At 44.4% G+C, this 71,754-nt stretch overlaps 2 protein-coding genes and 1 pseudogene across 2 annotated transcripts; all 3 read right to left on the reverse strand.

The window, feature by feature from the left end:
- Window positions 1-13,612: 13,612 nt before the first annotated feature.
- Window positions 13,613-17,828, reverse strand: LOC135572823 (interferon gamma 1-like). The gene is made up of 4 exons (XM_065021259.1): window positions 17,536-17,828; window positions 16,391-16,450; window positions 16,047-16,250; window positions 13,613-14,188 (listed from the first exon to the last, which is right to left on the reverse strand). The coding sequence occupies exons 1-4, from the start codon at window positions 17,662-17,664 to the stop codon at window positions 14,039-14,041; spliced, it is 543 nt and encodes a 180-aa protein (XP_064877331.1). The 5' UTR covers window positions 17,665-17,828; the 3' UTR covers window positions 13,613-14,038.
- A 7,103-nt stretch (window positions 17,829-24,931) lies between these two features.
- LOC135572824 (interferon gamma 1-like) lies at window positions 24,932-28,380 on the reverse strand (annotated as a pseudogene).
- A 6,731-nt stretch (window positions 28,381-35,111) lies between these two features.
- LOC135572825 (interferon gamma 1-like) lies at window positions 35,112-39,311 on the reverse strand. The gene is made up of 4 exons (XM_065021260.1): window positions 39,021-39,311; window positions 38,513-38,572; window positions 37,554-37,757; window positions 35,112-35,695 (listed from the first exon to the last, which is right to left on the reverse strand). The coding sequence occupies exons 1-4, from the start codon at window positions 39,147-39,149 to the stop codon at window positions 35,546-35,548; spliced, it is 543 nt and encodes a 180-aa protein (XP_064877332.1). The 5' UTR covers window positions 39,150-39,311; the 3' UTR covers window positions 35,112-35,545.
- Between the last annotated feature and the right edge of the window lie 32,443 nt (window positions 39,312-71,754).

A 71,754-nucleotide genomic window follows, 5' to 3' on the forward strand; every position in this document is an offset into this window, starting at 1 on the left:
TTAGAATCTTTGTTAGAATCTTTGTTAGAGTCTTTGTTAGAATCTCGGGCTGCAGTTTTCTGCACTTCTGATACTGATACAAATGTTGTTCGCCATAAGGAGATGTTTCATCATTTTAGACAGGCCAGGCCACAAGACATTTGTACCATCTTTGTACCATCTCATCACAATGAACATACAGATGTAGGATCTTAATTTGAGCCAGTTTGCGAGAGTAGAAAAATAATCCTGCAACAACAGGAAATGTGAATTATTTGACAATTAATGGCATTTTTCGTAAGGGAAAAGCAAGTCTGAAATGTCAGACTTCAAAAGCCTTTTCAAACCTTAAATACAGGTTTAAAAATGTTCTCCTGCAACAGGGTGGTCAAATTAAGATTCTACATCTGCAGGGGAATTACCAGTCTGTGTTTTCAATAGCCATTCCTATACTGTAGTAAAATAGACTAGTCTCTCTCTATCGTCTTGGTGTGCATCCCAAATGGCACCTTAATCCCTATATAGTGCACTACTAGTCCTATGGGCCCTGTAGTAGTGCACTACTAGTCCTATGGGCCCTGTACTAGTGCACTACTAGTCCTATGGGCCCTGTAGCAGTGCACTATATAGGGAACAGGGTGCCATTTGGGAATGTAACTTAAAGCACTGGCTGGTAACCTGACCTCAGCTGTGTCTGTTAATCTGTATGATAAACACTGTTGAAGTCTATATGGGAGGAGGGGGACTGTCTGTATGATAAACACTGTTGAAGTCTATATGGGAGGAGGGGGACTGTCTGTATGATAAACACTGTTGAAGTCTATATGGGAGGAAGGGGACTGTCTGCATGATAAACACTGTTGAAGTCTGTATGGGAGGATGGGGACTGTCTGCATGACAAACACTGTTGAAGTCTGTATGGGAGGATGGGGACTGTCTGTATGATAAACACTGTTGAAGTCTGTATGGGAGGATGGGGACTGTCTGCATGATAAACACTGTTGAAGTCTGTATGGGAGGATGGGACTGAGGGGGCTTGTCTGATAAACACTGGATATATGGGAGGAGGGGGACTGATGATAAACACTGGGGCTTGTCTGATCACTGGATATTGGGAGAGACTGATGATAAACACTGGGGCTTGTCTGATCATGGATATTGGGAGAGACTGAGGGGGCTTGTCTGATCATGGATATTGGGAGAGACTGAGATAAACACTGGGGCTTGTCTGATCATGGATATTGGGAGAGACTGAGGGGGCTTGTCTGATCATGGATATTGGGAGAGACTGAGGGGGCTTGTCTGATCATGGATATTGGGAGAGACTGAGGGGGCTTGTCTGATCATGGATATTGGGAGAGACTGAGGGGGCTTGTCTGATCATGGATATTGGGAGAGACTGAGGGGGCTTGCCTGACCATGGATATTGGGAGAGACTGAGGGGCTTGTCTGACCATGGATATTGGGAGAGACTGAGGGGGCTTGTCTGACCATGGATATTGGGAGAGACTGAGGGGGCTTGTCTGACCATGGATATTGGGAGAGACTGAGGGGGCTTGTCTGGGGGGCTTGCTGATCATGGATATTGGGAGAGACTGAGGGGGCTTGTCTGACCATGGATATTGGGAGAGACTGAGGGGGCTTGTCTGACCATGGATATTGGGAGAGACTGAGGGGGCTTGCCTGACCATGGATATTGGGAGAGACTGAGGGGGCTTGTCTGACCATGGATATTGGGAGAGACTGAGGGGGCTTGTCTGACCATGGATATTGGGAGAGACTGAGGGGCTTGTCTGACCATGGATATTGGGAGAGACTGAGGGGCTTGTCTGACCATGGATATTGGGAGAGACTGAGGGGGCTTGTCTGACCATGGATATTGGGAGAGACTGAGGGGGCTTGTCTGACCATGGATATTGGGAGAGACTGAGGGGGCTTGTCTGATCATGGATGTTGGGAGAGACTGAGGGGGCTTGTCTGATCATGGATGTTGGGAGAGACTGAGGGGGCTTGTCTGACCATGGATATTGGGAGAGACTGAGGGGGCTTGTCTGATCATGGATATTGGGAGAGACTGAAGGGGGCTTGTCTGACCATGGATATTGGGAGAGACTGGGGGGCTTGTCTGATCATGGATATTGGGAGAGACTAGGGAGCTTGTCTGATCATGGATATTGGGAGAGACTAGGGGGCTTGTCTGATCATGGATATTGGGAGAGACTGAGGGGGCTTGTCTGATCATGGATATTGGGAGAGACTGAGGGGGCTTGTCTGATCATGGATATTGGGAGAGACTGAGGGGGCTTGTCTGATCGTGGATATTCGGAGAGACTGAGGGGGCTTGTCTGATCATGGATATTGGGAGAGACTAGGGGGGCTTGTCTGATCATGGATATTGGGAGAGACTGAGGGGGCTTGTCTGATCGTGGATATTCGGAGAGACTGAGGGGGCTTGTCTGACCCAGTGTTTACTAACCCAGTGTTTCCTAACCCTAACCCAGTTTTTCCTAACCCAGTGTTTCCTAACCCTAACCCAGTGTTTCCTAACCCTAACCCAGTGTTTCCTAACCTTAACCCAGTGTTTACTAACCCAGTGTTTCCTAACCCTAACCCAGTGTTTCCTAACCCTAACCCAGTGTTTACTAACCCTAACCCAGTGTTTACTAACCCAGTGTTTACTAACCCTAACCCAGTGTTTCCTAACCCTAACCCAGTGTTTCCTAACCCTAACCCAGTGTTTACTAACCCTAACCCAGTGTTTACTAACCCTAACTCAGTGTTTCCTAACCTTAACCCAGTGTTTCCTAACCCTAACCCAGTGTTTCCTAACCCTAACCCAGTGTTTCCTAACCCAGTGTTTCCTAACCCTAACCCAGTGTTTACTAACCCTAACCCAGTGTTTACTAACCCTAACCCAGTGTTTACTAACCCTAACCCAGGGTTTACTAACCCTAACCCAGTGTTTACTAACCCTAACCCAGTGTTTCCTAACCCAGTGTTTCCTAACCCTAACCCAGTGTTTCCTAACCCAGTGTTTCCTAACCCTAACCCAGTGTTTCCTAACCCTAACCCAGTGTTTCCTAACCCTAACCCAGTGTTTCCTAACCCTAACCCAGTGTTTGCTAACCTTAACCCAGTGTTTCCTAAACCAGATGCAGACATGTTAGAATCACAGATGTTTATTAACAAAACAGGGAGCAGGCAGATGACAGGTCCAGGACAGGCAGAGGTCAGTCATCCAGGGCAGAGTCAGAAAGGTACAGAACGGCAGACTGGCTCAGGGTCAGGGCAGGCAGAGGTCAGTAAGGTACAGAACGGCAGACTGGCTCAGGGTCAGGGCAGGCAGAGGTCAGTAATCCAGGGTAGAGTCAGTAAGGTACAGAACGGCAGGCTGGCTCAGGGTCAGGGCAGGCAGAGGTCAGTAATCCAGGGTAGAGTCAGTAAGGTACAGAACGGCAGGCTGGCTCAGGGTCAGGGCAGGCAGAGGTCAGTAAGGTACAGAACGGCAGACTGGCTCAGGGTCAGGGCAAGCAGAGGTCAGTAAGGTACAGAACGGCAGACTGGCTCAGGGTCAGGGCAAGCAGAGGTCAGTAAGGTACAGAACGGCAGACTGGCTCAGGGTCAGGGCAGGCAGAGGTCAGTAAGGTACAGAACGGCAGACTGGCTCAGGGTCAGGGCAGGCAGAGGTCAGTAAGGTACAGAACGGCAGACTGGCTCAGGGTCAGGGCAGGCAGAGGTCAGTAAGGTACAGAACGGCAGACTGGCTCAGGGTCAGGGCAGGCAGAGGTCAGTAAGGTACAGAACGGCAGGCTGGCTCAGGGTCAGGGCAGGCAGAGGTCAGGCAGGTACAGAACGGCAGGCTGGCTCAGGGTCAGGACAGGCAGAGGTCAGTAAGGTACAGAACGGCAGACTGGCTCAGGGTCAGGGCAGGCAGAGGTCAGTAAGGTACAGAACGGCAGACTGGCTCAGGGTCAGGGCAGGCAGAGGTCAGTAAGGTACAGAACGGCAGACTGGCTCAGGGTCAGGGCAAGCAGAGGTCAGTAAGGTACAGAACGGCAGACTGGCTCAGGGTCAGGGCAAGCAGAGGTCAGTAAGGTACAGAACGGCAGACTGGCTCAGGGTCAGGGCAGGCAGAGGTCAGTAAGGTACAGAACGGCAGACTGGCTCAGGGTCAGGGCAGGCAGAGGTCAGTAAGGTACAGAACGGCAGACTGGCTCAGGGTCAGGGCAGGCAGAGGTCAGTAAGGTACAGAACGGCAGACTGGCTCAGGGTCAGGGCAAGCAGAGGTCAGTAAGGTACAGAACGGCAGACTGGCTCAGGGTCAGGACAGGCAGAGGTCAGTAAGGTACAGAACGGCAGACTGGCTCAGGGTCAGGGCAGGCAGAGGTCAGTAAGGTACAGAACGGCAGACTGGCTCAGGGTCAGGGCAAGCAGAGGTCAGTAAGGTACAGAACGGCAGACTGGCTCAGGGTCAGGGCAGGCAGAGGTCAGTAAGGTACAGAACGGCAGACTGGCTCAGGGTCAGGGCAGGCAGAGGTCAGTATAATCCAGGGTAGAGTCAGTAAGGTACAGAACGGCAGACTGGCTCAGGGTCAGGGCAGGCAGAGGTCAGTAAGGTACAGAACGGCAGACTGGCTCAGGGTCAGGGCAGGCAGAGTCAGACAGGTACAGAACGGCAGGCTGGCTCAGGGTCAGGGCAGGCAGAGGTCAGTAAGGTACAGAACGGCAGACTGGCTCAGGGTCAGGGCAAGCAGAGGTCAGAATAATCCAGGGTAGAGTCAGAAAGGTACAGAACGGCAGACTGGCTCAGGGTCAGGGCAGGCAGAGGTCAGAATAATCCAGGGTAGAGTCAGTAAGGTACAGAACGGCAGACTGGCTCAGGGTCAGGGCAGGCAGAGGTCAGAATAATCCAGGGTAGAGTCAGAAAGGTACAGAACGGCAGGCTGGCTCAGGGTCAGGGCAGGCAGAGGTCAGTATAATCCAGGGTAGAGTCAGAAAGGTACAGAACTACAGACTGGCTCAGGGTCAGGGCAGGCAGAGGTCAGAAAGGTACAGAACGACAGACTGGCTCAGGGTCAGGGCAGGCAGAGGTCAGTAAGGTACATAACGGCAGACTGGCTCAGGGTCAGGGCAGGCAGAGGTCAGTAAGTTACAGAACGGCAGACTGGCTCAGGGTCAGGGCAGGCAGAGGTCAGTAAGTTACAGAACGGCAGACTGGCTCAGGGTCAGGGCAGGCAGAGGTCAGAAAGGTACAGAACGGCAGACTGGCTCAGGGTCAGGGCAGGCAGAGGTCAGAATAATCCAGGGTAGAGTCAGAAAGGTACAGAACGGCAGGCTGGCTCAGGGTCAGGGCAGGCAGAGGTCAGTATAATCCAGGGTAGAGTCAGAAAGGTACAGAACTACAGACTGGCTCAGGGTCAGGGCAGGCAGAGGTCAGAAAGGTACAGAACGACAGACTGGCTCAGGGTCAGGGCAGGCAGAGGTCAGTAAGGTACAGAACGGCAGACTGGCTCAGGGTCAGGGCAGGCAGAGGTCAGTAAGTTACAGAACGGCAGACTGGCTCAGGGTCAGGGCAGGCAGAGGTCAGAAAGGTACAGAACGGCAGACTGGCTCAGGGTCAGGGCAAGCAGAGGTCAGTAATCCAGGGCAGTGTCAGGCAGGTACAGAAAGGCAGGCAGGCTCAGGGTGGTCAAATCCTGAAAAACTTTAAAACAGGTGCTAGAGCAAAACAGGAGTACGGGGAAAACATATTGGTAAGCTTGACAATAAAAGACCAACTGGCAACAGACAAACATAAAACACAGGTATGAATGCACGGGGATAATGGGGAAAATGGGCGACACCTGGAGGGGGGTGGAGACAAGCACAAGACACGTGAAACAGATCAGGGTGTGACAAACCCAGTGTTTACTAACCCAGTGTTTACTAACCCAGTGTTGACTAACCCAGTGTTTACTAACCCAGTGTTTACTAACCCAGTGTTTCTTAACCCAGTGTTTACTAACCCAGTGTTGACTAACCCAGTGTTTCTTAACCCAGTGTTTACTAACCCAGTGTTTACTAACCCAGTGTTTACTAACCCAGTGTTGACTAACCCAGTGTTGACAAACCCAGTGTTTCTTAACCCAGTGTTTACTAACCCAGTGTTTCTTAACCCAGTGTTTACTAACCCAGTGTTTACTAACCCAGTGTTTCCTAACCCTAACCCAGTGTTTACTAACCCTAACCCAGTGTTTCCTAACCCTAACCCAGTGTTTACTAACCCAGTGTTTCCTAACCCTAACCCAGTGTTTACTAACCCTAACCCAGTGTTTCCTAACCCTAACCCAGTGTTTCCTAACCCTAACCCAGTGTTTCCTAACCCAGTGTTTACTAACCCAGTGTTTCCTAACCCTAATCCAGTGTTTACTAACCCAGTGTTTACTAACCCTAACCCAGTGTTTACTAACCCAGTGTTTACTCACCCTTACCCAGTGTTTACTAACCCAGTGTTTACTCACCCTAACCCAGTGTTTACTACCCCTACCCCAGTGTTTACTAACCCTAACCCAGTGTTTACTAACCCTAACCCAGTGTTTCCTAACCCTAACCCAGTGTTTACTAACCCTAACCCAGTGTTTACTAACCCAGTGTTTCCTGATCCAGTGTATTCTAACCCTGTGTTTACTAACCCAGTGTTTCCTAACCCAGTGTTTTCTAACCCAGTGTTTACTAACCCAGTGTTTCCTAACCCAGTGTTTACTTACCCAGTGTTTCCTAACCCTAACCCAGTGTTTACTAACCCAGTGTTTACTACCCCTAACCCAGTGTTTACAAACCCTAACCCAGTGTTTCCTAACCCTAACCCAGTGTTTACTAACCCTAAACCAGTGTTTCCTAACCCTAACCCAGTGTTTCCTAACCCTAACCCAGTGTTTACTAACCCTAACCCAGTGTTTACTAACCCAGTGTTTACTAACCATAGACCAGTGTTTACTAACCCTAACCCAGTGTTTACTAACCCAGTGTTTACTAACCATAACCCAGTGTTTACTAACCATAACCCAGTGTTTACTAACCCTAAACCATTGTTTACTGATCCAGTGTTTTCTAATCCAGTGTTTACTAACCCTAACCCAGTGTTTACTAACCCTAACCCAGTGTTTCCTAACCCTAACCCAGTGTTTACTAACCCTAACCCAGTGTTTCCTAACCCTAACCCAGTGTTTCCTAACCCAGTGTTTACTAACCCAGTGTTTACTAACCATAACCCAGTGTTTACTAACCCAGTGTTTACTAACCCTAACCCAGTGTTTACTAACCCAGTGTTTTCTAACCCTAACACAGTGTTTTCTAACCCAGTGTTTACTAACCCAGTGTTTTCTAACCCAGTGTATTCTAACCCTAACCCAGTGTTTTCTAACCCAGTGTTTTCTAACCCTAACACAGTGTTTTCTAACCCAGTGTTTACTAACCCAGTGTTTTCTAACCCAGTGTATTCTAACCCTAAACCAGTGTTTACTAATCCAGTGTTTTCCCCATGGATAATAGTGTGTTTTCCCCATGGATAATAGTGTGTTTTTCCCATGGATAATCCAGTGTTTTTCCCATGGATAATAGTGAGTTTTCCCCATGGATAATAGTGAGTTTTCCCCATGGATAATAGTGTGTTTTTCCCATGGATAATCCAGTGTTTTTCCCATGGATAATAGTGAGTTTTCCCCATGGATAATAGTGAGTTTTCCCCACGGATAATAGTGTGTTTTTCCCATGGATAATAGTGTGTTTTCCCCATGGATAATAGTGAGTTTTCCCCATGGATAATAGTGAGTTTTCTCCATGGATAATAGTGTGTTTTTCCCATGGATAATAGTGTTTTCCCCATGGATAATAGTGTGTTTTTCCCATGGATAATAGTGAGTTTTTCCCATGGATAATAGTGAGTTTTCCCCATGGATAATAGTGTGTTTTTCCCATGGATAATAGTGAGTTTTTCCCATGGATAATAGTGAGTTTTCCCCATGGATAATAGTGTGTTTTTCCCATGGATAATAGTGAGTTTTTCCCATGGATAATAGTGTTTTCCCCATGGATAATAGTGTGTTTTTCCCATGGATAATAGTGTTTTTCCCATGGATAATAGTGTGTTTTCCCCATGGATAATAGTGTGTTTTCCCCATGGATAATAGTGTTTTCCCCATGGATAATAGTGTGTTTTTCCCATGGATAATAGTGTTTTTCCCATGGATAATAGTGTGTTTTCCCCATGGATAATAGTGTTTTCCCCATGGATAATAGTGAGTTTTTCCCATGGATAATAGTGTGTTTTTCCCATGGATAATAGTGAGTTTTTCCCATGGATAATAGTGTTTTCCCCATGGATAATAGTGTGTTTTCCCCATGGATAATAGTGTTTTCCCCATGGATAATAGTGTGTTTTCCCCATGGATAATAGTGTTTTCCCCATGGATAATAGTGAGTTTTTCCCATGGATAATAGTGAGTTTTCCCCATGGATAATAGTGTGTTTTCCCCATGGATAATAGTGTGTTTTCCCCATGGATAATAGTGTTTTCCCCATGGATAATAGTGAGTTTTCCCCATGGATAATAGTGTGTTTTCCCCATGGATAATAGTGTTTTCCCCATGGATAATAGTGAGTTTTCCCCATGGATAATAGTGTGTTTTCCCCATGGATAATAGTGTTTTCCCCATGGATAATAGTGTTTTCCCCATGGATAATAGTGTTTTCCCCATGGATAATAGTGAGTTTTTCCCATGGATAATAGTTAGTAGATTGTTGGACTAGATGGTGAGAAAATTGATGAATAGCTTTGAAACAATTGACCCTTCGCTAAGCCCCGCCCCAGAAATGTGGGCAACCAATCGCAGCGCTCCAATGTATAGTCAACTGTCGTTGAGTCTGACACCTCAGACAGGCTCATGTTTAAATGAATGAAAGCCTGTCAGGGCTATGGCAAAAACGGAGAGTTTAAATGGCTAAATAATTGAACAGTGCACCAGGAGTACTTGCTACTGTGATTCCTGTAATGCAGAGCCTGTTGATGGAATATTTTTCGAATCTGAAATGATACTTTTGATATATTGTTTGCTAGCTCAGCTGGTTAGCTAGCTCTCGGTCTCATTGACCACTAAACGTTGCTAACACTAGCTAGCTAGCCACTTAATATAAATAGTTTTCTCAAAATGTATATTATGTTAGCTAGCTAAGTTAGCAATGTTATGAATCCAACTCCCATCTGCTGTCAACATCAGAATATGATTTCAGAGTGCTAGTTAGCTCTAAAAGTGGTTATAGCTTTGACTGCATGCTAACAGTGAATTCTGAGCCATTCGGTGGCTAGCTACACTAGGCTACAAACGTAATTTTACCAGGTTCCCATGAAGCAATTGTAATAACAGTCTACCACCCAATAGTTTCCTGATTAGCAAGAAGTAGTCCGTGTTTAATTTAATCTCTTCCAAAGGTGCCGTTGCTGTCGGCATCCAAAGATGATCCAATTTGAATAAACACTTGGAGGTAAGGATGAAACCAGTGGTGAAGTCTACGACGATCACTTATTATTGATATCTACATGGCGCGTTGATGTGAATCACACTGCTGCTCTCTCATTTAGCTATTTGCCCCTTACGGATTGTGGTTGTTGAGGACGGCTGTTCACAAATCGAAATGTGTATTTGAACCCAATAATGTCTGAATTCAAGAAGTTTAAGCTGCCTGTCAATCATTGTTTTTGAAACCAGTGGACAGCCAGTGAAAAATGCGCTCTTGCCAGAACTGCATAGTGAGGATCCCAGCCTATGGAATAAAAGTGATGCTTTTATTGCCCAATCTAATTCATGGTGATACATTTTTTAAAATCCATAGGCCTAATGGACACATACTCAATCCCTAGTGGATATTTGTCATTTTAGCTGAGCTGTCATGTCTATTTATAAGTCTATTGTTTGTGAGTTTGTCTATTTTTTTTTTATATAATTACTTTATGTTCCCAGAAAAAAACTGTCAAGACGGATAAGATGTGAAAAGAAAACATAACAGCAATATGACATCAGAATTCACACAAGACAGATAAGATGTGTAGAGACATACAGTGGAAGTGGGAAGTTTACATACACCTTAGCCAAATACATTTAAACTCTCCGCTTTTTCACAATTCCTGACATTTAAGTAGTACAAATTCCCTGTCTTAGGTCAGTTAGGATCACCACTTTATTTTAAGAATGTGAAATGTCAGAATAATAATAGAGAGAATGATTTATTTCAGCTTTTATTTCTGTCATCACATTCCCAGTGGGTCAGAAGTTTACATACCCTCAATTAGTATTTGGTAGCATTGCCTTTAAATTGTTTAACTTGGGTCAAATGTTTCGGGTAGCCTACCACAAGCTTCCCACAATAAGGTGGGTGAATATTGGCCCATTCCTCCTGACAGAGCTGGTGTAACTGAGTCAGGTTTGTAGGCCTCCTTGCTCACACATGCTTTTTCAGTTCTGTCCACACATTTTTATAGGTTTGAGGTCAAGACTTTGTGATGGCCACTCCAATACCTTGACTTTGTTGTCCTTAAGCCATTTTGCCACAAATTTAGAAGTATGCTTGGGGTCATTGTCCGTTTGGAAGACCCATTTGCGACCAAGCTTTAACTTCCTGACTGATGTCTTGAGATGTTGCTTCAATATATCCACACCATTTTCTTTCCTCATGAAGCCATCTATTTTGTGAAGTGCACCAGTTCCTCCTGCAGCAAAGCACCCCCACAACATGATGCTGCCACCCCGTGCTTCACGGTTGGGATGGTGTTCTTCGGCATGGAAGTCTCCCCTTTTTCCTCCAAAAATAACTATGGTCATTATGGCCAAACACTCCTATTTTTGTTTCATCAGACCAGAGGACATTTCTCCAAAAAGTACGATCTTTGTCCCCATGTGCAGTTGCAAACCGATAGTCTGGCTTTTTATGGCAGTTTTGGAGCAGTGGCTTCTTCCTTGCTGAGCGGCCTTTCAGGTTAGGTCGATATAGAAATTGTTTTACTGTGGATATAGATACTTTTGTACCTGTTTCCTCCATCATCTTCACAAGGTCCTTTGTTGTTGCTCTGGGATTGATTTACACTTTTCGCACCAAAGCACGTTCATCTCTAGGAGACAGAGCAGCGTCTCCTTCCTGAGCGGTATGACGGCTGCGTGGTCCCATGGTGTTTATACTTGAGTACTATTGTTTGAACGTGGTACCTTCAGGCATTTGGAAATTGCTCCCAAAGATGAACCAGACTTATGCAGGTCTGCAATTTATTTTCTGAGGTCTTGGCTGATTTCTTTTGATTTTCCAATGATGTCAAGCAAAAGGGCACTGAGTTTGAAGGTAGGCCTTGAAATACATCCACAGGTACACCTCATTGACTCAAATTATGTCAATTAGCCTAAGCTTCTATGACATAATTTGTGGAATTAGAACTAGTTCTAATGACTCCAACCTAAGTGCATGTTAACGAGTTTTAATGACTCCAACCTAAGTGCATGTTAACTAGTTCTAATGTAAGTGCATGTTAACTAGTTCTAATGACTCCAACCTAAGTGCATGTTAACTAGTTCGACTCCAACCTAAGTGCATGTTAACTAGTTCTAATGACTCCAACCTAAGTGCATGTTAACTAGTTCTAATGACTCCAACCTAAGTGCATGTTAACTAGTTTTAATGACTCCAACCTAAGTGCATGTTAACTAGTTCTAATGACTCCAACCTAAGTGCATGTTAACTAGTTCTAATGACTCCAACCTAAGTGTATGTTAACTAGTTCATGTCCAACCTAAGTGCATGTTAACTAGTTTAATGACTCCAACCTAAGTGCATGTTAACTAGTTTAATGACTCCAACCTAAGTGCATGTTAACTAGTTCTAATGACTCCAACCTAAGTGCATGTTAACTAGTTCTAATGACTCCAACCTAAGTGCATGTTAACTAGTTCTAATGACTCCAACCTAAGTGCATGTTAACTTCTGACTTCAACTGTAAGTGTTGATCTTAAACATTTAAACACAAGTGTTTAGGTTAGTGTGTTAAGGTTATTGTGGTGTGTAGGTTAGTGTGGTGTTTAGGTTAGGTTAGTGTGGTGTTTAGGTTAGGTTAGTGGGGTGGTTAGGTTAGTGGGGTGTTTAGGTTAGGTTAGTGGGGTGGTTAGGTTAGTTAGTGGGGTGGTTAGGTTAGTGGGGTGTTTAGGTTAGGTTGGGTTTTAGGTTGGGGTGTTTAGGGTGTTTAGTGTGTTTAGGTTGGGGTGTTTAGGTTAGGTTAGTGGGGTGTTTAGTGGGGTGGTTAGGTTAGTGGGGTGTTTAGGTTAGGTTAGGTTTTTAGGTTGGGGTGTTTAGGTTAGGTTAGTGGGGTGTTTAGTTTAGGTTAGTGGGGTGTTTGTTTAGTGGGGTGTTTAGGTTAGTGGGGTGTTTAGGTTAGGGGTAGGTTAGGTTAGGTGGGGTGTTTAGGTTAGGTTAGTGTGTTTAGGTTAGTGGGGTGTTTAGGTTAGGTTAGTGGGGTGTTTAGTGGGGTGGTTAGGTTAGTGGGGTGTTTAGGTTAGGTTAGAGTATTTAGGTTTGGGTGTTTAGGTTAGGGTAGTGGGGTGTTTAGGTTTAGTGGGGTGTTTAGGTTAGGTTAGTGGGGTGTTTAGGTGGGGTGTTTAGGTGGGGTGTTTAGGTTGGGGTGTTTAGTTTAGGTTAGTGGGGTGTTTAGGTTAGGTTAGTGGGGTGTTTAGGTTAGGTTAGTGGGGTGTTAGGGGTGTTTAGTTAGGTTAGTGGGGTGTTTAGGTTAGGTTAGGGGTGTTTAGGTTAGTGGGGTGTTTAGGTTAGTGGAGTGTTTAGGTTAGTGGGGTGTTTAGGTTAGTGGGGTGTTTAGGTTAGTGGGGTGTTTAGGTTAGTGGGTGTTTAGGTTAGTGGGGTGTTTAGGTGGGGTGTTTAGGTTAGTGGGGTGTTTAGGTTAGGTTAGTGGGGTGGTTAGGGGTAGTGGGGTGGTTAGGTTAGGGGTGTTTGGTTAGGTTAGGGGGGGGTGTTTAGGTTAGGTTAGTGGGGTGTTTTGTTTAGGTTAGTGGGGTGTTTAGGTTAGGTTAGTGTGTTTAGGTTAGGGGGTGTTTAGGTTAGTGTGGTTAGGTTAGGGGTGTGTTTAGGTTAGGGGGTGTTTAGGTTAGTGTGGTTAGGTTAGTGTGTTTAGGTTAGGGGTGTGTTTAGGTTAGGGGGTTGTTTAGGTTAGTGTGGTTAGGTTAGTGTGTTTAGGTTAGGGGTGTGTTTAGGTTAGGGGGTGTTTAGGTTAGGGGGTGTTTAGGTTAGGTTAGGGGGTGTTTAGGTTAGTGTGTTTGGTTTATTCCTGTTTCTGAAGACGGATGTTGTGGTGTTATCTTGTGGGCATCCCAAATGGCAGCCTAGCCCCTATATAGTGCACTTCCTTTGACCAGGACGCTATGGGCCGCCCATTTGGGCCACGGCCGTTGTATGGGCCCCATGCAGGAGAGGGTTTTTCTTTTTCAATACAAGAACTATTATAAAAGTCAGTGGGTCAATGTGTGATATTTCCATACAGCACCAAACATAGATTAGTGTGTGTGTGTGTGTGTGTGTGTGTGTGTGTATAGATATCAGTCATCAGAGCTGGTTCATCAGTGTCTGTTTATTCAGTCATAGAATTGACAGATTTAGCAATAAATAACTATTTATTAAAAAAAAAAAACATTTTCTAGATAATGATTAATAAATATAAATGTATTGAGAAAACTAAATACTCTTATCAATGATAATATACCATTGAGTATTGTGCGTGATTTCATCGATTAAATAAATACATTTTATAAATAGATGTCCAGTTGAGGTATTTTGTATCAAGGAAAATTTTTACTTCAATATGTATCTCAACTGTGGCTTTTGGATGGGGGGTTCCCCTAGGTACAGATCTAGGATCAGCCTCCCTCCCCCAATCCTAACCTTCACCGTTAGAGGGGGAAATGCTAAACTGACCCAAGGTCAGCTTCCAGGTGTATCTTCACCCTACACCTAGCAGTAAACAGTAAACACGATTGGTCATCTACATGATGTGTGATTTGAGCCTCTGGGCTTGCCGTCTCTTCCTGCGGTTGTCCTTCTTTAGATGGAACTTAAGGGCCAGTTTGGAGGCTTTCTCGTAGATGGTAATGAACTCGGACAGAGCCTTCCCCTGGACTGTGGTGTCACTGGTCTGAGACAGAAGATACAGGCATTAACTATCAGGTAATAAGTTCATCAGGTGTCATGATGATGGTGTCTATACAGTAGACTCTACTACAGTCATGATGGTGTCTATACAGTAGACTATACTACAGTCATGATGGTGTCTATACAGTAGACTATACTACAGTCATGATGGTGTCTATACAGTAGACTATACTACAGTCATGATGGTGTCTATACAGTAGACTATACTACAGTCATGGTGTCTATACAGTAGACTATACTACAGCCATGATGATGGTGTCTATACAGTAGACTATACTACAGTCATGATGGTGTCTATACAGTAGACTATACTACCGTCATGATGGTGTCTATACAGTAGACTATACTACAGTCATGATGGTGTCTATACAGTAGACTATACTACAGTCATGGTGTCTATACAGTAGACTATACTACAGCCATGATGATGGTGTCTATACAGTAGACTATACTACAGTCATGATGGTGTCTATACAGTAGACTATACTACCGTCATGATGGTGTCTATACAGTAGACTATACTACAGTCATGATGGTGTCTATACAGTAGACTATACTACAGTCATGGTGTCTATACAGTAGACTATACTACAGCCATGATGATGGTGTCTATACAGTAGACTATACTACAGTCATGATGATGTCTATACAGTAGACTATACTACCGTCATGATGGTGTCTATACAGTAGACTATACTACAGTCATGGTGTCTATACAGTAGACTATACTACAGCCATGATGATGGTGTCTATACAGTAGACTATACTACAGTCATGATGGTGTCTATACAGTAGACTATACTACAGCCAATGATGATGGTGTCTATACAGTAGACTACTACAGTCATGATGGTGTCTATACAGTAGACTATACTACAGCCAATGATGATGGTGTCTATACAGTAGACTATACTACAGTCATGATGATGGTGTCTATACAGTAGACTATACTACAGCCATGATGATGGTGTCTATACAGTAGACTATACTACAGTCATGATGGTGTCTATACAGTAGACTATACTACAGCCAATGATGATGGTGTCTATACAGTAGACTATACTACAGTCATGATGGTGTCTATACAGTAGACTACTACAGCCAATGATGATGGTGTCTATACAGTAGACTACTACAGTCATGATGATGGTGTCTATACAGTAGACTATACTACAGTCATGATGATGGTGTCTATACAGTAGTCTATACTACAGTCATGATGGTGTCTATACAGTAGACTATACTACAGTCATGATGGTGTCTATACAGTAGACTATACTACAGTCATGATGGTGTCTATACAGTAGACTATACTACAGTCATGATGATGGTGTCTATACAGTAGTCTATACTACAGTCATGATGGTGTCTATACAGTAGACTATACTACAGTCATGATGGTGTCTATACAGTAGACTATACTACAGTCATGATGGTGTCTATACAGTAGACTATACTACAGTCATGATGATGGTGTCTATACAGTAGACTATACTACAGCCATGATGGTGTCTATACAGTAGACTATACTACCGTCATGATGGTGTCTATACAGTAGACTATACTACAGTCATGATGATGGTGTCTATACAGTAGACTATACTACAGTCATGATGATGGTGTCTATACAGTAGACTATACTCCAGCCAATGATGATGGTAGCCAGAAAAGCTGCTGATTTAAATGTTGCATAGTCTATAGGATATATTTAAAAAACAACGTAATGATGCATAAGTGCATGTCATTGTGCTATGTGACTTCATCTGCTAAAATATTAAGCGATGAAGATGTGAAAGTAGACTATAGCAGATCTGTGTTCTACTTCATGGAGGGAAGCTCACCTCGATGGCCCACAGGTTCTGCAGGTGTGTCCTCAGCTCAGGTGTCCTCCCCAGGAAATAGTGTTTCTGGAGATCCTGAATTTTCCCCTTGACATATTTCAGACTCTCAATCATTTCCTGGTCCCCCGTCTGGTTCAGCATCTGGCCGAAGATACTCAGATACACGTCCAGAACCACACTCATCAACACCCTCCGCTCACTGTCCTGAGGGAGAGAAGGAAGGAGAGTACTTTTACAATCTTGAAACTTAGTTTTGTCTCCAGCCTAGCCCAAAGGGTAAGCAGTAGTTTCACATTGGTGATATTAGCCTGAAGGGGATAACAATGTGTAACATTATATGTTACCTCAAACGTGTCCTTGGGGAAAACAGGGTTTCCGTTGAACAGCTGGTCCTTGGAGATCTTCTGAAAGAACAAGACATGATGACAATCAGTTGTTTTTCTCCTTCAACTTGCTGCAGTTTATTGCATATAGAGGACTCTTCTCCCCCTAATCAAAAGTATAGTGTCTGTCAGACCTGGGCTAAATACGTCAAATAACTTAAAATACATCATTTAGTTTGTCACGTACAATGGCAACAATGGAGTAGTCCCAAAAGTGCAAACTCCAAGCTACATCTAAGCTAAAGCTCACCTCAGATGGAAGTGTTTGAGCCAGGTCTGGTGTCTATGGGCCTACCTGGAAATGCACTGTTATGATGATGTCATCATTTTCGGTTTCATTTCAGTCTCACTGACAAGTATTTCCTGCTTGGGCAGGAAGTGTGGAACTCCTCTTGGTTTAGTCAAACATTTGATTTCTAACTCATCAACATCCAATGTTCTCCTGTTCTGTCCTACTGTTGGCCTCCCATTAGGAAGGAGAACTCCCTGTTCTGTCCTACTGTTGGCCTCCCATTAGGAAGGAGAACTGTTGGCCTCCCATTAGGAAGGAGATCTCCCTGTTCTGTCCTACTGTTGGCCTCCCATTAGGAAGGAGATCTCCCTGTTCTGTCCTACTGTTGGCCTCCCATTAGGAAGGAGATCTCCCTGTTCTGTCCTACTGTTGGCCTCCCATTAGGAAGGAGATCTCCTGTTCTGTCCTACTGTTGGCCTCCCATTAGGGAAGGAGATCTCCCTGTTCTGTCCTACTGTTGGCCTCCCATTAGGAAGGAGATCTCCCTGTTCTGTCCTACTGTTGGCCTCCCATTAGGAAGGAGATCTCCCTGTTCTGTCCTACTGTTGGCCTCCCATTAGGAAGGAGATCTCCCTGTTCTGTCCTACTGTTGGCCTCCCATTAGGAAGGAGAACTCCCTGTTCTGTCCTACTGTTGGCCTCCCATTGGGAAGCAGGAGTCTAAAGTTTGCTGATGCAAACACAGTCAGTAGAGGCCAATCAGCTGTCGTGTCTCTGTGTCTGTCTGTCTGGCTGTCTGTCTGTCTGTCTGTCTGTCTGCCTGTCTGTCAGGAGAAACCCCTGTTTCCCCAGTTAATAATGTGTATGATACTTACATAGTGGACTTTCAGTTTGTCTATGTTTCTCTTCATGTTCATTGATGTGTACTGAGCAGCATGACTCCATCCTAAAGTCATCCATCCCATCAAGCAGAAACACATCATAGCCCTTGATAACACATCCATGGCCCTCAACGTCACGCTGAAGATCCCTCAAAGATCAATAGTCCTCAATCGGTTTACGGTAACTTCAGTCAAAGTCCTTGACTTGAGTTGACTTAACGAGACCACCTTGTGTCTGACACGAACCAAGTCTTGTTCTTCTGTGTCTGTCTGACTGATGCGGAGGCTAAGACAGGCAAGTATTTATATAGTTGAGGCAGAGGCAGAAACGATAGAGGTGTGAGGTTGTGGGTTCTCTGACTGAGCGAAGTTTCCTTTAAATCAAACACCATCACACGGCCGCTCATTAACACCTTTTTTTTAGCAGCAGAGCAGGGGGGTCTTGGGTTGGAATCCCTAGGAAACAGGTAGTTTTGACACCTTCTGGGGAAGTTCTTTGGTGATGTGGGTATGATGAGGGGGAAGAGGAGGAGAATCAGGAGAAGGTATGTGGGGAGGGGGATGTCTGGGTTGATGTCATCTTAGAATGAACGCGTTTCTGCGTCCCAAACGGCACACTATTCCCCTACATAGTATGCTACTTTTGACCAGAGCCATGACGGGCTTCTTCGTGATTAGTGGTTCTAGCTGATTTCAACTAATGCAACTGTGGTGTTTCCTCTGACTGGCTTTGTAGTAAATGATGCATGGTTTGATGTAATACTGAAACTAACACCAATGCCATCATGCTCTTATTAGATACTGCCATACCTGATATATACCATCTGTTGGTCTCTGTAGGCGTAGTTCTCTTTCATCATTGTAGGTCTGCCTCCCAAATGGCACCCTAGTCCTTATGTAGTGCACTACTTTAGACCAGGACCCATGGGGTAGTGCACTACTTTAGACCAGGGCCCATGGGGTAGTGCACTACTTTAGACCAGGGCCCATAGGGGTAGGGACCTACTTTAGACCAGGGCCCATAGGGATAGTGACCACTACTTTAGACCAGGGCCCATGGCATGCCATTTGGGACATATCCCTCATTTCTGTAGGGAATACAGTTGATGTCTCTTTCGTCAGCGAATGAATAGGTTTGATAGACAGTTGAAAGTCATTAGATATTATTAATACATGTCAACTACATGATCAACAGTAAGTGGACAGCTGCTCGTCCAAAATCTCATTCCAAAATCATGGCCATTAATATGGAGTGCTGTAACAGTGGGAAGGCTTTCCACTAGATGTTGGTACATTGCTGCTGTAACAGCCTCCACTGGCTTTTCTGTTGGGACAGGCTGTAACAGCCTCCACTGTTCACTTTAGATGTTGGAACATTGCTGCTATAACAGCCTCCACTCTTCTGGGAAGGCTTTCCACTAGATGTTGGAACATTGCTGCTATAACAGCCTCCACTCTTCTGGGAAGGCTTTCCACTAGATGTTGGTACATTGCTGCTGTAACAGCCTCCACTCTTCTGGGAAGGCTTTCCACTAGATGTTGGGACATTGCTTCAGGGACTTACTTCCATTCAACCACAAGAGCATTAGTGAGATCGAGCACTGATGTTGGGCGATTAGGCCTGGCTCGCAGTCGGCGTTCCAATTCATCCCAAAGGTGTTTGATGGGGGTTGAGGTCAGGGCTCTGTGCAGACCCGTCAAGTTCTTCCACACTAATCTCGACACAAAACCATTTCTGTATGGAGCTCGCTTTGTGCACGGAGGCATTGTCTTGCTTGAAACAGCAAAGGACCTTCCCCAAACAAAGTTGGAAGCACAGAACCGTCTAGAACGTCATTTGTATGCTGTTGCGTTAAGATTTCCCTTCACAAGGGGCCTAGCCCGAACCATGAAAAACAGGCCCAGACCATTATCCCTCCTCCACCAAACTTTACAGTTGGCACTATGCATTCAGACAGGTAGCGTTCTCCTGGCATCCGCCAAACTCAAATTCGTCCGTCGGACTGCCAAATGGTGAAGCATGATTCATCACTCCAGAGAACGTGTTTCCACTGGTGGCGAGCTTTACACCACTCCAGCCGACGCTTGGCATTGCGCATGGTGATCTTATGCTTGTGTGCGGCTGCTTGGCCATGGAAACCCATTTCATGAAGCTCCCGACAAACAGTTCTTGTGCTGACGTTGCTCCCAGAAGCAGTTTGGAACTCGGTAGTGAGTGTTGCATCTCAGCACTCGGTGGTCCTGTTCTGTGGGCTTGCGTGGCCTACCACTTTGCGGCTTAGCCGTTGTTGCTCCTAGACGTTTCCACTTCACTATAACAGCACTTCCAGTTGACCAGGGAAGCTCTAGCAGGACAGTAATTTGACAAACTGACTTGTTGGAAAGTTGTCATCCTTTGACGGTGCCACGTTGAAAGTCACTGAGCTCCTCAGTGAGGTCATTCTACTGCCAATGTTTGTCAATGGAGATTGCATGGCTGTGTGCTAGATTTTATACACCTGTCAGCAACTGGTGTGGCTGAAATAGCTGAATCCACTAATTTGAAAAGGTGTCCACATACTTTTGTATATATAGTATACATACATATGATGTAAAATGCACATAGAGGTTTCAATATTTAGAGAATATTCATCAATATTCCAAAGAAAACGTCATTCATTCAGAGCAGGATTTGCATTGACTGTAAACCAGCTACATCTATTTTATTATCATCAACTATAGTTTACATATAGTTCATATTTTACCATTATTTATGGGGAAAGGAAATATACTTTTTCTTTGTATTTATTTATCTAGGCCAAAGAGCATTGTGTCTGCTGGCATTACAGAGGCACAGATAGCAGAGCAGTGGAGAATGTCTCTCTCTCCTTCCCTCGCTCTCTCTCTCTCTGTCTCTCTCTCTCTCTCCTTCCCTCGCTCTCTCTCTCTCTCTCTCTCTCTCTCTCTCTCTCTCTCTTTTCTCTCTGTCTCTCTCTCTCTCTCTCTCTCTCTCTCTCTCTTTGTCTCTCTTTGTCTCTCTCTCTCTCTCTCTCTCTCTCTCTCTCTCTCTCTCTCTCCCTCCCAGTCAGTGTGCTAGCATCCTAAAATGGCACCCTATTCCTATTTAGTGCACTACTTTTGACCAGGTAGTGCACTAGGTAGGGAATAGGGTGTCATTTGAGACCCATGCTGTATCAGCTGTATCAGCACTCAGAAGAGACTATGTGGTGTGAAACAGGAAGGGGCTTGGGCTGTCACTTAGGAGTAACACTGTCACAGAGCATTTCTTAGAAGACTTCTGTATTGCTAGATGCTAAATGCTAGTTGCTAGTTGCTAGTTGCTAATGCTAGTACAGATAGATTCTGATGCTATCTTTCATTGACACCCAGGCTTTTTCAAAGGGGGGACAGCGGCATTACATTCAGACAAATATTGATGTTGAAAGAATGTGGTTTGATTGAATTATCTATTGAAAACTGTTTATTTTCATGAACCACTTTTGCTTATTCAGGCTAGTTGCTAGTTGCTAGTGCATAGATACTTCTCAGTTTCCATGAGAGAGAAATGGTTAGGGTTGAGGGTGTCACTCTGTCACCTCAGAAAGGATGACAGGTTGGGGTTTCAGCGTAGGTCAGCCGCGCAACCCCATAACACGTCAGGTGACAAATCGGAATGGTGGGATCTGAAATAAAGGTTCCTACAACACACTCATCCTGCGACAACACCGAATGAATGACCTCACCGTCATAGTTCCAGAACCCCGGGACAACACCGGAATGAATGACCTCACTGTCATAGTTCCAGAACCCCGGGACAACACCAATGAATGACCTCACTGTCATAGTTCCAGAACCCCGGGACAACACCGAATGAATGATCTCACCGTCATAGTTCCAGAACCCCGGGACAACACCGAATGAATGACCTCACATCTTTACAGTTCCGGAACCGCAATCGGAAATGATGTGACTGAGCACAATTCAATTTACATCAGGGAAATAAAATTGAAATTAACCCAATACTCAAATATCCCTCTCTAAGAACAACTGTAGGTCTACTTAGAAATAACAGCACTTCAATAAATAGAACCCTAATTGGAAACTGGGTAAAAAAAAAAAAAAAACATTTTAAAATACCAGAACCAAGACATGTAACAGGATATATTTTCAATTTATTCCCAGGATAGAAATACAGAACATTTGAGCCATTGATTGTAAACTATGACATCAAATCACATAGTACTACATCACCACTGTTATAAGGACCAACGGAAATTCCCTTCATACAAAGTTGATAAATATTCACTACTATAAATAATTACATCACATAATGTCATTGCACTTAAATTTAAAATAAATATGTTAAATAATGTTTAAGTTAATTAAATAAATAGCACCGTGAACAAGCCTGGTGACCAGTAGGTGAGGAAGCTGTGAGACAGTTGTTAAGTTTAGGAAAGTGACAAATTACAGTATCTCCTCTGTCTTCCTAATGTATTACAGTCTGTAGTCTCCTCTGTCTTCCTGATCTATTACAGTCTGTAGTCTCCTCTGTCTTCCTGATGTATTACAGTCTGTAGTCTCCTCTGTCTTCCTGATGTATTACAGTCTGTAGTCTCCTCTGTCTTCCTAATGTATTACAGTCTGTAGTCTCCTCTGTCTTCCTAATGTATTACAGTCTGTAGTCTCCTCTGTCTTCCTGATATATTACAGTCTGTAGTCTCCTCTGTCTTCCTAATGTATTACAGTCTGTAGTCTCCTCTGTCTTCCTAATGTATTAAGTCTGTAGTCTCCTCTGTCTTCCTAATGTATTACAGTCTGTAGTCTCCTCTGTCTTCCTAATGTATTACAGTCTGTAGTCTCCTCTGTCTTCCTAATGTATTACAGTCTGTAGTCTCCTCTGTCTTCCTAATGTATTACAGTCTGTAGTCTCCTCTGTCTTCCTAATGTATTACAGTCTGTAGTCTCCTCTGTCTTCCTAATGTATTACAGTCTGTAGTCTCCTCTGTCTTCCTAATGTATTACAGTCTGTAGTCTCCTCTGTCTTCAGTCAGTCAGTTGGTGGTTCTGTCTGGTCTCAGTTCTGTGTGACCTTCTCGTCTCTCGGATGGAGAATGGTCCCCAGCTGGGAAGCTCTCTGGTAGACCTCTTTGAACTCGTTCACAGCCTTCCTCTGGACAACAGCATCGTTGGTCTAAACAGAAGTCACAACATACATTTAGAGATGTCATCATCTTGACCTGACCAGTGGAGTGTCCACTCTTGGAGGACGGTATTCAGACAACAATGGACTTATTAAAACTATGAGACACACAAGCACACATTTACTCACTCACTCACTCACTCACTCACCCACTCACCCACTCACTCACTCACTCACTCACTCACTCACTCACTCACTCACCACCACCCACTCACCCACTCACTCACTCACTCACTCACTCTCTCTCTCTCTCTCTCTCTCTCTCTCTCTCTCTCTCTCTACCCACCTCTCTCTCTCTCTCTCTCTCTCTCTCTCTCTCTCTCTCTCTCTCTCACACAATTCCATTTCAATTCAAGGGGCTTTATTAGCATGATAAACATGTGTTAACATTTCCAAAGCTAGTGAAGTAGATAATATACAAAAGAGAAATAAACAATCAAAATGAACAGTAAACATCTCTCTCACTCATTTCTTTACTTTGACTCAATCATATGTTTGTTTCCCACTCACAGTTTTTATCAATTGCTAAAACACCATTTCTGAAACCTTGCTCCCATTTCCTGAAAACACTAAACACTAAACCTAAACACTCTTCAAGGGGTTAACCTCTGACTCCTCTTGCAAAATGAAACATTCGCCTCAAAACAGTTTTACCTGTTGTTCAAAATCAAACACTGCTCTCAAATAAATCATAAACAAAGTGATCAAAATGATATACACTCTCAAGCAGTCAGTAAACAATACACCGAAAAATAGAAAACACATTGTTCAAAACATACAATTCTCAGGGAGAAGTACATTTTTTATTTAAAAAAATATTCATATTTTTCCATCATTGTCTTTTGATGAACGAAAACATGTTCTGTCATAGCAGCTCAAAATTGATCAGAAATTACTACTCTGCTTTGCTCTTTGCAATTTAGTTTTTTTTGGTTCTTCCTCCTCCTTGTAGCCCTATTTCTACAGTACTGTACCCTGCATCTCACAAACTTGTCCTTTGTCTCTGTGACACTGTCATTCTTGTTCTTTGTTGATATGAACCTGCAACCAGTCAACATCTATTGAGCAGTCAGTACTGTTAATAAATGGAAAGCACAATGTTCAGGGACATACAATTCATCCATTGTACAGTATACAGCCTAAAATGCACTGTACTACAGTATCCATTCTCAGACGTTCTCCTTCCCACCTTCAACAACCTGTTTGCTCTCTGAACTGGCTTATATTGGTTGTGTCGCATCATTTGAAACAGGTTAAATCAATGTTGAGTGGTTGTGTTCAATCAATGACATATGTTCTCTATTTTGTATTTGATTGTTGCCACTTGTGTTTACCAGTATGGATGACATGTGCATTAGAGTGCAGAATGTGTTTAAGAGTTTTGCTGAAAAGTCTAAGTGAGATCTGCAAATGGTGTTTTACCATGTGAAATGGTTGAAGGTATTGACAACAGACTGCATCATTAGCTAAATGAGTCCAGGCAACTGAGAACGTTGTTCAGCCAATGGGTTTTAGTGTTTTAGCAACTGAGAAAACTGTAACTCACACAGACATGATACCCAATGGTACCACATTACATATATAGAGCAGAACACTTGACCCATAGGGCTCTGGTCAAAAGTAGTGCCCTATATAGGGAATAGTATGCCATTTGGACCACAGCTGTTGTTTGGGCCCCATGCAGGAGATGGTTTTGGTTTCAATACAAGAACAATTATAAAAGTCAGTCAGTCAATGTGTGATATTTCCATACAGCACCACACATCGATTAGTGTGTGTGTGTGTGTGTGTGTGTGTGTGTGCGTGCGTGCGTGCGCGCGTGCGTGCGTGTGGGATAGATAATATCAGTCATCAGAACTGTTTTCTTAATGTCAGTTTATTCTCTCGTAGAACTTACAGATCTGCTTCAACTGCAAGAAACAAGTCTTTATATTCCAAGAGAAAAGCATTTTTTATATAATAAATAATACATATTAATTAACAAAATAGATTCCTTTTGATTCATAAAAATATAAATACTCTTTTGACAATGATAAATAACTTAATAATATATTAAATAATAGATGAAATAACTTAATAATATAAATAGAGTTGTGTATCAAGGTGCTTCAATATGTATCTCAACTGTGGCTTTTGGAGGGGTTCCCTAGGTACAGATCTAGGATCAGCCTCCCTCCCCCAATCCTAACCTTCACCGTTAGAGGGGAAATGCTAAACTGACCCAAGGTCAGCTTCCAGGTGTATCTTCACCCTACACCTAGCAGTAAACAGTAAACACGATTGGTCATCTACATGATGTGTGATTTGAGCCTCTGGGCTTGCCGTCTCTTCCTGCGGTTGTCCTTCTTCAGATGGAACTTAAGGGCCAGTTTGGAGGCTTTCTCGTAGATGGTAATGAACTCGGACAGAGCCTTCCCTGGACTGTGGTGTCACTGGTCTGAGACAGAAGATACAGGCATTAACTATCAGGTAATTAGTTCATCAGGTGTCATGATGATGGTGTCTATACAGTAGACTATACTACAGTCATGATGGTGTCTATACAGTAGACTATACTACAGTCATGATGGTGTCTATACAGTAGACTATACTACAGTCATGATGGTGTCTATACAGTAGACTATACTACAGTCATGATGATGGTGTCTATACAGTAGACTATACTACAGTCATGATGGTGTCTATACAGTAGACTATACTACAGTCATGATGGTGTCTATACAGTAGACTATACTACAGTCATGATGATGGTGTCTATACAGTAGACTATACTACAGCCAATAATGATGGTGTCTATACAGTAGACTATACTACAGCCATGATGATGGTGTCTATACAGTAGACTATACTACAGTCATGATGGTGTCTATACAGTAGACTATACTACAGTCATGATGGTGTCTATACAGTAGACTATACTACAGTCATGATGGTGTCTATACAGTAGACTATACTACAGTCTTGATGGTGTCTATACAGTAGACTATACTACAGTCATGATGGTGTCTATACAGTAGACTATACTACCGTCATGATGTTCTGTCTTCATCAAGTCACTACTACAGAAGTTCTGGATGTTCTGTCCCCATAGGACAGCCAAGAGTTCTACCTGAAACCAAAATGGGTTCTCCTATGGGGACAGCTGAACCCTTTTTTCTAGGAGTGTGCAACATAGAAATGAGCATTCTGGGAAGTAGCAACATTTCTAACTAGCCTCTGACTTGGGAAGCGAGACACTGTTCAGGCACACAATATTTTTTTGGAGGCAAGCCGAAGTCGGTAGTCGAAGTTGGTAGCCAAAGTCTACGCCCCCTCGTCTGTGATTGGTCACCAGTAGGGATTCTTCAATGAATTCTCTTTTGTCATTGAACGAGACACGACTCGTCCTCATTAACATTTTTCAATTGTAATATACTGCACCAAACATCCTAGTCAGATGCAAAATTACAAAGATTTTCTCTGCAAAAACGTCAAAATTAACAACAGATTTCTTGAGTTACTGGGCTACGGAGTCTCAAAATGGACAAACAGAACTATTGCAACTTTTTTCTCGTCTTCAATCAAAGCCAAACAAGCCACACTCGTCTCCAGTGACTAAAGGCATCAACGTGCTGCAGTTCGGACTCGACTGGGTTGCAGCCGGAGGACGCCAGCATGTTGATCACTTGTGTCACTGTAGACGAGTTGTTGGCTATTGTGTCATTTACAGGCAGTGGAACAAAACAAATAATAGATTGAATGAAGACGTGTGGAAGTAGACTAAACCAGATCTGTCTACAGTAAGGTGGTCTTCTTCCCCATGTAGGGAAGCTCACCGTGACGGCCCACAGGGTTAAATTATTGATTGAGTGATTGATTGATTGATGCTGTGGAGGGAAGCTCAGTCGTGACGGCCCACAGGGTTCAATTATTGATTGAGTGATTGATTGATTGATGCTGAGGAGGAAGCTCACCTTCAAAGGGTTCAATTATTGATTGAGTGATTGATTGATTGATGCTGAGGAGGGAAGCTCACCTTGATGGCCCAAAGGGTATTGAAATTATTGATTGAGTGATTGATTGATTGATGCTGTGGAGGGAAGCTCACCTTGATGGCCCAAAGGGATAAATTATTGATTGAGTGATTGATTGATTGATGCTGTGGAGGGAAGCTCACCTTGATGGCCCAAAGGGATAAATTATTGATTGAGTGATTGATTGATTGATGCTGTGGAGGGAAGCTCACCGTGACGGCCCAAAGGGATACCTTATTGATTGAGTGATTGATTGATTGATGCTGTGGAGGGAAGCTCACCTTGATGGCCCACAGGTTCTGCAGGTGTGTCCTCAGCTCAGGTATCCTCCCCAGGAAATAGTGTTTCTGGGTCTCCTGAACCTTCCCCTTGACCTGGTCCAGCCTCTCCCTCACTTCCTGGTCCTCCGTCTGGTTCAGCATCTGGCTGAAGATACTCAGATACACGTCCAGAACCACACTCATCAACACCCTCTGCTCACTGTCCTGAGGGAGAGAAGGAGGGAGAGAGAGAGAGAGAGAGAGAGAGAGAGAGAGAGAGAGAGAGACAGAGAGAGGGAGAGAGAGGGGGAGAGAGAGAGAGAGAGAGAGAGAGAGACAGAGAGAGAGAGAGAGAGAGAGAGAGACACAGAGAGAGAGAGAGAGACAGAGAGAGACAGAGAGAGAGAGAGAGAGAGAGAGAGAGAGAGAGAGACAGAGAGAGGAGAGAGAGAGAGAGAGAGAGAGAGAGAGAGAGAGAGAGACAGAGAGAGACAGAGAGAAAGACAGAGAGAGAGATCAGAGAGAGACAGAGAGAGACAGAGAGAGAGAGAGAGAGAGAGAGAGAGAGAAAATACTTAATACAATACAATCTTGAAACTTAGTTTTGTCTCCAGCCTAGCCCAAGGGGTAAGCAGTAGTTTCACATTGGTGATATTAGCCTGAAGGGGATAACAATGTGTAACATTATATGTTACCTCAAACGTGTCCTTGGGGAAAACAGGGTTTCCGTTGAACAGCTGGTCCTTGGAGATCTTCTGAAAGAACAAGACATGATGACAATCAGTTGTTTTTCTCCTTCAACTTGCTGCAGTTTATTGCATATAGAGGACTCTTCTCCCCCTAATCAAAAGTATAGTGTCTGTCAGACCTGGGCTAAATGGCCGTCATTAGGAAAATAACTTAAAATACATCATTTAGTTTGTCACGCCTACAATGGCAACAATGGAGTAGTCCCAAAAGTGCAAACTCCAAGCTACATCTAAGCTAAAGCTCACCTCAGATGGAAGTGTTTGAGCTGTTGGCCTCCCATTAGGAAGGAGATCTCCCTGTTATGTCTGTCTGTCTGTCTGTCTGTCTGTCTGTCTGTCTGTCTGTCTGTCTGTCTGTCTGTCAGGAGAAACCCCTGTTTCCCCAGTTAATAATGTGTATGATACTTACATAGTGGACTTTCAGTTTGTCTATGTTTCTCTTCATGTTCATTGATGTGTACTGAGCAGCATGACTCCATCCTAAAGTCATCCATCCCATCAAGCAGAAACACATCACAGCTCTTGATAACACATCCATGGCCCTCAACGTCACGCTGAAGATCCCTCAAAGATCAATAGTCCTCAATCGGTTTACGGTAACTTCAGTCAAAGTCCTTGACTTGAGTTGACTTAACGAGACACCTTGTGTCTGAGACGAACCAAGTCTTGTTGTTCTGTGTCTGTCTGACTGATGCGGAGGCTAAGACAGGCAAGTATTTATATAGTTGAGGCAGAGGCAGAAACGATAGAGGTGTGAGGTTGTGGGTTCTCTGACTGAGCGAAGTTTCCTTTAAATCAAACACCAACACACGGCCGCTCATTAACACCTTTTTTTTAGCAGCAGAGCAGGGGGTCTTGGGTTGGAATCCCTAGGAAACAGGTAGTTTTGACACCTTCTGGGGAAGTTCTTTGGTGATGTGGGTATGATGAGGGGGAAGAGGAGGAGAATCAGGAGAAGGTATGTGGGGAGGGGGATGTCTGGGTTGATGTCATCTTAGAATGAACGCGTTTCTGCGTCCCAAACGGCACACTATTCCCCTACATAGTATGCTACTTTTGACCAGAGCCATGACGGGCTTCTTCGTGATTAGTGGTTCTAGCTGATCAACTAATGCAACTGTGGTGTTTCCTCTGACTGGCTTTGTAGTAAATGTTGCATGGTTTGATGTAATACTGAAACTAACACCAATGCCATCATGCTCTTATTAGATACTGCCATACCTGATATATACCATCTGTTGGTCTCTGTAGGCGTAGTTCTCTTTCATCATTGTAGGTCTGCCTCCCAAATGGCACCCTAGTCCTTATGTAGTGCACTACTTTAGATCAGGACCCATGGGGTAGTGCACTACTTTAGACCAGGGCCCATGGGGTAGTGCACTACTTTAGACCAGGGCCCATAGGGGTAGGGACCTACTTTAGACCAGGGCCCATAGGGATAGTGCACTACTTTAGACCAGGGCCCATGGCATGCCATTTGGGACATATCCTAATTTCTGTAGGGAATACAGTTGATGTCTCTTTCGTCAGCGAATGAATAGGTTTGATAGACAGTTGAAAGTCATTAGATATTATCAATACATGTCAACTACATGATCAACAGTAAGTGGACAGCTGCTCGTCCAAAATCTCATTCCAAAATCATGGCCATTAATATGGAGTTGGTCCCCCCTTTGCTGCTGTAACAGCCTCCACTGTTCTGGGAAGGCTTTCCACTAGATGTTGGTGGGAACATTGCTGCTGTAACAGCCTCCACTCTTCTGGGAAGGCTTTCCACTAGATGTTGGGACATTGCTGCTGTAACAGCCTCCACTGTTCTGGGAAGGCTTTCCACTAGATGTTGGAACATTGCTGCTATAACAGCCTCCACTCTTCTGGGAAGGCTTTCCACTAGATGTTGGAACATTGCTGCTATAACAGCCTCCACTCTTCTGGGAAGGCTTTCCACTAGATGTTGGTACATTGCTGCTGTAACAGCCTCCACTCTTCTGGGAAGGCTTTCCACTAGATGTTGGGACATTGCTTCAGGGACTTACTTCCATTCAACCACAAGAGCATTAGTGAGATCGAGCACTGATGTTGGGCGATTAGGCCTGGCTCGCAGTCGGCGTTCCAATTCATCCCAAAGGTGTTTGATGGGGGTTGAGGTCAGGGCTCTGTGCAGACCCGTCAAGTTCTTCCACACTAATCTCGACACAAAACCATTTCTGTATGGAGCTCGCTTTGTGCACGGAGGCATTGTCTTGCTTGAAACAGCAAAGGACCTTCCCCAAACAAAGTTGGAAGCACAGAACCGTCTAGAACGTCATTTGTATGCTGTTGCGTTAAGATTTCCCTTCACAAGGGGCCTAGCCCGAACCATGAAAAACAGGCCCAGACCATTATCCCTCCTCCACCAAACTTTACAGTTGGCACTATGCATTCAGACAGGTAGCGTTCTCCTGGCATCCGCCAAACTCAAATTCGTCCGTCGGACTGCCAAATGGTGAAGCATGATTCATCACTCCAGAGAACGTGTTTCCACTGGTGGCGAGCTTTACACCACTCCAGCCGACGCTTGGCATTGCGCATGGTGATCTTATGCTTGTGTGCGGCTGCTTGGCCATGGAAACCCATTTCATGAAGCTCCCGACAAACAGTTCTTGTGCTGACGTTGCTCCCAGAAGCAGTTTGGAACTCGGTAGTGAGTGTTGCATCTCAGCACTCGGTGGTCCTGTTCTGTGGGCTTGCGTGGCCTACCACTTTGCGGCTTAGCCGTTGTTGCTCCTAGACGTTTCCACTTCACTATAACAGCACTTCCAGTTGACCAGGGAAGCTCTAGCAGGACAGTAATTTGACAAACTGACTTGTTGGAAAGTTGTCATCCTTTGACGGTGCCACGTTGAAAGTCACTGAGCTCCTCAGTGAGGTCATTCTACTGCCAATGTTTGTCAATGGAGATTGCATGGCTGTGTGCTAGATTTTATACACCTGTCAGCAACTGGTGTGGCTGAAATAGCTGAATCCACTAATTTGAAAAGGTGTCCACATACTTTTGTATATATAGTATACATACATATGATGTAAAATGCACATAGAGGTTTCAATATTTAGAGAATATTCATCAATATTCCAAAGAAAACGTCATTCATTCAGAGCAGGATTTGCATTGACTGTAAACCAGCTACATCTATTTTATTATCATCAACTATAGTTTACATATAGTTCATATTTTACCATTATTTATGGGGAAAGGAAATATACTTTTTCTTTGTATTTATTTATCTAGGCCAAAGAGCATTGTGTCTGCTGGCATTACAGAGGCACAGATAGCAGAGCAGTGGAGAATGTCTCTCTCTCCTTCCCTCGCTCTCTCTCTCTCTGTCTCTCTCTCTCTCTCCTTCCCTCGCTCTCTCTCTCTCTCTCTCTCTCTCTCTCTCTCTCTCTCTCTTTTCTCTCTGTCTCTCTCTCTCTCTCTCTCTCTCTCTCTCTCTCTTTGTCTCTCTTTGTCTCTCTCTCTCTCTCTCTCTCTCTCTCTCTCTCTCTCTCTCTCTCTCTCCCTCCCAGTCAGTGTGCTAGCATCCTAAAATGGCACCCTATTCCCTATTTAGTGCACTACTTTTGACCAGGTAGTGCACTAGGTAGGGAATAGGGTGTCATTTGAGACCCATGCTGTATCAGCTGTATCAGCACTCAGAAGAGACTATGTGGTGTGAAACAGGAAGGGGCTTGGGCTGTCACTTAGGAGTAACACTGTCACAGAGCATTTCTTAGAAGACTTCTGTATTGCTAGATGCTAAATGCTAGTTGCTAGTTGCTAGTTGCTAATGCTAGTACAGATAGATTCTGATGCTATCTTTCATTGACACCCAGGCTTTTTCAAAGGGGGGACAGCGGCATTACATTCAGACAAATATTGATGTTGAAAGAATGTGGTTTGATTGAATTATCTATTGAAAACTGTTTATTTTCATGAACCACTTTTGCTTATTCAGGCTAGTTGCTAGTTGCTAGTGCATAGATACTTCTCAGTTTCCATGAGAGAGAAATGGTTAGGGTTTGAGGGTGTCACTCTGTCACCTCAGAAAGGATGACAGGTTGGGGTTTCAGCGTAGGTCAGCCGCGCAACCCCATAACACGTCAGGTGACAAATCGGAATGGTGGGATCTGAAATAAAGGTTCCTACAACACACTCATCCTGCGACAACACCGAATGAATGACCTCACCGTCATAGTTCCAGAACCCCGGGACAACACCGAATGAATGATCTCACTGTCATAGTTCCAGAACCCCGGGACAACACCGAATGAATGACCTCACATCTTTACAGTTCCAGAAATGATGTGACTGAGCACAATTCAATTTACATCAGGGAAATAAAATGAAATTAACCCAATACTCAAATATCCCTCCTCTAAGAACAACTGTAGGTCTACTTAGAAATAAACACTTCAATAACATAGAATCTAATTGGAAACTGGGTAAAAAAAAAAAAAACATTTTAAAATACCAGAACCAAGACATGTAAAGGATATATTTTCAGGATAATTTATTCCCAGGATAGAAATACAGAACATTTGAGCCATTGATTGTAAACTATGACATCAAATCACATAGTACTACATCACCACTGTTATAAGGACAACGGAAATTCCCTTCATACAAAGTTGATAAATATTCACTACTATAAATAATTACATCACATAATGTCATTGCACTTAAATTTAAAATAAATATGTTAAATAATGTTTAAGTTAATTAAATAAATAGCACCGTGAACAAGCCTGGTGACCAGTAGGTGAGGAAGCTGTGAGACAGTTGTTAAGTTTACGTTGGGAAAGTGACAAATTACAGAGTCTCCTCTGACTAATGTAACAGTCTGTAGTCTATCTGTCTTCTGATCTATTACAGTCTGTAGTCTCCTCTGTCTTCCTGATGAACAGTCTGTAGTCTCATTGTCTTCCTGATGTAAAGTCTGTAGACTCAAATCTTCCTAATGTATTACAGTCAGTCTCCTCTGTCTTATAATGGACCAGTCTGAAGTCTCTCTGTCTTCTGATGTACACAGTCTGATAAGTATTCTGTCTTACTAATAAATAGTCTCCTCTGTCTTCCTAATGTCATTACATCTGTAGTTTAGTTAAGCTTCCTCTGTCTTAAATAAAATGTATTACAACTCTGTCTTCCTAATGTATTACAGTCTGTAGTCTCCTCTGTCTTCCTAATGTATTACTGGTCTGACCAGTCCTCTGTCTTGATGTATTTTTACAGTCTGTAGTCTCCTCAGTTAATGTTTACAGTCTGTAGGAAAGTGACAAATTACAGTCTGTAGTCTCCTCTGTCTTCCTAATGTATTACAGTCTGTAGTCTCCTCTGTCTTCAATCAGTCAGTTGGTGGTTCTGTCTGGTCTCAGTTCTGTGTGACCTTCTCGTCTCTCGGATGGAGAATGGTCCCCAGCTGGGAAGCTCTCTGGTAGACCTCTTTGAACTCGTTCACAGCCTTCCTCTGGACAACAGCATCGTTGGTCTAAACAGAAGTCACAACATACATTTAGAGAGATGTCATCATCTTGACCTGACCAGTGGAGTGTCCACTCTTGGAGGATGGTATTCAGACAACAATGGATTGTTAAAAAATGACACACAAGCACACATTCACTCACTCACTCACTCACTCACTCACTCACTCACTCACTCTCACTCACTCACTCACTCACTCACTCACTTTCACCACTCACCCACTCACCACTCTCTCTCTCACTCTCTCTCTCTCTCTCTCTCTCTCTCTCTCTCTCTCTCTCTCTCTCTCTCTCTCTCTCTCTCTCTCTCTCTCTCTCTCTCTCACACACAATTCAATTTCAATTCAAGGGGCTTTATTAGCATGATAAACATGTGTTAACATTTCCAAAGCTAGTGAAGTAGATAATATACAAAAGAGAAATAAACAATCAAAATGAACAGTAAACATCTCTCTCACTCATTTCTTTACTTTGACTCAATCATATGTTTGTTTCCCACTCACAGTTTTTATCAATTGCTAAAACACCATTTCTGAAACCTTGCTCCCATTTCCTGAAAACACTAAACACTAAACCTAAACACTCTTCAAGGGGTTAACCTCTGACTCCTCTTGCAAAATGAAACATTCGCCTCAAAACAGTTTTACCTGTTGTTCAAAATCAAACACTGCTCTCAAATAAATCATAAACAAAGTGATCAAAATGATATACACTCTCAAGCAGTCAGTAAACAATACACCGAAAAATAGAAAACACATTGTTCAAAACATACAATTCTCAGGGAGAAGTACATTTTTTATTTAAAAAAATATTCATATTTTTCCATCATTGTCTTTTGATGAACGAAAACATGTTCTATCATAGTAGCTCAAAATGGATCAGAAATTACTACTCTGCTTTGCTCTTTGCAATTTAGTTTTTGGTTCTTCCTCCTCCTTGTAGCCCTATTTTTACAGTACTGTACCCTGCATCTCACAAACTTGTCCTTTGTCTCTGTGACACTGTCATTCTTGTTCTTTGTTGATATGAACCTGCAACCAGTCAACATCTATTGAGCAGTCAGTACTGTTAATAAATGGAAAGCACAATGTTCAGGGACATACAATTCATCCATTGTACAGTATACAGCCTACAATGCACTGTACTACAGTATCCATTCTCAGACGTTCTCCTTGCCACCTTCAACAACCTGTTTGCTCTCTGAACTGGCTTATATTGGTTGTGTCGCATCATTTGAAACAGGTTAAATCAATGTTGAGTGGTTGTGTTCAATCAATGACATATGTTCTCTATTTTGTATTTGATTGTTGCCACTTGTGTTTACCAGTATGGATGACATGTGCATTAGAGTGCAGAATGTGTTTAAGAGTTTTGCTGAAAAGTCTAAGTGAGATCTGCAAATGGTGTTTTACCATGTGAAATGGTTGAAGGTATTGACAACAGACTGCATCATTAGCTAAATGAGTCCAGGCAACTGAGAACGTTGTTCAGCCAATGGGTTTTAGTGTTTTAGCAACTGAGAAAAACTGTAACTCACACAAACATGATACCCAATGGTACCACATTACATATATAGAGCAGAACACTTGACCCATAGGGCTCTGGTCAAAAGTAGTGCCCTATATAGGGAATAGTATGCCATTTGGACCACAGCTGTTGTTTGGGCCCCATGCAGGAGATGGTTTTGGTTTCAATACAAGAACAATTATAAAAGTCAGTCAGTCAATGTGTGATATTTCCATACAGCACCACACATCGATTAGTGTGTGTGTGTGTGTGTGTGCGTGCGTGCGTGCGTGCGTGCGTGCGTGCGTGCGTGCGTGCGTGCGTGCGTGCGTGTGGGATAGATAATATCAGTCATCAGAACTGTTTTCTTAATGTCAGTTTATTCTCTCGTAGAACTTACAGATCTGCTTCAACTGCAAGAAACAAGTCTTTATATTCCAAGAGAAAAGCATTTTTTATACAATAAATAATACATATTAATTAACAAAATAGATTCCTTTTGATTCATAAAAATATAAATACTCTTTTGACAATGATAAATAACTTAATAATATATTAAATAATAGATTAAATAACTTAATAATATAAATAGAGTTGTGTATCAAGGTGCTTCAATATGTATCTCAACTGTGGCTTTTGGAGGGGGGTTCCCCTAGGTACAGATCTAGGATCAGCCTCCCTCCCCCAATCCTAACCTTCACCGTTAGAGGGGGAAATGCTAAACTGACCCAAGGTCAGCTTCCAGGTGTATCTTCACCCTACACCTAGCAGTAAACAGTAAACACGATTGGTCATCTACATGATGTGTGATTTGAGCCTCTGGGCTTGCCGTCTCTTCCTGCGGTTGTCCTTCTTCAGATGGAACTTAAAGGCCAGTTTGGAGGCTTTCTCGTAGATGGTAATGAACTCGGACAGAGCCTTCCCCTGGACTGTGGTGTCACTGGTCTGAGACAGAAGATACAGGCATTAACTATCAGGTAATAAGTTCATCAGGTGTCATGATGATGGTGTCTATACAGTAGACTATACTACAGTCATGATGGTGTCTATACAGTAGACTATACTACAGTCATGATGGTGTCTATACAGTAGACTATACTACAGCCATGATGATGGTGTCTATACAGTAGACTATACTACAGCCATGATGGTGTCTATACAGTAGACTATACTACAGTCATGATGGTGTCTATACAGTAGACTATACTACAGTCATGATGGTGTCTATACAGTAGACTATACTACAGCCATGATGATGGTGTCTATACAGTAGACTATACTACATTCATGATGGTGTCTATACAGTAGACTATACTACAGCCATGATGATGGTGTCTATACAGTAGACTATACTACAGTCATGATGGTGTCTATACAGTAGACTATACTACAGTCATGATGGTGTCTATACAGTAGACTATACTACAGTCATGATGGTGTCTATACAGTAGACTATACTACAGTCATGATGGTGTCTATACAGTAGACTATACTACAGTCATGATGGTGTCTATACAGTAGACTATACTACAGTCATGATGTTCTGTCTTCATCAAGTCACTACTAAGGAAGTTCTGGATGTTCTGTCCCCATAGGACAGCCAAAGAGTTCTACCTGGAACCAAAATGGGTTCTCCTATGGGGACAGCTGAACCCTTTTTTCTAGGAGTGTGCAACATAGAAATGAGCATTCTGGGAAGTAGCAACATTTCTAACTAGCCTCTGACTTGGGAAGCGAGACACTGTTCAGGCACACAATATTTTTTTGGAGGCAAGCCGAAGTCGGTAGTCGAAGTTGGTAGCCAAAGTCTACGCCCCCTCGTCTGTGATTGGTCACCAGTAGGGATTCTTCAATGAATTCTCTTTTGTCATTGAACGAGACACGACTCGTCCTCATTAACATTTTTTCAATTGTAATATACTGCACCAAACATCCTAGTCAGATGCAAAATTACAAAAGATTTTCTCTGCAAAAACGTCAAAATTAACAACAGATTTCTTGAGTTACTGGGCTACGGAGTCTCAAAATGGACAAACAGAACTATTGCAACTTTTTTCTCGTCTTCAATCAAAGCCAAACAAGCCACACTCGTCTCCAGTGACTAAAGGCATCAACGTGCTGCAGTTCGGACTCGACTGGGTTGCAGCCGGAGGACGCCAGCATGTTGATCACTTGTGTCACTGTAGACGAGTTGTTGGCTTGTGTCATTTACAGGCAGAGGAACAAAACAAATAATAGATTGAATGAAGACGTGTGGAAGTAGACTAAACCAGATCTGTCTACAGTAAGGTGGTCTTCTTCCCCATGTAGGGAAGCTCACCGTGACGGCCCACAGGGTTAAATTATTGATTGAGTGATTGATTGATTGATGCTGTGGAGGGAAGCTCACCGTGACGGCCCACAGGGTTCAATTATTGATTGAGTGATTGATTGATTGATGCTGAGGAGGGAAGCTCACCTTGACGGCCCAAAGGGTTAAATTATTGATTGAGTGATTGATTGATTGATGCTGTGGAGGGAAGCTCACCTTGACGGCCCAAAGGGTAAAATTATTGATTGAGTGATTGATTGATTGATGCTGTGGAGGGAAGCTCACCTTGATGGCCCAAAGGGATAAATTATTGATTGAGTGATTGATTGATTGATGCTGTGGAGGGAAGCTCACCTTGATGGCCCAAAGGGATAAATTATTGATTGAGTGATTGATTGATTGATGCTGTGGAGGGAAGCTCACCGTGACGGCCCAAAGGGATACCTTATTGATTGAGTGATTGATTGATTGATGCTGTGGAGGGAAGCTCACCTTGATGGCCCACAGGTTCTGCAGGTGTGTCCTCAGCTCAGGTATCCTCCCCAGGAAATAGTGTTTCTGGGTCTCCTGAACCTTCCCCTTGACCTGGTCCAGCCTCTCCCTCACTTCCTGGTCCTCCGTCTGGTTCAGCATCTGGCTGAAGATACTCAGATACACGTCCAGAACCACACTCATCAACACCCTCTGCTCACTGTCCTGAGGGAGAGAAGGAGGGAGAGAGAGGGAGAGAGAGAGAGAGAGAGAGAGAGAGAGAGAGAGAGAGAGAGAGAGAGAGAGAGAGAGAGAGAGAGAGAGAGAGAGAGAGAGAGAGAGAGAGAGAGAGAGAGAGAGAGAGAGAGAGAGAGAGAGAGAGAGAGAGAGAGAGAGAGAGAGAGACAGAGAGGGAGAGAGAGGAGAGAGAGAGAGAAAAGAGAGAGAGAGAGAGAGAGACAGAGACAGAGAGAGAGAGGAGAGAGAGAGAGAGAGAGAGAGAGAGAGAGAGAGACAGAGAGAGAGAGAGAGAGAGAGAGAGAGAGAGAGAGAGACAGAGAGAGGGAGAGAGGGAGAGAGAGAGAGAGAGAGAGAGAGAGAGAGAGAGAGAGAGACAGAGAGAGAGAGAGAGACACAGAGAGAGAGAGAGAGAGAGAGAGAGAGAGAGACAGGGAGAGAGAGAGAGAGAGAGAGAGAGAGAGAGAGACAGAGAGAGACAGAGAGGGAGAGAGGGAGAGAGAGAGAGAGAGAGAGAGAGAGAGAGACAGAGAGAGAGACAGAGAGAGAGACAGAGAGAGAGAGAGAGAGAGAGAGAGAGAGAGAGAGAGAGAGAGAGAGAGAGAGAGAGAGAGAGAAAATACTTAATACAATACAATCTTGAAACTTAGTTTTGTCTCCAGCCTAGCCCAAAGGGTAAGCAGTAGTTTCACATTGGTGATATTAGCCTGAAGGGGATAACAATGTGTAACATTATATGTTACCTCAAACGTGTCCTTGGGGAAAACAGGGTTTCCGTTGAACAGCTGGTCCTTGGAGATCTTCTGAAAGAACAAGACATGATGACAATCAGTTGTTTTTCTCCTTCAACTTGCTGCAGTTTATTGCATATAGAGGACTCTTCTCCCCCTAATCAAAAGTATAGTGTCTGTCAGACCTGGGCTAAATACGTCAAATAACTTAAAATACATCATTTAGTTTGTCACGTACAATGGCAACAATGGAGTCGTCCCAAAAGTGCAAACTCCAAGCTACATCTAAGCTAAAGCTCACCTCAGATGGAAGTGTTTGAGCTGTTGGCCTCCCATTAGGAAGGAGATCTCCCTGTTATGTCTGTCTGTCTGTCTGTCTGTCTGTCTGTCTGTCTGTCTGTCTGTCTGTCTGTCTGTCTGTCTGTCTGTCTGTCTGTCTGTCTGTCTGTCTGTCTGTCTGTCTGTCTGTCTGTCAGGAGAAACCCCTGTTTCCCCAGTTAATACTGTGTATGATACTTACATAGTGGACTTTCAGTTTGTCTATGTTTCTCTTCATGTTCATTGATGTGTACTGAGCAGCATGACTCCATCCTAAAGTCATCCATCCCATCAAGCAGAAACACATCACAGCTCTTGATAACACATCCATGGCCCTCAACGTCACGCTGAAGATCCCTCAAAGATCAATAGTCCTCAATCGGTTTACGGTAACTTCAGTCAAAGTCCTTGACTTGAGTTGACTTAACGAGACCACCTTGTGTCTGACACGAACCAAGTCTTGTTCTTCTGTGTCTGTCTGACTGATGCGGAGGCTAAGACAGGCAAGTATTTATAGTTGAGGCAGAGAGAGAGTTGAAACGATAGAGGTGTGAGGTTGTGGGTTCTCTGACTGAGCGAAGTTTCCTTTAAATCAAACACCAACACACGGCCGCTCATTAACACCTGCTTTTAGCAGCAGAGCAGGGGGTCTTTGGTTGGAATCCCTAGGAAACAGGTAGTTTTGACACATTCTGGGGAAGTTCTTTGGTGATGCAGTAAAGTTCAGGTTGGTATGCATGTCTGTTGACTTCTGTGTTGCTAGATGAAGAGAACAGAGCCCTGTCTGTTGACTTCTGTGTTGCTAGATGAAGAGAACAGAGCCCTGTCTGTTGACTTCTGTGTTGCTAGATGAAGAGAACAGAGCCCTGTCTGTTGGCTTCTGTGTTGCTAGATGAAGAGAACAGAGCCCTGTCTGTTGACTTCTGTGTTGCTAGAGAACAGAGCCCTCTGTTTGAACAGAGCCCTGTCTTGACTTCTGTGTTGCTAGAGAACAGAGCCCCCTCTGTTGACTTCTGTGTTGCTAGATGAAGAGAACAGAGCCCTGTAGATGAAGAGAACAGAGCCCTGTCTGTTGGCTTCTGTGTTGCTAGAGAACAGAGCCCTGTCTGTTGACTTAGAGAACAGTGTTGCTAGAGAACAGAGCCCTGTCTGTTGACTTCTGTGTTGCTAGAGAACAGAGCCCTGTCTGTTGACTTCTGTGTTGCTAGAGAACAGAGCCCTGTCTGTTGACTTGTGTTCTAGAGAACAGAGCCCTGCTGTTGACTTCTGTCTAGATAGATGATAGTTGCTGGTTGCTAATGCTAGTACAGATAGATGCTGATGCTATCTTTCATTGACACCCAAACAAGTATTGATATTTACAGAATGTGGATTGATTTAAACAATGTTCCACTTTTGCTCATTCAGGCTAGTTGCTCGTTTCTAGTGACACCCAGGCTTTTCCAGTTGTATCACTTTCTCACAAAATGTAATGAATGTAGTATTTTTTTATTATGCTCTTCTGCAATCGTAAGTCCATTTTCACCCCTGTAACCTCCAACTGTGGTCTTCAGAGCTGCACTCTGTTGAAGGACACACCCACATACAAATACAGCCCAGAGAAACCAAGGCAGCATGACTCAGTGAGATATCCATCTCATCAATGGCATTTGTGGGTGAATGTATCAACTTTACACTGGAACTCAACAGATGCTTGTCAGTTTCCATGAGAGAGAAATGGTTCATCTCTAGTATTGAAGGTGTCAGTCTGTCACCTCAGAAAGGACGACAAGTTGGGGTTTCTGTGATGACCCGGCCGCGCAACCCCAATACACGTCAGATGACAACACGGAAATGTGGGATCTGAAGTAAAGGTTCCTACAACACACTCATCTCAGGACACCATCAAATGATTGATCTGACCTTTACAGCTCCAGAACCACAATCTGAAATAATGTGACTCAGCGTCATTTAATTCACATCAGAGAAATCAACTGGATGCTTTCTACATCCATTATTAAAATGACTAAGAAATAAAAAATGACTCACATTTATTAAGATGAAGAGAATTAAGAAATAACAGCACTTCAGTAACATAGAATCCTAACTGGAAACTGGATAAAAAACACATTTTTAAAAACCAGACCCAAGACATGTAACAGGATATATTTTCAGGAGAATTTATTCCCAGGATAGAAATACAGAACATTTGAGCCATTGATTGTGAACTATGACATCAAATCACATAGTACTACATCACCACTGTTATAAGGACCAACGGAAAATTCCCTTCATACAAAGTTGCTACATTTTCACTACTACAAATACTAACATAATGTCATTGCACTTAAATTTAAAATAAATATGTTAAATAATGTTTAAGTTAAATAAATAGCACCGTGAACAAGCCTGGTGACCAGTAGGTGAGGAAGCTGTGAGACAGTTGTTAAGTTTACGTTGGGAAAGTGACTGTTATGCCTTTTAAAAGGAGCTCGGTTGAGTTTTTATTTCTGCAGGTTCTGCGCTTGAAGTGGATACTGGCAGTGAAATGACATCACACTTTCCTAATGTATTACAGTCTGTAGTCTCCTCTGTCTTCCTAATGTATTACAGTCTGTAGTCTCCTCTGTCTTCCTAATGTATTACAGTCTGTAGTCTCCTCTGTCTTCCTAATGTATCACAGTCTGTAGTCTCCTCTGTCTTCCTAATGTATTACAGTCTGTAGTCTCCTCTGTCTTCCTAATGTATTACTGTCTATAGTCTCCTCTGTCTTCCTAATGTATTACAGTCTGTAGTCTCCTCTGTCTTCCTAATGTATTACAGTCTGTAGTCTCCTCTGTCTTCCTAATGTATTACAGTCTGTAGTCTCCTCTGTCTTCCTAATGTATTACAGTCTGTAGTCTCCTCTGTCTTCCTAATGTATTACAGTCTGTAGTCTCCTCTGTCTTCCTAATGTATTACAGTATGTAGTCTCCTCTGTCTTCAGTCAGTCAGTTGGTGGTTCTGTCTGGTCTCAGTTCTGTGTGACCTTCTCGTCTCTCGGATGGAGAATGGTCCCCAGCTGGGAAGCTCTCTGGTAGACCTCTTTGAACTCGTTCACAGCCTTCCTCTGGACAACAGCATCGTTGGTCTAAACAGAAGTCACAACATACATTTAGAGAGATGTCATCATCTTGACCTGACCAGTGGAGTGTCCACTCTTGGAGGACGGTATTCAGACAACAATGGACTGTTAAAAAACGACACACAAGCACACATTTACTCACTCACTCTCTCTCACTCTCTCTGTCTATCACACACACAATTCTTTTTTTCATACGGACTCATCCCAAATGGTACCACATTCCCTATATAGTGCACTGCCTATAGGGCTCTGGTTAAAAGTAGTGCACTATATAGGGAATAGGATGCCATTCGGGATGCAAACAGAATTAGTGAATAACTTAGTTTTAGTCTTTTGACCTTAATGTCCACCAGATCCTGTATCTTCATCTTCAGTCTGTCCTGGTAGTACCTCCTCTTCAGATCCTCCACCTTCCCGCGGAGTCTGCTGAGGCCCTGCTTGACTTCCTCTGGATGGTTCTCCTTCAGCATGTTGGAGAAGATGTTTAGGTAGACATCCAGAGTGGCGTTCAGGAGCAGCCACTGTTCATGCTTCTAATGGAGAGAAGACCACAAAAGGGGAGAGGAGAGAGAGAGGGGGGGGAGAGAGAGAGAGAGAGAGACAGCGAAAGAGACAGAGCGAGAGAGAGAGAGAGAGAGAGAGAGAGAAAAGGCACACACATTAAGATTGAGTACGTCCTCAGTACATGTGACAGCAAGTTGACAGGGCCAGCAGGGTGAATCTACAATAGCAGGGCCAGCAGGTAGAATCTACAATAGCAGGGCCAGCAGGTAGAATCTACAATAGCAGGGCTAGCAGGTTGAATCTATAATCGTAGGGCCAGCAGGTACAATATACAATAGCAGGGCTAACAGGTTGAATCTATAATCGTAGGGCCAGCAGGTAGAATCTACAATAGCAGGGCCAGCAGGTTGAATCTATAATTCTAGGGCTTTCAGGTTGAATCTGCAATAGCAGGGCCAGCAGGTTGAATCTATAATTGCAGGGCCAGCAGGTAGAATCTACAATAGCAGGGCTAGCAGGTTGAATCTATAATCGTAGGGCCAACAGGTAGAATATACAACAGCAGGACTAGCAGGTTGAATCTACAAATAATGTTGGCTTTAAAACAGAAAAATACAACTATGTACAGAACTTTTTGAGTTCAGTAACATTTATTGAAAAACTGAAAAAAATAAAAAAAAATAGATATTTACCTTAAACTTGCCATCAAGCTCTCTCATGAGCTCTAGGAAGACAGGTTGGCTGACCAAGTTGTGGTCCAGCAGATACTGAATAAAATGAGTACGTTTGACATTTAGCACACAGACTCAAGCAGTGTTTTCAGAACAACGTATCATATAGATCTTGTCTTTTTCCAAATGTGTACATTTAGATTAATACATCCCTTTAATTGGCTGCTTTTGCTTTTTCATAATCAAATGATGTTACTCAGGCCACCTTTCAATCTCCTCCCCCTATTAGGCAACCTCACAGTAGTCTATGGTTCTCTCTGATGGTGGGAACTAGGCTACTGTAACTGAGGACATCATAGCCCACATCTAAACCCTTGGGGGGCTTTGAACACTTGGCACTTTGAGACCCAGATGAAGAAGTGAGACGTCTGTAAATTGACTGTAAGTTTCTTGTTGGTCATGTGATGAAGGCCAGGAGAAGGGAACCTCTCAGTAGTACAGGACAGGACTGTCATAGTACCACATGCATTAGGCATTATAAGATATTATGAACCGGGTGGGTCGTGCCCTGAATGCTGATTGGCTGAAAGCTATGGTATATCAGACCCCATAACACAAAAAAACCTATTTACGATTCTATTTACATTGGTAACCTCTTTGTAAAAGCAAGAAGGCACCTCAGGGGTTGTGGTATATGGCCAAAGTAGTGCACTATATACTGAATAGGGTGCTGTTTGGGACACATCCATGACCACAGACCAGAGAAATCAGTTTAAACAGGTTTAAGGCTTTCTATTGTAACTCACCAAAGGGCCTTCCAGGGCTTCGATGTCCTTCTCCATGTTTTCGGACACGAATCTGGACCCAAGGTCAGAGCCAGAGTGGTGGGGGCGTCCCAGAACCACTACAGAGCAGAATCCCAACCATACTACCACCACAAGATCCAGGGCTGAATTCATATTATTATCCTGGTTACAGTTGCTCACGTTCTTTCAATTCACAGAACAAAAGCCTCACAAAATATATCAAACTATGTCCTTGAGAAGTCTTTGAGAAATTCTTTGAGAGTCTTGAGAGTCTTTGAGAGTCCTTTTAGAGTTAAGCTGTGGAGTCTCTGTTGACTGCACCTGTCTGTAGATGGAGTGTCAATGTGAGTCAGTAATGGTGGCCTGGTGTCTCTCTGGGGTTTATTTATATGTGAGACAGAGAGCTGTGCAGCAGCAGAGTCTGCTGGAGACAATGATAATGGTTAGAGGTTACAGAGGTTTTGGGGTTTGTGGGTTCCTCTTCTCGGTAGGTTTCCTTTAAATCAGAGATGTTCTGCTCCTAAATGGGTGACTCTTCCTCAATAACCCCCCTCAGCTACCTCTGATCAGGTCACTTTTAAGGGATTTTTTGGAAGGGCCACAATGGGGGTGGGGGAGCGGAGTGAGTCAGTTTGTTGAGTGACATGAGGAAATAAAGGTTGGTATCTAGAACCTAACAAGGTGTTCCGGCTGGCCTCGTGGAGAAACCCTTCGAAGAACCGTTTCTGGTCGCAGGTAGAACCATTTTGAGTTCCATGTAGAACCCTCTGTATAAAGGGTTCTACATGGAACTCAAAGGGTTCAAAATAACCCTTTTTTCTAAGAGTATAGATACTGTTGTCGGAAGTTGGTGATTAGGCGTATGACAATTTGTCTTCTCAGCTAATGCACTTGTCTTTTCCTACTCCCGCTGGCTACTTTGTAGAGGGAAAATAAACTTGCTACGATTGTGATTGGTTGTTTTGTCACCTAGCTATCTTCATATGAATGCACTGATGTAAGTCTCTCTGGATAAGAGTGTCTGATAAATGACTGAAATGGAAAAAATGGAAAATGGGAAAATTTTAGAAAATTTTATTTAAAATGATAAATGCTCTGACATTATGTTACACATGTTATATAATGTAATGTACTGCAATGTAATGCAATATTATCTATGTTATATAATGATCTGTTATATAATGTAATGTACTGTATGTTATCTATGGTATATAATGGGATGTACTGTATGTTATCTATGGTTTATAATGTACTGTATGTTATCTATGGTATATAATGTAATGTATGTTATCTATGGTATATAATGGGATGTACTGTATGTTATCTATGGTATAGAATGTAATGTATGTTATCTATGGTATATAATGTACTGTATGTTATCTATGGTATATAATGGGATGTACTGTATGTTATCTATGGTATATAATGTAATATACTGTATGTTATCTATGGTATATAATGTAATGTACTGTATGTTATCTATGGTATATAATGTAATGTACGGTATATTATCTATGGTATATAATGTAATGTACTGTATGCTATCTATGGTATATAATGTACTGTATGTTATCTATGGTATATAATGGGATGTACTGTATGTTATCTATGGTATATAATGTAATGTACTGCATGATAAGTACGTGAATTGGACCATTTTCCTGTCCCGCTAAGCATTCAAAATGATATGACGAAAATGTATAGAGTAAAAAGTACATTATTTTCTTTAGGAACGTAGTGAATTAAAGGTAAATGTTGTCAAAAATATAAATAGTAAAGTAAAGTACAGATACGCATGAAAACAACTTTTTAAAACAATTTTTACCTAAAATGACCCAAATCTAACTGCCTGTAGCTCAGGACTTAAAGCGAGGATATGCATATTCTTCATACCGTTTGAAAGAAAACACTTTGAAGTTTGTGAAAATGTGAAAGGAATGTAGGCGAATACAACACATTAGATCTGGTAAAATATAATACAAAGAAAAAAACAACTTTTTTGTATTTTTTTGTTGTACCATCATCTTTGAATTGCAATAGAAAGACCATAATGTATTATTCCAGCCCCGTCACAATTTAGAATGTGACCACTAGATGGCAGCACTGTATTTGCAAAGTTTTAGACTGATCCAATGAACCATTTCTGGATTGGTGTGATATATAGGAGGTAACCTGGGCTGAGTTGGTATGATATATAGGAGGTAACCTGGGCTGAGTTGGTGTGTCACCTGAGCTGAGTTGATGTGATATATAGCAGGTGACCTGGGCTGAGTTAGGAGGTGACCTGGGCTGAGTTGGTGTGATATATAGGAGGTGACCTGGGCTGAGTTGGTGTGATATATAGGAGGTGACCTGGGCTGAGATATATAGGAGGTGACCTGGACTGGTGTCATATATAGGAGGTGACCTGGGCTGAGTTGGTGTGATATATAGGAGGTGACCTGGGCTGAGTTGGTGTGATATATAGGAGTAAACCTGGGCTAGGAGTAAACCTGGGGTGTGATGATATAGGAGGTAACCTGGGCTGAGTCGGTGTGATATATAGGAGGTGACCTGGGCTGAGTTGGTGTGATATATAGGAGGTATAGGAGGTGACCTGGGCTGAGTTGGTGTGATATATAGGAGGTGAAACTGGGAGTAAGTTGGTGTGATATATAGGAGGTAACCTGGGCTGAGTCGGTGTGATATATAGGAGGTGACCTGGGCTGAGTTGGTGTGATATATAGGAGGTATCCTGGGCTGAGTTGGTGTGATATATAGGAGGTAAACTGGGCTGAGTTGGTGTGATATATAGGAGGTGACCTGGGCTGACGGTGTGGTGTGATATGATATAGGAGGTGACCTGGGCTGAGTTGGTGTGATATATAGGAGGTAAACCTGGGCTGAGTTGGTGTGATATAGGAGGTGAGGAGGTGACCTGGGCTGAGTTGGTGTGATATATAGGAGGTGACCTGGGCTGAGTTGGTGTGATATATAGGAGGTGACCTGGGCTGAGTTGGTGTGATATATAGGAGGTAACCATGGCTGAGTTGGTGTGATATATAGGAGGTATCCTGGGCTGAGTTGGTGTGATATATAGGAGGTAAACTGGGCTGAGTTGGTGTGATATATAGGAGGTGACCTGGGCTGAGTTGGTGTGATATATAGGAGGTAACCCGGGCTTAGTTGGTGTGATATATAGGAGTAAACCTGGGCTGAGTTGGTGTGATATGTAGGAGATAACCTGGGCTGAGTTGGTGTGATATATAGGAGGTGACCATGGCTGAGTTGGTGTGATATATAGGAGGTAACCTGGGCTGAGTTGGTGTGATATATAGGAGGTGACCTGGGCTGCGTTGGTGTGATATATAGGAGGTAACCTGGGCTGAGTTGGTGTGATATATAGGAGGTAACCTGGGCTGAGTTGGTGTGATATATAGGAGGTGACCTGGGCTGAGTTGGTGTGATATATAGGAGGTTACCTGGACTGAGTTAGTGTGATATATAGGAGGTGACCTGGGCTGAGTTGGTGTGATATATAGGAGGTAACCATGGCTGAGTTGGTGTGATATCTAGGAGGTGACCTGGGCTGAGTTGGTGTGATATCTAGGAGGTGACCTGGGCTGACTTGGTGTGATATATAGGAGGTGACCTGGGCTGAGTTGGTGTGATATATAGGAGTAAACCTGGGCTGAGTTGGTGTGATATCTAGGAGATGACCTGGGCTGAGTTGGTGTGATATATAGGAGGTAACCTGGGCTGAGTTGGTGTGATATATAGGAGGTGACCTGGGCTGAGTTGGTGTGATATATAGGAGGTAACCATGGCTGAGTTGGTGTGATATCTAGTAGGTGACCTGGGCTGACTTGGTGTGATATATAGAAGGTGACCTGGGCTGAGTTGGTGTGATATTTAGGAGGTGACCTGGGCTGAATTGGTGTGATATGTAGGAGGTAACCTGGGCTGAGTTGGTGTGATATATAGGAGGTGACCTGGGCTGCGTTGGTGTGATATATAGGAGGTAACCTGGGCTGAGTTGGTGTGATATATAGGAGGTGACCTGGGCTGAGTTGGTGTGATATATAGGAGGTGACCTGGGCTGAGTTGGTGTGATATATAGGAGTAAACCTGGGCTTAGTTGGTGTGATATCTAGGAGATTACCTGGGCTGAGTTGGTGTTGTCATGTCTTGTCATATTATGTCTTGTTCCTGTTCTTTCTCTTCACTCTGTCTCCCTCTGCTGGTCGTATTAGGTTACCTTCTCTTTCTCTCCTCCTCCAGCTGTTCCCCCATCTCCTCTAACTACCGCGTTCACCCTTTTCCCACCTGTTCCCTTTTTCCCTCTGATTAGGTCTCTATTTCTCTCTCTGTTCCTGCTTCCTTCTTTGTCAGATTCTCGTTTGAGTTTCTCATGCCAGAAACAAACTATCGTCTCGTTTGCTTCACCCTGGTCCCGTCCCGTCCTGTCGGAATCTGCCTGGCAAGTGCATCCTGTACTCAGCTAACTGTCTTATCGTTTGTACTGTGACCAGTTCATCTGATGCTACGTGAGATCAGGTACCACTGTTCCTCTACGACCCGTGCCTACCCAGAGATACCTGCAGCCTGTCGCCGCTAACCCAGCTATTCTTCTCTGCTGCTAAGAAGGGGGCTCTTTTGTAATTATCAGAAGGACTTTTTGTTTCATTTGTCGCCCTCTCTGCGGGTTGTCTATTTTTCCATTATCTACATCTGAAGAGGATCTATGTCTTCCCTGTGTTTACATTAAAGGACTCTGTTTTTGTTAAACCGCTTTTGGGTCCTCACTCAAGTGCATAACAGAAGAATCTGACCAACGATGGACCCAGCGACTCCGAATCCTTTCCACTCAGCCGTCGAGATCCAGGGAGCGATGCTAGGCAGACACGAGGAGGAATTGTCTGCTGCTCGACATGCCGTTGAGACCCTGGCCGCCCAAGTCTCCGACCTCACAAGACAGATTCACCATCTCCGCCTCGATCCACCGGCCACTTCCAGGGCTTCCGAATCTCCGGAGCCCAGAATCAATAACCCGCCGTGTTACTCTGGGGAGCCTACTGAATGCCGCTCGTTCCTCACTCAGTGTGATGTTGTGTTTTCTCTCCAGCCCAACACTTACTCCAGGAGCACAGCTCGTATCGCCTACGTCATATCTCTCCTTACTGGACGGGCTCGTGAGTTGGGCACGGCAATCTGGGAGGCAAGGGCTGAGTGTACTAACCAGTATCAGGACTTTAAGGAGGAGATGATACGGGTTTTTGACCGTTCTGTTTTTGGGGAGGAAGCTTCCAGGGTCCTGTCTTCCCTATGTCAAGGTAATCGATCCATAACAGATTACTCTATTGAGTTTCGCACTCTTGCTGCCTCCAGTGACTGGAAAGAGCCGGCTTTGCTCGCTCGTTTTCTGGAGGGTCTCCGCGCGGAGGTTAAGGATGAGATTTTCTCCCGGGAGGTTCCTTCCAGCGTGGATTCCTTGATTGAACTCGCTATTCGCATAGAGCGACGGTTTGATCTTCGTCGCCGAGCTCATGGAAAGGAGCTCGCGTTCTCCGTTGCCCCCCTCTACGCATCACTACCATCTTCCTCCGCCGGCTCGGGTTCTGAGCCTATGCAGCTGGGGGGTATCCGCATCTCGGCTAAGGAGAAGGAACGGAGAATCACCAACCGCCTCTGTCTCTATTGCGGTTCCGCTGGTCATTTTGTCACTTCATGCCCAGTAAAAGCCAGAGCTCATCAGTAAGAGGAGGGCTACTGGTGAGCGCTACAACTCTGGTCTCTCCTTCAAGATCCTGCACTACCTTTTTGGTCCATCTCCGCTGGACCGGTTCGTCAGCTTCCTGCAGTGCCTTGATAGACTCTGGGGCGGAGGGCTGTTTTATGGACGAGACCTGGGCTCGGGAACATGACATTCCTCTCAGACAGTTAAGGGATCCCACGGCCTTGTTCGCTTTGGATGGTAGTTCTCTCCCCAGGATTCAGCGTGAAACGCTACCTTTAACCCTCACTGTCTCTGGTAATCATAGCGAAACCATTTCTTTTTTAATTTTTCGTTCACCTTTTACACCTGTTGTTTTGGGCCATCCCTGGCTAGTTCGTCATAATCCTTCTATTAATTGGTCTAGTAATTCTATCCTCTCCTGGAACGTCTCTTGTCATGTGAAATGTTTAATGTCTGCTATCCCTCCTGTTTCCTCTGTCTCTTCTTCACAGGAGGAGCCTGGTGATTTGACGGGGGTGCCGGAGGAGTATCACGATCTGCGCACGGTGTTCAGTCGGTCCAGGGCCACCTCTCTTCCTCCGCACCGGTCGTATGATTGTAGTATTGATCTCCTTCCGGGAACCACTCCCCCCCGGGGTAGACTATACTCTCTGTCGGCTCCCGAACGTAAGGCTCTCGAAGATTATTTGTCTGTAGCTCTCGACGCCGGTACCATAGTCCCCTCCTCCTCTTCCGCCGGAGCGGGGTTTTTTTTTGTTCAGAAGAAGAACGGGTCCCTGCGCCCCTGCATAGATTATCGAGGGCTGAATGACATAACAGTTAAGAATCGTTATCCGCTTCCTCTTATGTCTTCAGCCTTCGAGATCCTGCAGGGAGCCAGGTTTTTCACTAAGTTGGACCTTCGTAACGCTTACCATCTCGTGCGCATCAGGGAGGGGGACGAGTGGAAAACGGTGTTTAACACTCCGTTAGGGCACTTTGAATACCGGGTTCTTCCTTTCGGCCTCGTAAACGCTCCAGCTGTCTTTCAGGCATTAGTAAATGACGTCCTGAGAGACATGCTGAACATCTTTGTTTTCGTTTACATTGACGATATCCTGATTTTTTCACCGTCACTCCAGATTCATGTTCAGCACGTTCGACGCGTCCTCCAGCGCCTTTTAGAGAATTGTCTTTATGTGAAGGCTGAGAAGTGCACTTTTCATGCCTCCTCCGTCACATTTCTCGGTTCTGTTATTTGCGCTGAAGGCATTAAGATGGATCCCGCTAAGGTCCAAGCTGTCATTGATTGGCCCGTTCCTAAATCACGTGTCGAGCTGCAGCGCTTTCTCGGCTTCGCGAATTTCTATCGTCGTTTCATCCGTAATTTCGGTCAGGTGGCAGCTCCCCTCACAGCCCTTACTTCTGTCAAGACGTGCTTTAAGTGGTCCGTTTCCGCCCAGGGAGCTTTTGATCTTCTCAAGAATCGTTTTACATCCGCACCTATCCTTGTTACACCTGACATCTCTAGACAGTTCGTTGTCGAGGTTGACGCGTCAGAGGTGGGCGTGGGAGCCATTCTTTCTCAGCGCTCCCTCTCTGACGACAAGGTCCACCCTTGCGCGTATTTTTCTCATCGCCTGTCGCCGTCGGAACGTAACTATGATGTGGGAAACCGCGAACTGCTCGCCATCCGCTTAGCCCTAGGCGAATGGCGACAGTGGTTGGAGGGGGCGACCGTTCCTTTTGTCGTTTGGACTGACCATAGGAACCTTGAGTACATCCGTTCTGCCAAACGACTTAATGCGCGTCAGGCTCGTTGGGCTCTGTTTTTCGCTCGTTTCGAGTTCGTAATTTCTTATCGTCCAGGCTCTAAGAACACCAAGCCTGATGCTTTATCTCGTCTCTTCAGTTCCTCAGTAGTCTCCACCGACCCCGAGGGGATTCTCCCTGAGGGGCGTGTTGTCGGGTTGACTGTCTGGGGAATTGAGAGGCAGGTAAAGCGAGCACTCACTCACACTCCGTCGCCGCGCGCTTGCCCTAGGAACCTTCTTTTCGTTCCCGTTCCTACTCGTCTGGCCGTTCTTCAGTGGGCTCACTCTGCCAAGTTAGCCGCCCCCCCCGGCGTTCGGGGTACGCTTGCTTCCATTCGCCAGCGTTTTTGGTGGCCCACTCGGGAACGTGACACGCGTCGTTTTGTGGCTGCTTGTTCGGTCTGCGCGCAGACTAAGTCCGGGAACTCCCCTCCTGCCGGCTGTCTCAGACCGCTTCCCATTCCCTCTCGACCGTGGTCTCACATCGCCTTAGATTTTATCACCGGACTGCCTTCGTCAGCGGGGAAGACAGTTATTCTTACGGTTGTCGATAGGTTCTCTAAGGCGGCTCATTTTATTCCCCTCGCTAAGCTCCCTTCTGCTAAAGAAACGGCACAAATCATCTTCGAGAATGTTTTCAGAATTCATGGCCTTCCGTCAGACGTCGTTTCGGACAGGGGCCCGCAGTTCACGTCTCAATTTTGGAGGGAGTTTTGCCGTTTGATTGGGGCTTCCGTCAGTCTCTCGTCCGGCTTCCACCCTCAGTCTAACGGTCAAGCCGAGCGGGCCAATCAGACCGTTGGTCGCATCTTACGCAGTCTTTCTTTTCGTAACCCTGCGTCTTGGTCAGAACAGCTACCCTGGGCAGAATACGCCCACAACTCGCTTCCTTCGTCTGCGACCGGTCTATCTCCTTTTCAGAGTAGCCTCGGGTACCAACCTCCGCTGTTCTCGTCTCAGCTCGCCGAGTCCTGCGTCCCCTCCGCTCAGGCTTTTGTCCAACGTTGTGAGCGCACCTGGAAGGGGGTCAGGTCTGCACTTTGCCGTTATAGGGCGCAGACTGTGAGAGCCGCTAATAAGCGTAGAACTAAGAGTCCTAGATATTGTCGCGGTCAGAGAGTATGGCTCTCCACTCAAAACCTTCCCCTTAAGACAGCTTCTCGCAAGTTGACCCCGCGGTTCATTGGTCCGTTCCGTATTTCTCAGATCATTAATCCTGTCGCAGTGCGACTTCTTCTCCCGCGATATCTTCGTCGCGTCCACCCGGTCTTCCATGTCTCCTGTGTTAAGCCCGTTCTTCGCACCCCCGCTCGTCCTCCCCCCCATCCTTGTTGAGGGCGCACCTATCTACAGGGTCCGTAAGATTTTGGACATGCGTCCTCGGGGCCGTGGTCATCAGTTCCTAGTGGATTGGGAGGGGTACGGTCCTGAGGAAAGGAGTTGGGTTCCCTCTCGTGACGTGCTGGACCGTTCGCTGATCGATGATTTCCTCCTCCTCCTGCCGCCAGGTTTCCTCCTCGAGTGCGCCAGGGTGCGCTCGGTGAGTGGGGGGTACTGTCATGTCTTGTCATATTATGTCTTGTTCCTGTTCTTTCTCTTCACTCTTTCTCCCTCTGCTGGTCGTATTAGGTTACCTTCTCTTTCTCTCCTCCTCCAGCTGTTCCTCATCTCCTCTAACTACCGTGTTCACCCTTTTCCCACCTGTTCCCTTTTTCCCTCTGATTAGGTCTCTATTTCTCTCTCTGTTCCTGCTTCTTTCTTTGTCAGATTCTCGTTTGAGTTTCTCATGCCAGAAACAAACTATCGTCTCGTTTGCTTCACCCTGGTCCCGTCCCGTCCTGTCGGAATCTGCCTGGCAAGTGCATCCTGTACTCAGCTAACTGTCTTATCGTTTGTACTGTGACCAGTTCATCTGATGCTACGTGAGATCAGGTACCACTGTTCCTCTACGACCGTGCCTACCCAGAGATACCTGCAGCCTGTCGCCGCTAACCCAGCTATTCTTCTCTGCTGCTAAGAAGGGGGCTCTTTTGTAATTATCAGAAGGACTTTTTGTTTCATTTGTCGCCCTCTCTGCGGGTTGTCTATTTTTCCATTATCTACATCTGAAGAGGATCTATGTCTTCCCTGTGTTTACATTAAAGGACTCTTTTGGGTCCTCACTCAAGTGCATAACAGGTGTGATATATAGGAGGTAACCTGAGCTGAGTTGGTGTGATATCTAGGAGGTGACCTGGGCTGAGTTGGTGTGATATATAGGAGGTAACCTGGCTGAGTTGGTGTGATATCTAGGAGGTAACCTGGGCTGAGTTGGTGTGATATATAGGATGTAACCTGGGCTGAGTTGGTGTGATATATAGGAGGTAACCTGGGCTGAGTTGGTGTGATATCTAGGAGGTGACCTGGGCTGAGTTGGTGTGATATCTAGGAGGTGACCTGGGCTGAGTTGGTGTGATATATAGAAGGTGACCTGGGCTGAGTTGGTGTGATATTTAGGAGGTGACCTGGGCTGAGTTGGTGTGATATGTAGGAGGTAACCTGGGCTGAGTTGGTGTGATATATAGGAGGTAACCTGGGCTGAGTTGGTGTGATATATAGGAGGTGACCTGGGCTGAGTTGGTGTGATATATAGGAGGTGACCTGGGCTGAGTTGGTGTGATATATAGGAGTAAACCTGGGCTGAGTTGGTGTGATATATAGGAGGTAACCATGGCCGAGTTGGTGTGATATCTAGGAGGTGACCTGGGCTGAGTTGGTGTGATATATAGGAGGTAACCTGGGCTGAGTTGGTGTGATATATAGGAGTAAACCTGGGCTGAGTTGGTGTGATATATAGAAGGTGACCTGGCCTGAGTTGGTGTGATATATAGGAGGTAGCCATGGCTGAGTTGGTGTGATATCTAGGAGGTGACCTGGGCTGAGTTGGTGTGATATATAGGAGGTGACCTGGGCTGAGTTGGTGTGATATATAGGAGTAAACCTGGGCTGAGTTGGTGTGATATATAGGAGGTGACCTGGGCTGAGTTGGTGTGATATATAGGAGGTGACCTGGGCTGAGTTGGTGTGATATCTAGGAGGTAACCATGGCTGAGTTGGTGTGATATCTAGGAGGTGACCTGGGCTGAGTTGGTGTGATATCTAGGAGGTGGCCATGGCTGAGTTGGTGTGATATCTAGGAGGTAGCCATGGCTGAGTTGGTGTGATATCTAGGAGGTGACCTGGGCTGAGTTGGTGTGATATATAGGAGTAAACCTGGGCTGAGTTGGTGTGATATATAGGAGGTGACCTGGGCTGAGTTGGTGTGATATATAGGAGGTGACCTGGGCTGAGTTGGTGTGATATATAGAAGGTGACCTGGGCTGAGTTGGTGTGATATTTAGGAGGTGACCTGGGCTGAGTTGGTGTGATATGTAGGAGGTAACCATGGCTGAGTTGGTGTGATATCTAGGAGGTGACCTGGGCTGAGTTGGTGTGATATCTAGGAGGTGACCTGGGCTGAGTTGGTGTGATATTTAGGAGGTGACCTGGGCTGAGTTGGTGTGATATGTAGGAGGTAACCATGGCTGAGTTGGTGTGACATCTAGGAGGTGACCTGGGCTGAGTTGGTGTGATATATAGGAGGTGACTTGAGCTGAGTTGGTGTGATATATAGGAGTAAACCTGGGCTGAGTTGGTGTGATATCTAGGAGATGACCTGGGCTGAGTTGGTGTGATATATAGGAGGTAACCTGGGCTGAGTTGGTGTGATATATAGGAGGTGACCTGGGCTGAGTTGGTGTGATATATAGGAGGTGACCTGGGCTGAGTTGGTGTGATATATAGGAGTAAACCTGGGGTGAGTTGGTGTGATATATAGGAAGTAACCTGGGCCGAGTTGGTGTGATATCTAGGAGGTGACCTGGGCTGAGTTGGTGTGATATATAGGAGGTAACCTGGGCTGAGTTGGTGTGATATATAGGAGTAAACCTGGGCTGAGTTGGTGTGATATATAGGAGGTAACCTGGGCTGAGTTGGTGTGATATATAGGAGGTGACCTGGGCTGAGTTGGTGTGATATATAGGAGGTAACCTGGGCTGAGTTGGTGTGATATATAGGAGGTAACCTGGGCTCAGTTGGTGTGATATATAGGATGTAACCTGGGCTGAGTTGGTGTGATATATAGGAGGTAACCTGGGCTGAGTTGGTGTGATATATAGGAGTAAACCTGGGCTGAGTTGGTGTGATATATAGGAGGTGACCTGGGCTGAGTTGGTGTGATATATAGGAGGTAACCTGGGCTGAGTTGGTGTGATATATAGGAGGTAACCTGGGCTGAGTTGGTGTGATATATAGGAGGTAACCTGGGCTGAGTCGGTGTGATATCTAGGAGGTGACCTGGGCTGAGTCGGTGTGATATATAGGAGGTAACCTGGGCTGAGTTGGTGTGATATATAGGAGTAAACCTGGGCTGAGTTGGTGTGATATATAGGAGGTAACCTGGGCTGAGTTGGTGTGATATATAGGAGGTGACCTGGGCTGAGTTGGTGTGATATATAGGAGGTGACCTGGGCTGAGTTGGTGTGATATATAGGAGTAAACCTGGGCTGAGTTGGTGTGATATATAGGAGGTAACCTGGGCTGAGTTGGTGTGATATATAGGAGGTAAACCTGGGCTGAGTTGGTGTGATATATAGGAGGTAACCTGGGCTGAGTTGGTGTGATATATAGGAGGTAACCTGGGCTCAGTTGGTGTGATATATAGGATGTAACCTGGGCTGAGTTGGTGTGATATATAGGAGTAAACCTGGGCTGAGTTGGTGTGATATATAGGAGTAAACCTGGGCTGAGTTGGTGTGATATATAGGAGGTGACCTGGGCTGAGTTGGTGTGATATATAGGAGGTAACCTGGGCTGAGTTGGTGTGATATATAGGAGGTAACCTGTGCTGAGTTGGTGTGATATATAGGAGGTAATCATGCCTGAGTTGGTGTGATATATAGGATGTAACTTGGGCTGAGTTGGTGTGATATATAGGAGTAGACCTGGGCTGAGTCGGTGTGATATATAGGAGTAAACCTGGGCTGAGTTGGTGTGATATATAGGAGGTAACCTGGGCTGAGTTGGTGTGATATATAGGAGGTAACCTGGGCTGAGTCGGTGTGATATATAGAAGGTAACCTGGGCTGAGTTGGTGTGATATATAGGAGGTAACCTGGGCTGAGTTGGTGCGATATATAGGAGAGTTCCTGTAAAAATGGCAAATTTACATCACCAAAAAATGCTTCCAAAATGGCAACCTATTCCCTACATAGTGCACTAAAATAGTTCACTACTTTTGGGCCCTGGCCAAAAGTAGTGAACTATTTTGGGAATATGGTGTGATTTGGGACACACAGATAGTCTGAGTTTCCACACTGTAAGCATTACTAGGAATTGAAGGTGTATAGCAACAATGTTATTTCCAAACCACAGTTTATTGTCTTACCAAGGTAAAAGTTTCTCTGCCCAATGTGGCTGCTACACTTTCTGAATTCCCCACAGGAAGTAAGGTGGTGTGTGGCACTCAGCTATTTCTACCAAAATGGAAATATATCTTTTAACTTTATCTAATCGTATCTATATGTTATGTAATGTTATCTCATCTTTATGTCACATCATCTTATGTTATCTTTGTCTCATCTTCATGTTATCTCATCTTCATGTTATCTCATCTTCATGTTATCTTTGTCTTATATTCATGTTGTCTTATCTTCATGTTATCTCATCTTCATGTTATCTCATCTTTATGTCCCATCATCTTATGTTATCTTTGTCTTATATTCATGTTGTCTCATCTTCATGTTATCTCATCTTTATGTCCCATCATCTTATGTTATCTTTGTCTTATATTCATGTTGTCTTATCTTCATGTTATCTCATCTTCATGTTATCTCATCTTCATGTTATCTCATCTTCATGTTATCTCATCTTTATGTCCCATCATCTTATGTTATCTTTGTCTTATCTTCATGTTGTCTTATCTTCATGTTATCTCATCTTCATGTTATCTCATCTTCATGTTATCTCATCTTCATGTTATCTCATCTTTATGTCCCATCATCTTATGTTATCTTTGTCTCATCTTCATGTTATCTCATCTTTATGTCACATCATGTTATGTTATGTTATCTTTTGTCTAATCTTCATGTTGTCTTATCCTCATGTTATCTTATCTTTGTTATTTTGTCTTTACCGTATCTTATAGAATATAATGAAATATAATATTTGTATCATAGAATAGTAAGCAGCTGTGGTTAGTCTTATAGATAATGCTGCTGAGGTGGTGTAGGAACTACTAGTAACCAGCTGTGGTTAGTCTTATAGTTAATGCTGATGAGGTGATGTAGGAACTACTAGTAACCAGCTGTGGTTAGTCTTATAGATAATGCTGATGAGGTGGAGTAGGAACTACTAGTAACCAGCTGTGGTTAGTCTTATAGATAATGCTGATGAGGTGGTGTAGGAACTACTAGTAACCAGCTGTGGTTAGTCTTATAGATAATGCTGATGAGGTGGAGTAGGAACTACTAGTAACCAGCTGTGGTTAGTCTTATAGATAATGCTGATGAGGTGGTGTAGGAACTACTAGTAACCAGCTGTGATTAGTCTTATAGATAATGCTGATGAGGTGGTGTAGGAACTACTAGTAACCAGCTGTGGTTAGTCTTATAGTTAATGCTGATGATGTGATGTAGGAACTACTAGTAACCAGCTGTGGTTAGTCTTATAGATAATGCTGATGAGGTGGAGTAGGAACTACTAGTAACCAGCTGTGGTTAGTCTTATAGATAATGCTGATGAGGTGGTGTAGGAACTACTAGTAACCAGCTGTGGTTAGTCTTATAGATAATGCTGATGAGGTGGTGTAGGAACTACTAGTAACCAGCTGTGGTTAGTCTTATAGATAATGCTGATGAGGTGCTGTAGGAACTACTAGTAACCAGCTGTGGTTAGTCTTATAGATAATGCTGATGAGGTGGTGTAGGAACTACTAGTAACCAGCTGTGGTTAGTCTTATAGATAATGCTGATGAGGTGGTGTAGGAACTACTAGTAACCAGCTGTGGTTAGTCTTATAGATAATGCTGATGAGGTGGAGTAGGAACTACTAGTAACCAGCTGTGGTTAGTCTTATAGATAATGCTGATGAGTAGGAACTACTAGTAACCAGCTGTGGTTAGTCTTATAGATAATGCTGATGAGGTTAGGAACTACAGTAACCAGCTGGTTTCTTATAGATAATGCTGATGAGGTCCTTAGGAACTACTAGTAACCAGCTGTGGTCCTAGTCTTAGTAGATAATGCTGATGAGGTGGAGTAGGAACTAGTAGTAACCAGCTGTGGTTAGTCTTATAGATAATGCTGATGAGGTGGTGTAGGAACTACTAGTAACCAGCTGTGGTTAGTCTTATAGATAATGCTGATGAGGTAAAGTAGGAACCTAGTAACCAGATGGTTAGTCCCTAGATAATGCTGATGAGGTGGAGTGAACTACTAGTAACCAGCTGTGGTTAGTCTTATAGATAATGCTGATGAGGTATGTAGGAACTACTAGTAACCAGCTGTGGTTAGTCTTAAATAATGCTGATGAGGTGCCATTAGGAACTCCACTAGTAACCAGCTGTGGTTAGTCTTATAGATAATGCTGATGAGGTAACTGAGGAACTAGCCTAGTAACCAGCTGTGGTTAGTCTTATAGATAATGCTGATGAGGTGGTGTAGGAACTACTAGTAACCAGCTGTGGTTAGTCTTATAGATAATGCTGATGAGGTGGTGTAGGAACTACTAGTAACCAGCTGTGGTTAGTCTTATAGATAATGCTGATGAGGTGGAGTAGGAACTACTAGTAAGCAGCTGTGGTTCCAACCATGATGCACAGAAAGACACTCAGCTTTTCTCTCTTTTCTCCCCGCTCACTATTCCGCTCAGTCCACACACTGCTTTCACTCAAAGGCTGCACCCTAATCCTTATATAGTGCACTACCCCATGGGTCCTGGTCTAAAGTAGTGCACTACCCCGATGGGCCTTGGTCTAAAGTAGTGCCCTACCCAGATGGGTCCTGGTCTAAAGTAGTGCACTACACTATGGAACCTCGTCTAAAGTAGTGCACAATCCCATGGGCCCTGGTCTAAAGTAGTGCCCTACCCAGATGGGCCCTGGTCTAAAGTAGTGCCCTACCCAGATGGGCTCTGGTCTAAAGTATTGCACTACCCTATGGGTCCCGGTCTAAAGTAGTGCACTAAATAGGGAATAGGGTGCCATTTGGAACGTATCCACTTGTTCAACAGCCTCTCATCTCTTTAACCTCAAATAACTTTGACAACAGCCTTAACAACGTTTTCAGGACCAATGCATCTACAATACAATTACAATCCTCCCTTTATTGATCTATTGGTACAGAACCTCTATATGTTGTGAGGTCACAGTGGCCTTATGGGTGACGTGTAGAGAGGAACTGCATTGAAAAATATATATTAGTCAACGTAGAGTTGGTGTGATTTACAGGAGAGTTGTTCTTGTAAAAATTGAAACTTTTCAACAACAATATTACGTCCCAAATGGCAAACTATTCCCTACATAGTGCACTACGCTATGGGCCCTGGTCAAAAGTAGTGAACTATGTAGGGAACATGGTAAGATTTGGGATACAGTGAGAGTCTAAGTTTTTGCACTGTAAGCATTACTAGAAATTGAAGGTGTCTAGCAGCAAAGTTATTTCCAAACCACAGTGAATTGTCTAACAAGGTAAAAGTGTATCTTTGGCTAATCTAATCTATCCTTTATGTCATCTTACAGGAAGTATGATGCTTTATGTCATCTTATCTTTGTCATGTCATCTTATCTTATCTTTATCTAACCTAAAAAATGAAACTATATCTCTTATCTTTATCTAATCTAATCTAAATCTATCCTTTATGTCATGTCATCTTATCTTTATGACATGTTATCTAATCTTTATCTCATCTATTCTTTATGTCATGTCATCTATTCTTTATGTCATGTCATCTTATCTTATCTTTATCTAATCTAAATCTATTCTTTATGTCATCTTATCATCTATTCTTTATGTCATGTCATCTTATCTTATCTTTATCTAATCTAAATCTATTCTTTATGTCATGTCATCTATTCTTTATGTCATCTTATCTTTATGTCATGTCATCTTATCTTAATCTAATCTATTCTTTATGTCATGTCATCTTATCTTTATGACATGTTATGTAATCTTATCTTCACCTTTATATTTTGCTATCTTATCTTAATTTATGCTATCTTATCTGATTGTTATCTTTATATTTATCTTATCTTTATGTTATCTTATCTTAATTTATGTTATGTTATGTTATCTTAGCAATACTTTATTAATGTTGTCAATCAATGTTGTCATCCAAAATGGTTTGTCAAGATGTTTATTGGGATGGATTTGAACAACTCTGTACCAAAGGGATAAATGATCAATTGACAGAGAGAGATAAAAGTGATTTCTTTCCTACCACAAAGTGGATTACTTGTCATCGTACTGCTGATGTAACTGATACCCACGTAGGGCCTTTCTTCCAGTCAGTCAGCCACTGATTAAAGAAGGAGAACTGTTTCCTCCAGTCAGTCAGTTCTGAGAGAAGGCGAAATGTTTTCTATTGGCTCTCAGGCTGACATGGTGACATGCGTGTTGGTGGAGAGTATTTCCGTAAAGCAGTCTGTGGTTTGCTGCTGTCTGACTGAGTCTAACAGAATGATGTTCAGCCAGTACAGGCAGGCTACCAGTGGCAGGCTACCAGTAGCAGGATACCAGTGGCAGGCTACCAGTAGCAGGATACCAGTGGCAGGCTACCAGTGGCAGGCTACCAGTGGCAGGACACCAGTGACAGGCTACCAGTGGCAGGATACCAGTGGCAGGCTACCAGTGGCAGGATACCAGTGGCAGGCTACCAGTGGCAGGATACCAGTGGCAGGCTACCAGTGGCAGGATACCAGTGGCAGGCTACCAGTGGCAGGCTACCAGTAGCAGGATACCAGTGGCAGGCTACCAGTGGCAGGATACCAGTGGCAGGCTACCAGTGGCAGGATACCAGTGGCAGGCTACCAGTGGCAGGATACCAGTGGCAGGATACCAGTGGCAGGATACCAGTGGCAGGAAACCAGTGGCAGGGTACCAGTGGCATGGTACCAGTGGCAGGAAACCAGTGGCAGGGTACCAGTGGCAGGAAACCAGTGGCAGGAAACCAGTGGCAGGAAACCAGTGGCAGGGTACCAGTGGCAGGATACCAGTGGCAGGGTACCAGTGGCAGGATACCAGTGTTAGGCTACCAGTGGCAGGAAACCAGTGGCAGGGTACCAGTGGCAGGATACCAGTGGCAGGAAACCAGTGGCAGGAAACCAGTGGCAGGGTACCAGTGGCAGGATACCAGTGGAAGGATACTAGTGGCAGGGTACCAGTGTTAGGCTACCAGTGGCAGGAAACCAGTGGCAGGGTACCAGTGGCAGGATACCAGTGGCAGGAAACCAGTGGCAGGCTTCAGCGTTGCATGTAGTTTGTTTATTGTCCTGTCAGTACAGTCCTGTAGGTATGATATTGTCCTGTAGGTATGATATTGTCCTGTATCCTGTTTGGCCCTGTCCGGGGGTGTCCTCGGATGGGGCCACAGTGTCTCCTGACCCCTCCTGTCTCAGCCTCCAGTATTTATGCTGCATTAGTTTATGTGTCGGGGGGCTAGGGTCAGTTTGTTATATCTGGAGTACTTCTCCTGTCCTATTCGGTGTCCTGTGTGAATCTAAGTGTGCGTTCTCTAATTCTCTCCTTCTCTCTTTCTTTCTCTCTCTCGGAGGACCTGAGCCCTAGGACCATGCCCCAGGACTACCTGACATGATGACTCCTTGCTGTCCCCAGTCCACCTGGCCATGCTGCTGCTCCAGTTTCAACTGGCCTGGGCCCTAGGACCATGTCCCAGGACTACCTGACATGATGACTCCTTGCTGTCCCCAGTCCACCTGGCCATGCTGCTGCTCCAGTTTCAACTGTTCTGCCTTACTATTATTCAACCATGCTGGTCATTTATGAACATTTGAACATCTTGGCCACGTTCTGTTATAATCTCCACCCGGCACAGCCAGAAGAGGACTGGCCACCCCACATATGCTCTCTCTAATTCTCTCTTTCTTTCTCTCTCTCTCGGAGGACCTGAGCCCTAGGACCGTGCCCCAGGACTACCTGACATGATGACTCCTTGCTGTCCCCAGTCCACCTGACTGTGCTGCTGCTCCAGTTTCAACTGTTCTGCCTTATTATTATTCGACCATGCTGGTCATTTATGAACATTTGAACATCTTGGTCATGTTCTGTTATAATCTCTACCCGGCACAGCCAGAAGAGGACTGGCCACCCCACATAGCCTGGTTCCTCTCTAGGTTTCTTCCTAGGTTTTGGCCTTTCTAGGGAGTTTTTCCTAGCCACCGTGCTTTTACACCTGCATTGTTTGCTGTTTGGGGTTTTAGGCTGGGTTTCTGTACAGCACTTTGAGATATCAGCTGATGTACGAAGGGCTATATAAATAAATTTGATTTGATTTGATTTGATTTGATATTGTCCTGTCAGTACAGTCCTGTGGGTATGATATTGTTCTGTAGGTATGATATTGTCCTGTCAGGACAGTCCTGTAGGTATGATATTGTCCTGTAGGTATGATATTGTCCCGTAGGTATGATATTGTCCTGTCAGTACAGTCCTGTAGGTATGATATTGTCCTGTAGGTATGATATTGTCCTGTCAGTACAGTCCTGTGGGTATGATATTGTTCTGTAGGTATGATATTGTCCTGTCAGGACAGTCCTGTAGGTATGATATTGTCCTGTAGGTATGATATTGTCCTGTGGGTATGATATTGTCCTGTAGGTATGATATTGTCCTGTAGGTATGATATTGTCCTGTCAGTACAGTCCTGTAGGTATGATATTGTCCTGTCAGTACAGTCCTGTAGGTATGATATTGTCCTGTAGGTATGATATTGTCCTGTGGGTATGATATTGTCCTGTAGGTATGATATTGTCCTGTAGGTATGATATTGTCCTGTCAGTACAGTCCTGTAGGTATGATATTGTCCTGTCAGTACAGTCCTGTAGGTATGATATTGTCCTGTAGGTATGATATTGTCCTGTGGGTATGATATTGTCCTGTAGGTATGATATTGTCCTGTCAGTACAGTCCTGTAGGTATGATATTGTCCTGTACAGGTATGATATTGTCCTGTAGGTATGATATTGTCCTGTCAGTACAGTCCTGTAGGTATGATATTGTCCTGTCAGTACAGTCCTGTAGGTATGATATTGTCCTGTAGGTATGATATTGTCCTGTAGGTATGATATTGTCCTGTCAGTACAGTCCTGTAGGTATGATATTGTCAAGTAGATTCAGGAGTTACTGAGTGAGTCAAATCAAATCAAATTCTATTGGTCACTTACATGGTTAGCAGATGTTAATGTGAGTGTAGCGAAATGCTTGTGCTTCTAGTTCCAACCATGCAGTAATATCTAACAAGTAATCTAACAATTTCACAGCAACTACCTTAAACACACAAGGGTAAAGGAATGAATAAGAATATGTACAATATATAAATAATATTTAAATATATGGATGAACGTAGATGGTATAGAGTACAGTATATTCATATGAGATGAGTAATGTAGGGTATGTAAACATTATATAAAGTGGCATTGTTTAAAGTGACTGGTGATACATTTGTTATATCCAATTTTTCCATTATTAAAGTGGCTGGAGTTGAGTGAGTATGTTGTCAGCAGCCACTCAATGTTAGTGATGGCTGTTTAACAGTCTGATGGCCCAGAGATAGAAGCTGGTTTTCAGTCTCTCGGTCCCAGCTTTGATGCACCTGTACTGTCCTCGCCTTCTGGATGATAGCGGGGTGAACAGGCAGTGGTTCGGGTGGTTGTTGTCCTTGATGATCTTTATGGCCTTCCTGTGACATCGGGTGGTGTAGGTGTACTGGAGGGCAGGTAGTTTGCCCCCGGTGATGCGTTGTGCAGACCTCACTACCCTCTGGGGAGCCTTGCGGTTGTGGTCGGAGCAGTTGCTGTACCAGGCGGTGATACAGCCCGACAGGATGCTCTCGATTGTGCATCTGTAGAAGTTTGTGAGTGCTTTTGGTGACAAGCCGAATTTCTTCAGCCTCCTGAGGTTGAAGAGGCGCTACTGCGCCTTCTTCACGATGCTGCCTGTGTGGGTGGACCAATTCAGTTTGTCTGTGATGTGTACGCCGAGGAACTTAAAACTTCCACCTTCTCCACTACTGTCCCGTCGATGTGGATAGGGGGATGCTCCCTCTGCTGTTTCCTGAAGTCCACGATCATCTCCTTTGTTTTGTTGACATTGAGTGTGAGGTTGTTTTCCTGACACCACCCTCCGAGGGCCCTCACCTCGTCCCTGTAGGCCATCTCGTCATTGATGGTAATCAAATCAAATCAAATTTATTTATAAAGCCCTTCTTACATCAGCTGATATCTCAAGGTGCTGTACAGAAACCCAGCCTAAAACCCCAAACAGCAAGCAATGCAGGTGTAGAAGCACGGTGGCTAGGAAAAACTCCCTAGAAAGGCCAGAACCTAGGAAGAAACCTAGAGAGGAACCAGGCTCTGAGGGGAGGCCAGTCCTCTCCTGGCTGTGCCGGGTGGAGATAACAGAACATGGCCAAGATTTCAAAAGTTCATAGATGACCAGCATGGTCAAATAATAATAATCACAGTGGTTGTCGAGGGTCCAACAGGTTAGCACCTCAGGAGTAAATGTCAGTTGGCTTTTCATAGCCGATCATTCCAAGTATCTCTACTGCTCCTGCTGCCTCTAGAGAGTTGAAAACAGCAGGTCTGGGACAGGTAGCACGTCCGGTGAACAGGTCAGGGTTCCATAGCCGCAGGCAAAATAGTTGAAACTGGAGCAGCAGCACGGCCAGGTGGACTGTGGACAGCAAGGAGTCATCAGGCCAGGTAGTCCTGATGCATGGTCCTAGGGCTCAGGTCTTCCGAGAAAGAAAGAAAGAAAGAAAGAAAGAAAGAAAGAAAGAAAGAAAGAAAGAAAGAAAGAAAGAAAGAAAGAAAGAAAGAAAGAAAGAAAGAAAGAAAGAAAGAAAGAAAGAGAGAAAGAGAGAATTAGAGAGAGCATACTTAAATTCACACAGGATACAGGATAAGACAGGATAAATACTCCAGATATAACAGACTGACCCTAGCACATAAACTACTGCAGCATAAATACTGGAGGCTGAGACAGGAGGGGTTGGGAGACACTGTGGCCCCATCCGACGATACCCCCGGACAGGGCCAAACAGGCAGGATATAACCCCAACCACTTTGTCAAAGCACAGCCCCCACAGCACTAATCAAGCCTACCACTGTAGTGTCGTCTGCAAACTTGATGATTGAGTTGGAGGCGTGCATGACCACGCAGTCAAGGGTGAACAGGGAGTACAGGAGAGGGCTGAGAATGCACCCTTGTGGGGCCCCAGTGTTGAGAATCAGCGGGGTGGAGATGTTGTTTCCTACCTTCACCACCTGAGGGCTGCCCGTCAGAAAGTCCAGGACCCAGTTGCACAGGGTGGGGTCGAGATCCACGGTCTCGAGCTTAATGACGAGTTTGGAGGGTACTATGGTGTTAAATGCTGAGCTGTAGTCGATGAACAGCATTCTTACATAGGTACTCCTCTTGTCCAGATGGGTTAGGGCAGTGTGCAGTGTGATTACGATTGCATAGTCTGTAAACCTATTGAGGCGGTAAGCAAATTGGAGTGGGTCTAGGGTGTCAGGTAGGGTGGAGGTGACATGATCCTTGTCTAGTCTCTCAAAGCACTTCATGATGACTGAAGTGAGTGCTACGGGGCGAAAGTCGTTTAGCTGGCCCTCTTGAAGCATGTGGGAACAGCAGACTGGGATAAGGATTGATTGAATATGTCCATAAACACACCAGACACCTGGTCTGCTCATGCTCTGAGGACGCGGCTAGGGATGCCGTCTGGGCCAACAGCCTTGCTGTAACACGTTTAAATGTTTTACTCACGTTGGCTGCTGTGAAGGAGGTAGCAGGTTTTGGTAGCAAGCCATGTCGGTGACATTGTATTGTCCTCAAAGCGAGCGAAGAAGTTGTTTAGTTTGTCTGGGGGCATCTGGGTCTGCGACGGGGCTGGTTTTCTTTTTGTAGTCCGTGATTGACTGTAGACCCTGCCACATACCTCTTGTGTCTGAGCCGTTGAATTGCGACTCTACTTAGTCTCTATACTGACGCTTAACTTATTTGATTGCCTTGCGGAGGGAATAGCTACACTGTTTGTATTGGTGACAAAATGACTAAATAGATAGTTAGCTTTAGCCCATCATGTACAGTATGTCACAGCACCTTTCATTTGACCTAAAGTGTTGTCACCTGTGGTTCACAGCCAGTAACACTCAGTTCCACATCCATGGTTCTTACCCAGGGTGCTATGAACAGTCCAGTGGAGAACTGTCAGTGTTTAACAGTATTGGCCTCTGGGACCACAGGGTAAGGCTTGACGTGTACTGCATGTCGTGTGCATGCCGTGTGCACCAGAACAGTAGCAGTAGCATGCTAGTTGATCTCAGGCAGCCCACCTAAACAAGGGTTGTGGTCTGAGAAGAAATGGGTTATTTTGTGGTCTGTGATCGGCATGGTCGTGTCAGAGGCCGACCCCTTCCAGGAACTCAAGCTGAGACACACAGGCAGACGGTAGTGAGTGGGATGGAAGAGCTCAGGTCCTCAGCAGTACTCCGTTTCTAAACCATTTTATACAGTAACTATTAACTAAGCCTGTGCTGTCTCCTCAGAGGAGAGCTGCAGATTACTATGTAGGATAATGTATAGAATGGATCCATGACGTGACTTGTGTATCTATTACTGTATGTTGTGGAAATGGGTTCAATACTTCATACAGCAGCACAATTAAAGTAATCTACTGTTCTTCTTTAATCTGGTCTTATTTTGTGCCATCTCTCTCTCTCTCTCCCTCTCTCTCTCTCTCTCTCTCTTTCTTTCTGACTCTCTCTTTGTCCCTTACTCTGTCTCTCTTTCTCTCTCTATGTCTCTCTCTTTGTCCCTCTCTCTCTCTCTCTCTCTCACTCTCACTCTCACTCTCTCCCTCTCACTCTCTCTAACTCTCTCTCATACTCTCGCTCACACTCTCTCTCTTTCTTTCTGTCTCTCTCTCTCTCACTCTCACACTCTCTCTCACACTCTCTCTCTGTCTCTCTTTCTCTCTCTATGTCTCTCACTCTCACACTCTCTCTCTCTCTCACACTCTCTCTCTGTCTCTCTTTCTCTCTCTATGTCCCTCCCTCTCCCTCTCTGTCTTTCATTCTCTTCCTCCACATTTCAAATCAGGTGTGTTATAAAATATTACCACTAGGGGGAGTAAATCCAAACAAATGAGACAGCTTTTAGTTTCACATGGTGGAATACCAGTATATTAGTAATGAGTCTATCAGCTTTTAGTTTCACATGGTTGAATACCAGTATATTAGTAATGAGTCTATCAGCTTTTAGTTTCACATGGTTGAATACCAGTACTTTGAGTGCACTACTTTGAGTGCACTACTTTGACCACTATTTTGAGTGCACTACTTTGTGCTATAAAGGGCGTAGGGTGCCTAGTTTAAGACAATGCTGATTACCTATAAAAATCACAAGATGCAGTGATAGATGGAGTGGATTGGTTGACACGTCACAAACTGCTGTTTCTCATATAGTTTTGGGTTCATAACTGATTGGATTTATCCGGTGGTTAATGTGTACATCGGGAGGTGCCGGAACAAAAAGTGAGAACGAGGGGGGGTGACCTGGGGAGTTCTGAGGTACTGGAACGCATGAGAAAGAAAATTTTACTTTAAAATAAAGCATCATGCATATCGTCGTATTTGCGTAGTGACAACGAGCAGAAGAGTTGAGGCTCTTACTGAAGTTGCACATGTGGGGAACATTGTTAGTAGCCAAGGAACCGGGAAAAATGTGGCGTTTTATCAACGCATTTCATGCAAATCAACGTCATTTTACATGACTGGAGACTTTTTAAATCTGGAGATGAAAGAAACTACACCTGTTTAAGCGAGGTGATGGCGAGCGCAGTATAACACTTACATAAGAAAAGGAGAGTCGTAAACATTAATAGCTCTATTTAGTGGAAGTAGTACATGTGTTTCTACGTTGTCTGAAGGTGAGCCAGTCAGTGAAGCTACCAGTCTGACTGTCTGTCTTCAGTCCAAGTTTTGTTCCTCAGCTGAAATAACTGGTCATGTTCAGGGGTGAACCATGGGTTGGCTCTATCTTTCATTCCTAATCTCTTCATGGAGCGTGTTTATCAGATACAGAGATGAACATATTATCAGTGGTGTGTATTCGTGGATGCCAAGGGAAGCCAAGCTTCCTCAAATATATATCTAAAAACATTTTAAATAATAGTCTCTTTCGTCTCTCTGTGTTTTTTAAATAATTTTATCATAGATTCGCAAGTGGCTAAATCTCACCGGAGAAATCATCTGAGCGCGGGGAAACAGCGCCCCCTCTGTCTGAGTATGTGACGCACATGTATCTGATGCTGTCTGGTCAAAAGGAGTACGACATGTTGCCATGCCAGCAAGCGGTTGGCCTCCCTTAATAAAAAAAATATATAAAGGAATTAGCCAATCAGTGTTGAGCTGAACTCAACTGTGGGTTGTCCTAGCGCAGTAAAACTCCCCCCAAGGGAGGCTAGTTTGGATTTGGCTTCACACCGAGATCAAATCACATCCTAAGCAAAACTTCATCATTGTCTGTTTCTGGCCCGCTGTAGCTAGCTTGTGTTGATGTCCTGCAGTAGCTAGCTTGTGTTGATGTCCTGCAGTAGCTAGCTTGTGTTGATGTCCTGCTGTAGCTAGCTTGTGTTGATGTCCTGCTGTAGCTAGCTTGTGTTGATGTCCCGCTGTAGCTAGCTTGTGTTGATGTCCTGCAGTAACTAGCTTGTGTTGATGTCCCGCTGTAGCTAGCTTGTGTTGATGTCCTGCAGTAACTAGCTTGTGTTGATGTCCTGCAGTAACTAGCTTGTGTTGATGTCCTGCAGTAACTAGCTTGTGTTGATGTCCCGCTGTAGCTAGCTTGTGTTGATGTCCTGCAGTAACTAGCTTGTGTTGATGTCCTGCAGTAGCTAGCTTGTGTTGATGTCCCGCTGTAGCTAGCTTGTGTTGATGTCCTGCAGTAACTAGCTTGTGTTGATGTCCTGCAGTAAGCTAGCTTGTGTTGATGTCCTGCAGTAACTAGCTTGTGTTGATGTCCTGCAGTAACTAGCTTGTGTTGATGTCCTGCAGTAACTAGCTTGTGTTGATGTCCTGCAGTAACTAGCTTGTGTTGATGTCCTGCAGTAACTAGCTTGTGTTGATGTCCTGCAGTAACTAGCTTGTGTTGATGTCCCGCTGTAGCTAGCTTGTGTTGATGTCCTGCAGTAGCTAGCTTGTGTTGATGTCCTGCAGTAACTAGCTTGTGTTGATGTCCTGCAGTAGCTAGCTTGTGTTGATGTCCTGCAGTAGCTAGCTTGTGTTGATGTCCTGCAGTAGCTAGCTTGTGTTGATGTCCTGCAGTAGCTAGCTTGTGTTGATGTCCTGCAGTAGCTAGCTTGTGTTGATGTCCTGCTGTAGCTAGCTTGTGTTGATGTCCTGCAGTAACTAGCTTGTGTTGATGTCCTGCAGTAACTAGCTTGTGTTGATGTCCTGCAGTAACTAGCTTGTGTTGATGTCCTGCAGTAACTAGCTTGTGTTGATGTCCTGCTGTAGCTAGCTTGTGTTGATGTCCTGCAGTAGCTAGCTTGTGTTGATGTCCTGCAGTAGCTAGCTTGTGTTGATGTCCTGCAGTAACTAGCTTGTGTTGATGTCCTGCAGTAACTAGCTTGTGTTGATGTCCCGCTGTAGCTAGCTTGTGTTGATGTCCTGCAGTAACTAGCTTGTGTTGATGTCCTGCAGTAGCTAGCTTGTGTTGATGTCCTGCAGTAGCTAGCTTGTGTTGATGTCCTGCAGTAACTAGCTTGTGTTGATGTCCCGCTGTAGCTAGCTTGTGTTGATGTCCTGCAGTAACTAGCTTGTGTTGATGTCCTGCAGTAACTAGCTTGTGTTGATGTCCCGCTGTAGCTAGCTTGTGTTGATGTCCTGCAGTAACTAGCTTGTGTTGATGTCCCGCAGTAGCTAGCTTGTGTTGATGTCCCGCTGTAGCTAGATTGTGTTGATGTCCTGCAGTAGCTAGCTTGTGTTGATGTCCCGCTGTAGCTAGCTTGTGTTGATGTCCCGCTGTAGCTAGCTTGTGTTGATGTCCTGCAGTAGCTAGCTTGTGTTGATGTCCTGCAGTAACTAGCTTGTGTTGATGTCCTGCAGTAACTAGCTTGTGTTGATGTCCTGCAGTAACTAGCTTGTGTTGATGTCCTGCAGTAACTAGCTTGTGTTGATGTCCTGTTGTAGCTAGCTTGTGTTGATGTCCTGCAGTAACTAGCTTGTGTTGATGTCCTGCAGTAACTAGCTTGTGTTGATGTCCTGCAGTAACTAGCTTGTGTTGATGTCCTGCAGTAGCTAGCTTGTGTTGATGTCCTGCTGTAACTAGCTTGTGTTGATGTCCTGCAGTAACTAGCTTGTGTTGATGTCCTGCTGTAACTAGCTTGTGTTGATGTCCTACTGTAACTAGCTTGTGTTGATGTCCTGCAGTAGCTAGCTTGTGTTGATGTCCTACTGTAACTAGCTTGTGTTGATGTCCTGCTGTAGCTAGCTTGTGTTGATGTCCTGCAGTAACTAGCTTGTGTTGATGTCCTGCAGTAACTAGCTTGTGTTGATGTCCCGCTGTAGCTAGCTTGTGTTGATGTCCCGCTGTAGCTAGCTTGTGTTGATGTCCTGCCGTAGCTAGCTTGTGTTGATGTCCTGCTGTAGCTAGCTTGAGTTGATGTCCCGCTGTAGCTAGCTTGTGTTGATGTCCCGCTGTAGCTAGCTTGTGTTGATGTCCCGCTGTAGCTAGCTTGTGTTGATGTCCTGCAGTAGCTAGCTTGTGTTGATGTCCTGCAGTAGCTAGCTTGTGTTGATGTCCTGCAGTAGCTAGCTTGTGTTGATGTCCCGCTGTAGCTAGCTTGTGTTGATGTCCTGCAGTAGCTAGCTTGTGTTGATGTCCCGCTGTAGCTAGCTTGTGTTGATGTCCCGCTGTAGCTAGCTTGTGTTGATGTCCCGCTGTAGCTAGCTTGTGTTGATGTCCTGCAGTAGCTAGCTTGTGTTGATGTCCTGCAGTAGCTAGCTTGTGTTGATGTCCTGCAGTA

The sequence above is a fragment of the Oncorhynchus nerka genome, linkage group LG8 (assembly GCF_034236695.1).
Source record: "Oncorhynchus nerka isolate Pitt River linkage group LG8, Oner_Uvic_2.0, whole genome shotgun sequence".
In the NCBI taxonomy this organism is placed as follows: Eukaryota; Metazoa; Chordata; class Actinopteri; order Salmoniformes; family Salmonidae; genus Oncorhynchus; species Oncorhynchus nerka.

Bases quoted from the DNA above. Each gene is read 5' to 3' on its own strand.
- LOC135572823 (XM_065021259.1), bottom strand. From the start codon at position 17,664: ATGGATGTGTTATCAAGGGCTATGATGTGTTTCTGCTTGATGGGATGG. The intron at 16,451-17,535 runs GTAAGTATCATA...TTGTTCTTTCAG, and splicing joins ACAAACTGAAAGTCCACTAT to AAGATCTCCAAGGACCAGCT. The intron at 16,251-16,390 runs GTAACATATAAT...TCTCTCCCTCAG, and splicing joins TCCCCAAGGACACGTTTGAG to GACAGTGAGCGGAGGGTGTT.
- LOC135572825 (XM_065021260.1), bottom strand. From the start codon at position 39,149: ATGGATGTGTTATCAAGAGCTGTGATGTGTTTCTGCTTGATGGGATGG. The intron at 38,573-39,020 runs GTAAGTATCATA...TTGTTCTTTCAG, and splicing joins ACAAACTGAAAGTCCACTAT to AAGATCTCCAAGGACCAGCT. The intron at 35,696-37,553 runs GTGAGCTTCCCT...CTTCTGTCTCAG, and splicing joins AGAACCTGTGGGCCATCAAG to ACCAGTGACACCACAGTCCA.